This window comes from Pongo abelii, chromosome 1 (genome assembly GCF_028885655.2).
Source record: "Pongo abelii isolate AG06213 chromosome 1, NHGRI_mPonAbe1-v2.0_pri, whole genome shotgun sequence".
NCBI lineage: Eukaryota > Metazoa > Chordata > Mammalia > Primates > Hominidae > Pongo > Pongo abelii.
This window is the reverse complement of record NC_071985.2, coordinates 127,144,038-127,216,126: the sequence shown is the minus strand read 5'-3', so window position 1 is coordinate 127,216,126 and position 72,089 is coordinate 127,144,038. Positions and strand designations below refer to the sequence as shown.

Here is a 72,089-nt window from a genome sequence, read left to right as displayed (position 1 = left end):
AGCATATGTTTAACCCATATAATAGAATACAATTCTATTTCCGTCACATAGAAATATTGCTCATGGTTATACAATAGTTTGCCAGATAAACATAAATCAATTTATACTGATTGTTCTATTATTTTGTGTTAACATTCAGAAGACTAACACCTGAAAAAATTAGTCTCAAAGCATCCTGTTGTAAAAAAATTTTGAGTAAATATTGTATACTTCTCTCTTGTGTCATCATGCTTTACATTTTTAATAATATTTATTTTAAATAACAAGTATATATTCTGATATGTATATTCCAACACCTTTCATAGGTTTTGTCACAATTTTCCAGAGAATAATTTTTCATTTTCTTTGGAACCAACATATTATACTACAATTATTTTAATATACATGCTTTTATCCCTCCATCTTAGTAAGTTATCTTAGAAACTCTAGTAATTTTACAAGGTCTTCCTGTTTTTGTCACACACAATTATATCATTCATAAATCCTGATGATTTGGGTGTTAACACAAGTATGCTAATTATAATCTCATTACAGTAACTTTAGCTTTCTTCAATCATAGCTAACAATATTTGTTATAGTAGAAATGTTTATTTTACTGGAATTTTGATGAAAATTGTTTCAGCATTTTGTTATTTAGTAAAAAGTTTCCTGTTGATTTTTGGTAAATTTCCTTTAATATATTTATTTATTTTCATTCTGTTTTACTACCTTACCTACCTCATTGTTATATTCAACAACGAAAACAAAATCCATAAGGCTCTACCTGCCACATTTCTATAATTATTAAATAACTTTATGCATCCATTTGGTGATTAGAATTTCTAATTTTACAACAAGAAAGCAATATAAAGTAGATAAAATATGCAACATTGCATTTAGGCCTAGAATGTTAGTAATAGAAATAAATTAGAAAATATGTAGGTATGTGAACACAAAACATTGCGGTTTTTTTTGTGTGCATTGGAATAGAAAGTTCTCCACAAACTAATCAGGGGTAAATTTATTTCCACCTCATCAAATGACCTGAAAGGAGAGTCATTATTCCTTCTTTACCCTGCAGAGCAATATACACTGGACGTCAGAAAGATGAGAGATATTTCTATACGTGTTCTTACTTTTAAATAACTTGCTGAATAAAACTTCACCAAAGACCAATTTTACACACTTTTGAAGCAATTGTGAATGGGAGTTCACTCATGATTTGGCTCTGTTTGTACACACTTTTAATAAAAATAATTTATTTAGTTATTACATCAGTTATTGCATTTTGTTTGTAATACTAAATATGTGTATTTTATACATATAGAACTACTTTATTCAATAAATATTTCATAAGTGTATACATTATCTTTTCATCTGATTGTAAACCAGTACAGTATATCAGTATTCACAGTCTATTTAATGTGCTGAGTGTTTTTGTTTTTTGTTTTGAGATGGAGTTTTGCTCTTGTTGCCCAGGCTGAAGTGAAGTGGTACGATCTCAGCTCACTGCAACCTCCGCCTCTCAGATTCAAGCTATTCTCCCGCCACAGCCTCCCAAGTAGCTGGGATTACAGGCATGCACCATCATGCTCGGCTAATTTTTGTGTTTTTAGTAGAGACGAGGTTTCATCATATTGGTCAAGCTGGTCTCGAACTCCTGACCTCCGGTGATCTGCCCACCTCGGCCTCCCGAAGTGCTGGGATTACAGGAATGAGCCGCCGCGCCCGGCCCAGTGTATCTGTTAAACAATGTTAACTTCTTTTATTTTTAACCTAGCAATGTGAATGGCAGTGCCTAAAGCAAGAAGAAAAGACATTTTCACTGTCACTGGATAGTTTAGTGATTTTTAATAGTGCAAACCAGTATAGCTAAATGATAGGGTTCTTTACATAATGAGTCTCCAGTTAACAATATGAGTTGGCCTTGGTTTGCTTTAAAATGAAACTTACCCATGCAAAAAGCATTCATTTGCAAGTAGGCTTGCACACACACTTTTAAGTAACACTTACACTGTATAAAGTGATGTAGATATGGGCCTATTTTCAGATTCAGTAATTTCTGTAAAGAGATGACTACTATATCTAGATAATGGCAAAGTTTCTTCAATTAGAGGCAAGGAAAGAATGGAACATAGAGTTCAATCATAATTATTGTAGACATTTCAATGGACTGTCACTATATACAGATTTAAAGTTCATTAGGTTCAAGTGGCAGTAACAATCTAAAATTGTATATAATTCGAAACAATAATCTAACAATGCTGAATAATGTCACTTGACATCAAACATTGACTAAAATTTCTCCTAAAATTATAAGCTTAGTATAGAATATTTCCACTTAAATACTGCCTTGCAGCAACAATAAATTTATCTAGTGCTACCACATGTCATCTTGTACTTAAATTAGGTGCATCATGCCCCTAAACAGCCTGTTCTTTTTTTTTATTATATTATTATTATTATTATTATTATACTTTAGGCTCTATGGTACATGTGTGCAACGTGCAGGTAAGTTACATATGTATACATGTGCCATGCTGGTGCGCTGCACCCACCAACTCGTCATCTAGCATTAGGTATATCTCCCAATGCTATCCCCCCCTCCCCCCACCCCACAACAGTCCCCGAAGTGTGATGTTCCCCTTCCAGTTCATGTCCTTTGTAGGGACATGGATGAAATTGGAAATCATCATTCTCAGTAAACTATCGCAAGAACAAAAAACCAAACACCGCATATTCTCACTCATAGGTGGGAATTGAACAATGAGAACAGCCTGTTCTTACAACAATCTTCAAAAGTTATTTTAAGCTCAAACTCCTGTGTACAGTATCAACAAATTTATCACCTACTCTGCTGGTGAATCGTGTTGGAAATTGTTTATTTTATTTCATTGAGCTTTGAAAGTGATCATAAATTCTGTTCAATAAAAGGAGAATGCTAAGAATGTAGATTCACATGCCAGGTGGATATAGTAATAAATTTGACAGCTAGGATGACTATAATAAAATAAATAGATTTTATTGGCAGGGCAAGACTCTTGTACTAATATGTAAAAGACAAATGCCATAAAATATCTTATGTTCAATGATATGGTATGTAAATTTTTTGAAACATGTCATATTCTTTCAGAATCTTGCAATAATTGCTAATAATGAATGTTAACATAAAGTAATTGTATCTTAAGACAAAATTATATGAAAATTACAAAGTTATGTAGCCTCATTGAAGAATATAGAGAATCTGAGTAAACAATTCACTGCTCTGAAATTCCTGATATTAAAATAGTCTAAATAAAGGAAAAGCTTATTTTTTGTCAACAATTATAAGTTACTGAGAGCCTGAGTATTCCCTCTTGGCCTTTGTTTAACATGTTTTCCCTAGGAAATGAGTTAAATCTGGACAATAAGACCTTAGATAATATCTTCCTTTGTTGGGTGCAAGGCTTATCTTGGGCTTTCAGTTCATTTTTGGCATGTACAAAACTTCCAAATAAGCACACAATATCATACCACCAGAAAAGTTTGGACAACTTTAAAATTAATTAATTTTATTGCACCCATCAGAGAACTGCGGTTTCAGAGTAAACTGCAATTCAGAAATTTGGAGAGACAAGTGCATATGAGTTTTAGCTGAACTTTGCTTACTTGAAGCCCAGGCCACCAAGTCATAAACTGATATGAACACTTAAATACTAATTTTGACGAGTAGCTGAAGGCTAAGGAAACAGCTGGCGTTCATAGTATTATAGGAGACCTTCACTTCCGTGACTTACCTTCAAGAATCCTATCAGGTTCTCATGGTGAAGATTCAAGAATAACCTTGTCTTACTCTGTTTTCTGTTGCATATAATAGAGTACCTAAAACTGGATAATTTATACAGAAAATGAATTTATTTCTTACAATTATGTAGACTGGGAAGTCTAAGTTCAAGGCGATGCATCTTATGAGGGCCTTCTTGGTAGCAGGGAATCTTCACAGAGTCCTGAGTTGACACAGGGCATCACACGGTAACAAGGCTGTCTGTTAGGGCCGGTCTCTCTTACTCTTCTTGTAAAGCCACCTGTTTCATTCCCTTGATAAACTATTGATCCAATAACCCATTAATCCATGAGTGGGAGTATGAAATTTTAATTTCTACAGTTTTCTTTGAATTAAAACTTTATGAATAGGTTGTGACCATTTTTATCTCTAATAATATATATGCCATACATTTTAATCTATTAACGTGGTTTAATTAGCATTCTAATGGAAACCATGTGTCTGGCACATTGCTAGTATTTAGCAAATTTTTTATATTATGTTATTGTGATTAGTTATAATTGGAATTATTTTAATTTACTTTTTAAACATTTTCTTTTGTTATATATTCTTTTCAACAATTTCTCTTTCTCTTGGCTTACTTAATGTAATGATTTTTTAAACCTTAATCTATGATTATTCTTATCAGATTTGGGAGTTATACACCCTGTTACAAATAATTTTAATGGCGAGCATGGAATATAATTCATATAACCTAAGCTTCACGTCTTACACAAAAATTAACTCAAAATGGTTCATGGGCTTAAATGAAAAACACAAAACTATAAAACCTTAAGTAAATAGAAAATTTGGGGGATCTATGGTTAGGCAAAGTTTGGACTCTACAGTTTGGCAAAGAGTTCTTACACTAAACAACAAAGCACAACAAAGAAATGTTTAAAGTGAAATTCATCAAAATTTTAAAAATTTGTTCCACCAAGGGCATTTTTAAGAGAGAATGAAAAGATAAGCTAAAGAGAGAAAGTATGTTAAAAATATTCAGTAAAGAACCAATGTCTAGAATATATAAAAATACTGATAACAGTAAGAAAACAGTCTCATTAGAAAATGGGCAAAAATAAAAGAATAGCTATTTCACCAGAGAATCTATAGTTAGCAAATAAGCTCATAAAAATATGTTCTTTATTATTAGTCCTTAGGGAAATGCAAATTAAAATCTCAATGACATGTCATTACCTACCTATCACATTGGCTAAAATGAGAACAAGTGTCAATATCAAATGCTAGGAAAGATGTGGAGAAACCGGATCACTCATATATTGCTAATAGGAGTGTAAAATGCTACAACTTTTATTGAAAACAGTTTGGATGGCAGAGCCTTAAAAGTAAACATGCAACCACTATACAATCCAGCAACTGTACTCCTGAACATTAATATCAGAAGTAACAAGTAATGTTCATGAAAAACTTGTGTATGAATAATTATAACAGCAGTACTCATTATTGCCAAAATCTGGATAAGTCCAGATGTTCATTAATGGGTCTGTGGTCAAACATTCATAAAGCAAAATACTATTCGGGCCGGGCGCGATGGCTCACGCCTGTAAATTCCAGCACTTTGGGAAGCCGAGGTGGGCGGGTCACGAGGTCAGGAGATCGAGACCATTCTGGCTAACATGGCGAAATCCCGTCTCTACTAAAAATACAAAAAATTAGCCGGGCGTGGTGGCAGGCGCCTGTAGTCCCAGCTACTCAGGAGGCTGAGGCAGGAGAATGGCGTGAACCTGGGAGGCGGAGCTTGCAGTGAGCCGAGATCGCGCCACTGCACTCCAGCCTGGGAGACAGAGCAATACTCTGTCTGAAACAAACAAAAAACTATTCAGCAATTTAAAAAGAAAAGAAAATAGTAATCTGTTGACACACACAACAATCTGGATGAATCTTGGGGAATTATACAGAATCACAGAAGTTAATTCTGAAAAGTTACATACTACATAAATCCATTCACAAGTTGAAATGGCAAAATTACAGAAATAAAGAACAAATCAGTGGTTTCCAGTATTTTAGAGTGGAGGAATAGGTGTTACTATAAAAAGACATCATGAGGGATCCTGTGGTGCTGGCTCAGCTCTTGACAGTATCACTGTCATTATCTTGTTTATGATGTTGTATTATACATTTCAAGATGTAACCATAGGGGAAAAATAAGTAATGGGTATATGACAATTCTTTATTTATTTATTTTTTATTTTTAAAACTGCATGTGAATCTCTGTTTCTATGTTAAAAAGTTTAACTTTTGGAGGAATCTGTTTATTTCTTTTATTTATTTATTCTGTATTTTCTTCAACTTTTATTTTGGATTCAGGCACTACATGTGCAGTTTTCTTACCTGTGTATATTACATTACAGGTTTGGGATATGAATGATCCTGTCACCCAGGAACTGAGCACTGTACCCAAATAGATAGTTTTTCTACCCTTGCCCCCCTCCCTCCCTTCTCGTTCTAGTAGTGTCCAGTTTCTATTGTTGCTATCTTTATGTTCAGGAGTACCCAATATTTAACTCCCACTTATAAGCGAGAACGTGTAATATATGGTTCTCTATGTTAATTTATATTTAGTTTTCTGTGTTAAATTGTTTAGTATTATGTCATCCAGATGCAACCATGTTGCTGCAAATGAACATGAGTTTGTTCTTTTTCATGTCTGCATATTAGTCCATGGTGTATACATACCAAATTTTTTTATCCAATCCATCACTGATGGACATCTAGGTTGATTCCCTGTATTATTTATTTATTTATTTATTTATTTATTTTTATTATATTTTTTATTTTTTATTTTTTTTTGAGAGGGCGTCTCACTCTGTCATCCAGGCTGGAATACAGTGGTGAGAATTCTGTTCAATGCAACCTCTAAACCAGGCTCTAAACCCTGGGTTTAAGCAATTTTCCTTCCTCAGCCTCCTGAGTAGCTGGGAATACAGGTGTGTGCCACCATACCCAGCTACTTTTTTGTATTTTCAGTAGCGACACGGTTTTGCCATGTTGGCCAGGCTGGTCTTGAACTCCTGACCTCAGGTGATCTGCTTACATTGGCCTCCCAAAGGGCTGGGATTACAGGTGTGAGCCACCGCGCCTGGCCAATTCTTTGTCTTTACTATTGAGAATAGTGCTGTGACAAACATGCCAGTGCACATTGTGGACATTAATCCCAGAGAAGTAAGTAATATTCATGCAAAAACTTGTGTATGAATAATTATATCAGCATTGCTCATTATTGCCAAAATCTGGATAAATCCATAAAAATAAATTGTAAATTATAAATCCATGATAATAAATCCATAATCCATAAATTCAACTATTGACCCATTAATGAGTCTATTGTTGAACACCCATAAAACAAAATATTCAACAATTTAAAAAGAAAAGAACAATCTTTCACTATGATATATATATATATGTGTATATATATATATATATACACATATATATATATATTGGGGGGAGTATATACCTGGTAATGGATTGCTGAGTCAAATAGTAATACTTAGTTCTTTGAACAATCTCCAAATTTCTTTCCTCAGTGTCTGAACTCATTTTCATTCCCACCAATAACATGTAAGTGTCCCCTTTTCTCCACAGCCTCACCAGCATCTGTTATTTTTTGACATTTAATAATAGCCATTTAGTATCTCATTGTGGTTTCTATTTGCATTTCTCTGATGAATAGAGATGTGGAGCACTTATTGATATATTTGTTGGCAGCAAGTATGCATTCTTTTAAGAAGTGTTTGTTCATGTCTCTTTCCTATTATTTATTGGAATTATTTGGTTTTTTATCTGTTCAATTGTTTAATTTCCTCATAGATTCTGGATATTAAATCTTTTCTGGAGGCCTAGTTTGCAAATATTTTCTCCTATACTGTAGGTTGTATGTTTTCTCTTTTGATAGTTTATGTTGCTGTGCAGAAGATCTTTGGTTTAACTAGGTCCTACTTGTCAATTTTTGTTTTCCTTGGAATTGCTTTTATTTTTCCTTTTTTAAATTTTATTATTATTATACTTTAAGTTTTAGGGTACATGTGCACAATGTGCAGGTTAGTTACATATGTATACATGTGCCATGCTGGTGTGCTGCACCCATATATCTCCTAATGCTATCCCTCTCCCCTCCCCCCACCCCACAACAGTCCCCAGAGTGTGATGTTCCCCTTCTTGTGTCCATGTGTTCTCATTGTTCAATTCCCACCTATGAGTGAGAACATGTGGTGTTTGGTTTTTTGTCCTTGAGATAGTTTACTGAGAATGATGATTTCCAATTTCATCCATGTCCCTACAAAGGACATGAACTCATCATTTTTTATGGCTGCATAGTATTCCACGGTGTACATGTGCCACATTTTCTTAATCCAGTCTATCACTGATGGACATTGGGTTGGTTCCAAGTCTTTGCTATTGTGAATAGTGCCACAATAAACATACGGGTGCATGTGCCTTCATAGCAGCATGATTTATAATCCTTTGGGTAATATGATTTACAATCCTTTGGGATGAAGCCCACTTGATCATGGTGGATAAGCTTTTTGATGTGCTGCTGGATTCGGTTTGCCAGTATTTTATTGAGGATTTTTGCATCAATGTTCATCAAGGATATTGGTCTAAAATTCTCTTTTTTGGTTGTGTCTCTGCCCAGCTTTGGTATCAGGATGATGCTGGCCTCATAAAATGACTTAGGGAGGATTCCCTCTTTTTCTATTGATGGGAATAGTTTCAGAAGGAATGGTACCAGCTCCTCCTTGTACCTCTGGTGGAATTTGGCTGTGAATCCATCTGGTCCTGAACTCTTTTTGGTTGGTAAGCTATTGATTATTGCCACAATTTCAGAGGCTGTTATTGGTCTATTCAGAGATTCAACTTCTTCCTGGTTTAGTCTTGGGAGAGTGTATGTGTCGAGGAATTTATCCATTTCTTCTAGATTTTCTAGTTTATTTGTTTAGAGGTGTTTGTAGTATTCTCTGATTGTAGTTTGTATTTCTGTGGGATCGGTGGTGATATCCCCTTTATCATTTTTTATTGCATGTATTTGATTCTTCTCTCTTTTCTTCTTCATTAATCTTGCTAGCGGTCTATCAATTTTGTTGATCCTTTCAAAAAACCAGCTCCTGTATTCATTAATTTTTTGAAGCATTTTTTGTGTCTCTATTTCCTTCAGTTCTGCTCTGATTTTAGTTATTTCTTGCCTTCTGCTAGCTTTTGAATGTGTTTGCTCTTGCTTTTCTAGTTCTTTCAATTGTGATGTTAGGGTGTCAATTTTGGATCTTTCCTGCTTTCTCTTGTGGGCATTTAGTGCTATAAATTTCCCTCTACAGACTGCTTTGAATGTGTCCCAGAGGTTCTGGAATTGCTTTTGAGGCCTTAGTCATATATGCTTTCCCATGGCCAATGTATATAATGATATTTCCTAGGTTTTCTTCTAGGATTTTTGTAGTTTGGAGTCTTACATTTTAATCCATCTTGAGTTGATTTTTGTATGTAATGAAAAGTGGGGGTCTATTTTTATTCTCCATGTGGCTAGCTGCTATCTCAGCCTCATTTATTGAATAGGTAGTCATTTCTCCATTCCCTACTTTTGTTGACTTTGTCAAAGATCAGATGGCTATAGGCGTGTAGCTTCATTTATGGGTTCTCTATTCTGTTCCATTGGTGTATGTATGTTTTTGTACCACAAGTACCACGGTGTTTTTTGCTACTGTAGCCCTATAGTAGAGTTTGAAGTTGTGTAATGTGATGCTTCAATTTTTTTTTTTTTTAGCTATTCTGGCTATTTTGGCCTTTGATATGAATTTTACTATAGTTTTTTCTAATTCTGTGAAAAATGATATGGGTAGTTTGATAAAAATAGTGTTGATTCTACAGATTGCTTTGGGAGATATGGCCATTTTAACAATATTGATTCTTCCAATCCATGAGCATGAAGTGTTTTTCCATTTGTTTCTATCATCTATGATTTCCTTTAGTAGTGTTTTGTTGTACCTGTAGAGATCTTTCACCACCTTGGTTAGATGTATTCCTAGGTATTTTAGTGTTTTGTTAATATCATAAATGGGATTATGTTTTTAATTTTGTTCTCAGCATGAATATTTATGTATATCTACTTTGTATTCGGAAACATTACTGAAATCATTTATCAATTGCAAGAGCCTTTTGGCTTATTAAATTTATACCTAAGGATTTCATCTTTGGGGTGCTAATATAAAGGGTATTGTGCTTCTACTTGTAAATTCCAATTGGTCATCACTAGTACATAAGAGAGAGTGATGTTGTGTAAGACAGCAAAATTTGCATCCTGCAATCTCACTATAACCATTTTATAATTTATTGAGTTTTTGTTGATTCTTTTATATTCTACATAGATGATCATGTCATCTATGAATGAAGGCAGCTTTATTTCTTCATTCCCAGTGTATGGCTTTTGTTTATTTTTCTTGCATTGCATTAGCTATTTCTTTAAGAACAATGTTGAAAAGGAGTGGTGAGAAAGGGCATTCTTGCCTTTTTTCTGGTCTTAGTGCAAAAACTTCTAGTTTCTCACAATTAAGTATGAGGTTAATATTATTTTAATGTTTGAATTTTTCTATTTTATTGACAGATATTCTTTATCAAGTTAAGGAACTTCCTTTTAGTTCCTAGTTCATTAAGAGTTTTTTGTTTCTTTTTTAAACCATGAGTAGAAGTGGTCTTTCACATTTAAAAGAGACTTATTCTTAAGTATTTTATATTTTTGATGGTAATTTAATTAGTATTACTTTTAAGTTTCAATTTCTAGTCTTTTTGGTAGTATATACAATATGTAAAAATACAATTGATTATTGTCTATTGTTTTTGAATATTGTAACCTTGATAAACACAGTTGTTAGTTCTCCTTGGTTTTTGATGCTATATTTTTTCAATCCACAAATAAAAACAATGTTATTTCTACCTTTCACACTTGATGCCTGCTACTTATTTTCTTGATTATTACACTAGCTAGTTCCTCTACTACAAAGTTGAGTAGAAATGCTGAGAAGCTAGAATCCTTGTCTTAATTCTGATGTTAGGAAGAAAATATTTTATTTTTTATTCTTAAGCATATTTTTATTTGTAGGCCTTTCTTAGATGTTCATCATCAGATCAAGACATGCTCTTCTACTATTAATTTGCTAAGATTTTTATTAGAAATGTATTCTGGAAACTATGTAATAATTATATACATTAAGATAAATAGGTTTTTTTTAGATTTTTATATAATGAAGCGCATTGTAATTTTGTAATGATAAACCAATCTCACACTATTCAGACAAACCCATGTATCTCCTGAAGTATCATTCTTTTAAAACATTCTGGCATTTTCCAACTAGCAAATACTAGCAGTCTTGGTCTACCGGAATGCTCAGCTCTCTCTCTTTAACTCAGGCAGTTTGGCAGACTTGCTTGAATCTACCATCATGGCTTGGAAACTGGGTCAATGCAGTGAGTTGATAAGGCTCAAGTCCTTTGCTCCCATACTTTAAAGATTTCTCTCCTTTGTTGTCTCAAATTCTATTTCTTGAGAACTGACATTTATTTTCTTTTTTCCATATTTGGTTGTTTCAAATGGGGGCCAAATATTGTCCCCGTTATCTCATTCTAACCAGAAAGATATTTTTCACAATCTATTCTTTAATCTCAGAACTATACCTTTTAAAAATTCCCTAGTGACTCTCAGTTGGAATTTAATATAATTTTTTGTCTCCCCCTTGAATTGATAGTTTTAGTGGATATAGAATTCAATATTAACATCTATTTCTCAAAGCATGTTGAGAATATTCCTTCCCTTTTTTAAACTTTCGTTGCTGCTTTTGTGAATTATTCTGTAAGTCTATTTATTACTCTTTAAGTGATCTATCTTATCTTTTTGATGCTTTTAAGTTGTTCTCATTTTTAGATAACCCGATTTTAATTTTATTGGTCTAATTTGTAGTCCTTTATGTTTATACTGTTCAGAATATAATCATTTTCTTAACTATATGTATGTTTTAAATTCTCTAAGTTTTTTTAATGTTTCATTTTTTCTCTTCTTCACTTTTAAAAAAGGACATATTTCTAATTAACTGCTCATAAAAAAAGCAAATATTTGTTTCAGTCTTGTATCATTGCCCTTCATCTTCCCTTATGTTGATATTACCTAGAATATTAGTTCCAAGTTATTTTATCTATTGTTTCTATCTTACAAATTTACCTTATGTTGAATGAGTGTTTTTCTTTCCACATGTAAAATACTTTATCAAGATGTGTGATCACATTGATTTCACATGCCCCCTACAGAATTTATAAATTTGTTTCTCTTATTTATGGTTTTGAATTTTCAATCAAATCTACCCTATAGCCTCATTTTTATATTTCGTACCCTAATTTTTTCCTATCATATTTTTCAATTCCTACTTTATTTCTTTATTTCTATTAAATATTGTGTGATATTTAATTTTATGTGTAAATTTGACTGGCACATGGGGTGCCCAGAGATGTGATGAGACATTATTCTAGCTGTATCTGTGAAAGTGTTTCTTAATGAGAATAATATTTGAATCAAAAGACAGTGAAGCAGATTGCCTTCCCCAACATGGGTAGGCCTCATTGAATCTATCGATGGCCTCAACAATAGGTTGAGTAAGGAAGAATTTGCTCCTTTGCCTGACTGTCCTTGAGATAAGAGTTTTCTCTTGCCTTTGGACTAAGACTCAGACTGGAACTTACGCCTTCAGTGCTCCTTAATCTCAGGGCATCAGACCCAAATAAAACTATGCTGTTTGTTTTTTTTTGGCTCTGCAGCTTTCTGACTGCACATCTGGAGACTTCTCAGCCTCTATAACTACATGAGCTCATTTCTTACAATACATTTCTTTCTGTATATATGTGTATATAAATATAGATCCATTTCTCCTGGGAACCTGAAGACATGTTGCTTTTATTTTATTTTTGTATCTGCTGTTCATGTGGGTCTGATTCTGCTATATTCATTTTTACTATCATTTGTGGTACTTTGTTTCTTTATGCTTCAGAGACTGATGTTGAGGAAATTTAATTCTAAAAAAAACTATTAAACTTTTAAAAAATAATTTTCTCTAAAAATATTTTTAAATTTTTTGTTTGCTAGTTGTCTGAATGATGACAAAGCAGTAATTTTAAAATTTAAATTATATAGCCATTGTGGAGCTGTTTAGAACATGGTGATAGTGTAAACTAGGTCCTGAAATTCACATGAAGGTAAGATTGCTATTCGAATTTTGTGTGTGTGAGTGTGTGTGTGTACAACACACACACTTAGAATTTAAAGAAAAAATAAGTAAAAATTTTATTTTCTTCTGTAGAAGAATTATATTTTCTTTACATTTGTTAATCCTGGTTTTATGCATACTCTTTGATAAGATCTACTATTCTGCATGGTCTCAAATTTTGTCTTCTATTTGTAAGCTGTAGGTAACTTAGAGACTGACAGATGACCCGGAGGCAGCATCAACTCTAATGTTTGAAAATTATTTTTAATTTATGATTTCCCATAGTTTCTGGACTCTGACTTTTCTTCGTACTTTTCTGCTTATGAATTCATATAAAAAGTTGTTATTGTTATTTTAATTGTCAAGCATTTTCAGATATGTTGTACCAGGAGGTTGCTAATGAATATACTAGAAAACAAGTTACCAGAAAAGTAAGGCCAATGACATAAAATTCTTAAGAAGTATAAAAAAGCACTGTGCTATCCTATTCATTTGCTAAATGTTGCAAAAAAAAATGAATAGCCTAAGAAAACATAATATGTCTACACATATTGAGTTCATTTTAATGTTTACATAAAGTTTAGAATTAACTGAAGTCTGAATAGTTATTAAGAAGCTCCTTTTATGTGTTAAATACGTATTTTTTGTATTACATTTTGTGTAAGAAATTGTTACGGAAATACTAACATAATCTATGTCTCAGAATAGCTAGAAACAAACATGAATAAATGTGATGGGTTTAAATAAAATATTTTGGAGGTTGCAGATAATTGATTTATCTCTGAAAAAGGTTGAAAAATGTCTTAGTGAGATTTGAGAAGACAAATAAAAGTTACTGCAACAATAACAACATTATCTGACTGTGGAAGAAAAAAATAATGCCTCTAATCTCTCTCCTACCAGTAGGGGAAGGGTGGTAAATGAAGAAAGGCCTGGAGAAGAAAGAATGAACTATTGAAGAGTATAATGCATCTGGATGGTCCCTAAGGAGGTTTAAGAATCTTCCTTTTTTCAATGACGTGTCTGTATTGCCTTTGATAGTAAATCACAGTTGCTTTTTAATAAAAGTTTATATTAAATTCTCTACTGAGCACTTCTTAAATGACAAAAGCAAATGGCAGTATATACTCTCTAGACAAGTGATGTCTTTATTTGTGGAAAAATGCAATTTTTGTAATAATGGCTGTGTAACCACTCTTCACCAAGCTAAAAGCAGAAGTTTTACACATGTGCCTCATCTTATTGCCTAGTAGCTGCCTAGTTTATTTTATGGTAGCAGCTCTTGGGTGTTAATCAAATCTGAAGTTCTCAATGCCCCTAGTGCCAACAGTAGCCCATATTAGGTGCTTAAATGACTTTGTTGCAAGATTGGATAACTGAAGTGTCCTTTGGCTTAGACCTGAGAAATGAAAGACAAATATGTAAAATAAAAACATTACTATTTTCAATTCTTCAAAGATAAATCAGTAAATAAATTAAAATACCACTAAAATGTATTCCTATTATATGAAACCTACCAGCTATTTAAAATTGCTCCTCCATTCTACATTTACTATTTCTTAAGCATAAGAAAAGTCAATGATATCCTTTGAGAATTAGTCACAAATGCTTAATATTAAATGTATAGAAAACTTTCTTTCTGTGTAAATAAAATCTTATAATATTTAAAAAATAAAATCAAATAGTATGTTATATATGAAAAACACTATATGCTTTTGCTTTTTTGGGTCCACACTTTAAAAGATACTGGAAAAACACTTAGAAGGTCACTGCATGAAATGTTTTTTTTTGTTTGTTTGTTTGTTTGTTTTTAAGACGGAGTCTCGCTCTGTCACCCAGGCTGGAGTGCAGTGGCGCAATCTCGGCTCACTGCAAGCTCTGCCTTCTGGGTTCACACCATTCTCCTGCCTCAGCCTCCCAAGTAGCTGGGACCACAGGCGCCCGCCACCACGCCCGGCTAATTTTTTGTATTTTTAGTAGAGACGGGGTTTCACCCTGTTAGCCAAGATGGTCTCTATCTCCTGACCTCGTGATCCGCCCACCTTGGCCTCCCAAAGTGCTGGGATTACAGGTGTGAGTCACTGCGCCCAGCCTAATGTTTTCTTACTTATTAGAAATGTGGATTTGGAAATAATCCAAAATGTTAATTAAATTTATTTTAATTTCTAGGCAAAAAATGTTTAAATTGTTTGTGTATCTCCTCATTTTTAATTATCACTGGAGACTGACTTAAAACAAGCTTAGTAACAGCTTTGTCTGTAATAAATAATCTCAAATTTAGAAAATATCTACCCATGTGTGTCTAATGTAATGGCCCCTTTATGCTATAATTTAAACAATTTTTTTTTTTTTAGTTTATCTTTTATTTTAAAATCATTATTTTATTATAAATACATTTTTTTATCTCTAAGAACTGTTACACTCATAACTGTAGCACAAAAAGAAAAGGCCAATCTGTGTAAATTGATAAAAGCAAAACAAATATTTAAATTATGGATATAACAGTTTTCACATAAGAATTTTAACATACCATAGTTCAATTGTTACTACTTCTCACTCAACATTCTACATGCTTGAAATTTGTTTAATCTTCATAAATGGCACTATAAAATGTGCATAGCTGCACATGTACCTTATCCTACTGCCTAGTAGCTGCTTTAGTAGTAATTATTAGTATTTGCCTTATTTTACTGCCTAGTAGTTGCCTTAAAAGTTATTACTATTTTTCACATGAAGAATCTCAGTGCCCATAAGCACTGTGTAGGCATAATCAGAATAATGTGAATTTGAGGTGCCTTTCACATGTTTAACAACACAAAGGGACAATATTGCTTAATATGTAGATATTGAACAACACCTTTTTTCAGGATAAGTTGATGTAATATGTTCGCTATATGTTCCATGAGAAGCAATTTATAGTCCCAACTATTCTCTTAAAACCAAACTAGAGATACCATAATTAGTAGCTGCATTCAATGTCATCTACGAAGGTGGAGTTCCTTCTCCAGTTCTAGAATATGTGTTTGAATATCCAATGACCTGTTACATAAACTTTATAACTAAATATAAGTCAAATTTGTGGGCTGTTGCTCAACCCTTTGGATTCAAGTCAATTGTCTCTTATGACACATGGAGGTAAAAAGCAATGTAATTGTTTTCCATCTTTAAAAATGTGCTATAAACGTAGTGAACAAACACTTCAGTTTGCCCAGAAAAGTCTCAATTTATGCCTGCTGCAATTAAGTACCATAAGTGTCCCAGTTTGGATGATAAACTAGGTGGTTAACACTGCCCATAAACTCACTTCTGATAGTGTAGTTGTTATCATACTGACTTTTATTTGGAGGAGAAAAATATTTCAAGATCAATACATATTTCTTCAGATGTAGGAGGTGTCCTGAAATGGCAATCTGCAGAAAATGGAAGGGTAAAAACATAGAAGTTTGAAAATGGTGACCAAAATTAATAAAGGGATGTATGATCTCCTAAATACCCCATAAAATGTTCTTGAAGTAAAATTTCACAGAACCAACTAACTATATAGGCAGGCACTATTGTTTACAAATTGATTCACAAATTGTAAATGGCAATGGGTGAATGAACTCTCAGAGCATTTCACAGTGCTAAGATTAAAACACATGCTACTTCTCTGATTGCTGTAAACAGTAGTCTTTTTTATTTTATTGCAGATCTTTAACTCTACTATTCCAGAAATGACAGTTTTAAAAGTGTGATAAAAATGAAATTTCAATACACTGTCAATCATCCTGATTCCATATTGACTGAAGAAGAATAAAATCCACTTCTCAAGAATTTGCTTATTGTATGCTCATGTCTTCTAATTATTGTCTCATTGATTCTGCCAAAAGAGAGTTAATTGAATTTTAAGCATATTGAAATGATGTTTTTATTATGACAATATCTTTATTCCTTACAAATAAATTTAGAGCATAAACAAGAATATATAAAATATTAATTATTCATACTTCCCATGAAATATGAATATTTGATTACCTCTGTGACTTAGATGATTTATACAATATATGTATTGATTGAGATTAAAAATTGGACTGCTTAAATCTATTACCTGTTTTCTTATTCCTTATCAACATTACTGATCATAATTTCTGGTGCTGAAATACTATTTAGAAAACTTTTTAAATGCAGTCATTTTAAAATCCTGTGCTTGAGGATAGGAATATGTTCTAAGAAATTCATTGTTAAGAGATTTTTGTCACTGTGTGAATATCATAGGATATACTTACACAAACCTAGATGATGTAGCCTACTGCACTCCTAAGGTATATGAATAGCCTACTTCTCCTAGTTTGTAACCCTGTACATTATGTTACTGTACTGACTGCTGTGGGCAGTTGTAGTAAGACAATGGTACTTACCATTGTGTATATAAGCATAGAAAAGGTCCAATAAAAACATAGTATTATAACTTTATGAAACCACAGTCATATATGCAGTCCATCATTGACTGAAACATATAGTGCATGGTTGTACCATATTTATAATAAAAATATTGTGATTAATATTAACTTAATTTTTTAAATGTTTTTGGCTTTAATTACTACAATATCACTTGACTTATTTTTCTGTATACTCTTGTGTCAAGGCTAGCCTGTTAATTAAACTGTTTTAAGTTCCAGAAAAACTGCAAATGCAAATTCTATCATTTTATTCACGAAATTATCAAATAATTTATTCTAATAACACATTTACTTGATCTTCTCTTTAGATGACATTATAGTTATTAAGGTTAAGGTGTGCATTATGTTTCTAATTACAAATATAGTTAATCTACTGATGTATTTTAAACAATACAAATTATACTAATATTAATTGCTTCTGAAAGACTCTAATAACATATTCTCATCACTAAATTTACAAGATACTTTGCTAAATTTATTTTTTTATAATACATATACATACACACTGTGAAATTTTGGAAATGTAAAAGTATAAAGAGAGAAATTAAACTGTCCTATAATGCCATTTATTCATAAATAACTAAAATAAACATTTGCATGTTTTCTGTCATTGTTTTTTCGTAACTGTTGATGTATTTTATACTGTAGACCTTTTATGTGATAGCTTTTCTGTGATCATATCTTCCTTTATTTAAGTAAATGTCAACATCTCTAGTGTCTTATAATTAGGAGCCTATGTCATAGACAATAAGGGTGGTATTTCTACGCAGTTTTTCCTCTGCTGTCAGTAAGCCTGACACTTACTGAACTTGAACCTGAGCTCATTTTCCATTTTGACATGCCAATTACAAGCCTAAAACAAGTAACTGTAAATAATACCATTTAACATTTAGAACAGTACAGAGTACAGCTCTCCAAATGAGTTTAGGAATACTTAGAGCCAGACTTGTTTGTGACAATGTAAGCTGGTACTGTTGACATTTAGGATGTGAACTCAAAGGAGCTAAACATCCTGCAATGTTCTGGTTATTTCCTACCAAAAAGACATAACACTAACATTGAGACACAGATGGGCATTTAAGAACAAATGTTTTTACTTAAAAACAAAATAAAAAAAAAAACTTGCCTTGCTCAAGATATAAGAATGTATTCCCAGGAAAATATATGTTGGCTCTAAGTATCTTTCCTCTTTGCATGGTGTTTCAAATTATTTCTCAGCTATGCTTCATGGAACATGATTGGAATTATGACATTTTTCCTAACTGCAAAGAAGTAGAAACATTTCTCCTCCATTTTCTTATTGGCTTTGATTTTGTCAGTGGATTCAAGGAACAGACGTAAAACAACTGATTTTTTTTAACCAGAAGCTTTAATCTCTACCAGAAAAATCTTTTTAATACATGAGAAAAAGTAAGTGGAAAAAATGGCACAATAATTTCTCTGAAGAGTGGGGATAGAATGCCAGGTATATTGGAAAGAATAGGCTATATTCAGGGAAGGGTCATGCCATTCATTACAAAAGAAAAGAAAAGGATGGATGTGACTGTCAGTAAATGATGATAACAGGGAATTATATTACTCCTGCTTATTCATGCTGTTTTCTCAAACTCAAATCTCTCTACCAAAATCTAGACTGTTATATTCAACTACATTATTAACTTTGCTATTTGAATGGCTATTTTATTACCTAAATATTAATAAATCAAAAGCTGACTTTTTGACCATCACACCCCAAACCTGCTCCATCCACAGCCCCCACCTCAGTTTACTAAAACTGCCTTTACAGTTGTGTAGATTAAGAACAATGGAGTCATTCTTGACTCCCTTTGCAATCCATGTTCAGTCCATCAGGATATTGTATTAAGTCTGTTTTTAAGAACATAAAAAAAATATGAGCCTTCTTCATCTCTTCCACTGCTATAATCCTGGAACAAACCACCATAAGTTATTACTCAGATTACTGTAATAAGCTGCCAAATAATTAATGCTCTTTGTTTTAATTCTTACCCCAGAAAACTTGATTCTATTGCAGATAGTCTTTGAAAAATAAATGTGATATCGTCATTCCACTCAAAATGTTGCAATGTTTTTTCGTGTCATGCAGAGTAAATACCAGATCTTGTAATTGTCTTCTCTGAGACCTATCTTGGTAATTTCCCCTTTCACTCTGTTCTGAGCACATTGGTATCCTTACTCCTCCCCCAATACTCCAGGCACACTTTCACCTTGTGATGTATGCACTAGAAATATTCCTGGAACACACTTAGACTTTATATTTTCATGAATAACTTTTTCATCTCTTTCAAGTCTTTACTCACATGTTACTCTCTCATTGAAGGTTATAACTAATCACATTAGGGATATTACTCTTATACTTCTGATTTATATTACTTTTTCTTTCTTTTATTCATGTAGTTGTACTTCTTTCTTTTACTTATATAGTTATCTTTTATAACAAGATACTTTATTCAGTGATATAGCCTAAGTGCCTAGAACAGGGTTCTACACAGGAACTGGAGCTCAGGAAATAATCGTTGAATGGGTGAATGAATATGAACCTGAGAGGGAAGGTTATCCGCAGAGAGTGATTTAATGGCTGCTTTTCAATCTTCGACATGTTTTTCACCACGGAGCTTTTGACATTGTTGGTCTTGCCTTCTACTTGGAAATATTTCTCCATATAATCAAGGTTTCTGTCCTACCACTTTGGAAACTCCACTTAAATATGTTTCTTGCCTTTAAAATGTTGAAGAACTTCGCTTCTTATTACTGAACATGCTCCGCAATTATTCTGGATGCTTTTTAAAAATAATCTTTGCATTTAATATAATTATATGGTAAGTATTCCCACCTATACATCTCTATTGACATATGTGAAATTACAGAGTCTTGCAAGTTGTAGCTGTAACTGTAGCTGGATATCTTCCCTACTTAAATTTTGTTGTCTTTTTAATCTCCATACTGCTAACCAGTTCTCTCTTTTTATTTTATCCTATACAGAGAAGCCAGAATCATATATTTAACATGTAAATTAACTTTTGTTACTTTCATCATACATATAAAACAAAGAATGGCTTTTATACTCAGCTAAGTCCTCCACGATTGGCCTATACCTACCTCTCTAAACATATTTTCTACAAATCTGATTCTTACTAAATCTGCTTAAGCCACAATGGCTTTCTCAATATCCTCATCTCAGAGTTGTTTCAGTTATTGTTCTTATGTCTTACTGTTCCCATAATTTATCCTAGTACCTGTTCACATGATACTTTCCTAAATGTTTCCTCCCTACCTAAAATTGCATCAACCTCTGTTTTTCTCAGCCAGCACTAACCCAGTTGAATATAATACCACATTTTTGTTAATGTGATTGTTTACCTCAATTTTCTGTTTTCTCATCAGGCTTCATGTAGGTAAGGATCATGGCTGCTGCATTTTTCTATAAAAAAAAAAAATGGTTGAGGTCGGGCATAGTGGCTCATGCCTGTAATCCCAGCACTTTGGGAGGCCAAGGCAGGTGGATCACCTGAGGTCAGGAGTTCGAGACCACACTGACCAATATGGAGAAACTCCGGCTCTACTAAAAATACAAAAATTAGCTGGGCATGGTTGCTCATGCCTGCAATCCCAGCTACTCAGTAGGCTGAGGCAGGAGAATCGCTCGAACCCGGGAGGCAGAGGTTGTGGTGAGCCGAAATTGCACCATTGCACTCCAGCCTGGGCAACAAGAACAAAACTCCATCTCAAAAAAAAAAAAAAAAAGAAAAAAAAATTGGTGGCCATTATCCTAATTCACTTATAAGAGAGAACATGCAGTATTTGGTTTTCTTTTCTTATAAGTGACAGCTAAACTTGCATATGTTTGGACACAAAGAGAAAGAGAAGAACAATAGATGCCAGAACCTACTTGAGTTTGCAGGGTGGGAAGAGAGTGAGAGTTAAAAACCCTCCTATCAGGTACAATGCTCACTACCTGGGTAATGAAGTCATTTGTGCACCAAACCCCAGAGAAATGCAATTTACCCATGTAACAAACGTGCATACCTGTGTATATACCCTCAGAACCTACAATAAAAGTTGAAAAAGAAAAAATATATATGTTTTATGTATGTGTATATATACATAAAATATATATTTACAGTCTTCTTAAGTCTTATGTATATATATATTTACATATATACATAAATATATGTGACTATATATAGTCTTAAGTCTTATGCATATATATTTTATATATAAACATAAAATATACATGATTATATATAGTCGTAAGCCTTATGTATATATATTTCATATATACTATATATTTCATATATATACTATATATATTTCATATATATACTATATATATTTCATATATATACTATATATATTTCATATATATACTATATATTTCATATATATACTATATATATTTCATATATATACTATATATATTTCATATATATACCATATATATTTCATATATATACTATATATATTTCATATATATAGTATATATATTTCATATATATACTATATATTTCATATATATACTATATATATTTCATATATATACTATATATATTTCATATATATACTATATATATTTCATATATATACTATATATATTTCATATATATACATAAAGTATAGATATTTATATATATATATACATAAAGTATAGATATTTTTATATATACATAAAGTATATATATATTTATTCTCATATAAAACAAAGAATGCTTAAGAAGAGGATGGAATGCCATAAGCAGAAGATAAACAGGTATGTCAAGGGTCTCCAAGATCACCTTCAGGCTCAATGATTCACTAGAGGCACTCAGGAAAGTTGTTATACTCATGTTTACATTTTTAAGAGTGAAAGAATACAGATTACAATCAGCAAAGAGGTCTGTGGGACAAGGTCCAAGTAAAACCAGACTCAAGCTTCTAGGTGTCTTCTGTTGGTAGAGTTTCAAGGACCTGTTTAGATCTCCCAGCAACACCTTGTGACAACACATGGAAAGCTAAAGTGTTATCAATCAAAGAAACTCATGCAGCTTTGGGTGTCCAGTGTTTAAATTGCAGGCTGACATGTTTTGACTCTGTTCCCACCCAAATCTCATCCTGAATTGTAAATCCCATAATCCCCACATATCGTGGGAGGGATCCAGTCTGAGGTAATTGAATCATGGGGGCAGTTACCCCCATGCTCTTCTTGTGATAGAGAGTGAGGTGCTTTTATAAGGTTACCCCAAAATTTGGAAGCAACTTTGGACTTGGGTAACAGGCAGAGGTTGGAACAGTTTAGAGGGCTCAGAAGAAGACAGAAAAATGTGGAAAAGTTTGGAACTTCCTAGAAGCTTAGTGAATAGCTTGGACCACAATGCTGATACTGATACGGACAATGAAGTCCAAACTGAGGTGGTCTCAGACAGATATGAGGAATTTGTTGGGAATTGAAGTAAAGGTCATTCTTACTATGTGAAGAGACTGGTGGCATTGTATTCCTGCCCTAACTATCAGTGGCACTTTGAACTTGAGATAATTTAGGGGATTTGGCAGAAGAAATTTCTAAGTGGCAAAGCATTCAAGAGAAAACAGAGCATAAAAGTTTGAAAAATTTGCAGCCTGACAATGGGATAGAAAAGAAAACCCACTTTCTGGGGAGAAATTCAAGGCTGCTGCAGAAATTTGCGTAAGTAACAAGGAGCTGAATGTTAATCACCAAGACAATGGGGAAAATGTCCCCAGGGCATATCAGATACCTTCACAGTAGCCCCTTCCATCACAGGCTCAGAGGCCTATGAGGAAAAAATGGTTTCCTGGGCTGGGCCCAGGGCCCCCCTGCTGTGTGCAACCTAGAGACTTGGTGCCCCATGTCCCAGCCACTCCAGCCACTCCAGCCATGGCTAAAAGGGTTAGAGGTACAACTCAGGCTGTGGTTTTAGAAGGTTCAAGTCCCAAGCCTTGGCAACTTCCACATGGTGTTGAGCGTGCAGATACACAGAAGTCAAGAATTGATGTTTGGAAACCTCTACCTAGATTTCAGAGGATGTATGGAAATGCCTGGATGTCAATGCAGATGTTTGCTACAGGGATGAAGCCCTCATGGAGAACCTCTGTGACAGCAGTGGAGAAAGAAAATGTGGGGTCATAACCCCAGACAGAGTTAGGTCATAATCCCTGACAGAGTCCCCACTCGCATGGCCTTGTGGAGCTGTGAGAAGAGAGACATTATTCTCCAGAACCCAGAATGGTAGATCCACCAACAGCTGGAAGTGTGCACCTGGAAAAGCCTCAGGTACTCAACGCCAGCTTGTGAAAGTAACTGGGAGTGGGGTTGTATCCTGCAAAGCCACAAGGGAGCCAAAGCTCAAGGCCATGGGAGCCTACCTCTAGCATTCACCAGACCTGGGTATCAGATGTGGAGTCAAAGAAGATTATTTTGGAACTTTAAGGTTTAATGACTGCCCTATTGGATTTCAAACTTGCTTGGGCCCTGTAGCCTCTTTGTTTTGGCCAATTTCTTCCATATGAAATGGGTATGTTTACCCAATGCCTGTAACTCACTGTATCTAGGAAGTGATGAACATGCTTTTGATTTTACAGTCTCATAGTTGGAAGAGACTTGCCATGTCTTAGATGACATTTTGGACTTGGACATTTGAATTAATGCTGGAATGAGTTACTACTTTGGGGGACTGTTGGGAAGGCACAATTGTGTTTTAAATTATGAGGATATGAGATTTGTGGGGAGCCAGGGATAAAATAGTATGGTTTGGTTGTATCCTCACCCAAATCTCATCTTAAATTGTAGTCCCATAATCCCATGTGTGGAGGGAGGGACACAGTAAGAGGTAATTGAGTCATAGGGATGGTTACCCTCATGCTTCTGTTCTTCTGATAGTGAGTGAGTTCTCATGAGATCTAATGGTTTTATAAGGGGCTTTTTTCTCTTTGCTCTTCACTTCTCCTTGCTGCTGCTATGTGAAGATGGATGTGTTTGCTTCTCCTTTTGCCATGATTGTAAGTTTCCTGAGGCTTCTCCAGCCATGCTAAACTGTGAGTCAATTAAAGCTCTTTTCATTACAGATTACCCAGTTTTGGGTATGTCTTTATTAGCAGCATAAGAATGAACTAATATAGGGGCCTACCACATAGGCATCTAGTCCCTGAATGACTGACTTCAGCTACTCAGGTTCCAGTCCCTCAGGATGAATACATTCAGACATCATAAATCACAGTTTAAGCATAAACTACCTGATCACACTGGTCCTTCAGGACCAAAGCTTTAGGGATACATAAACACACTTATCAAACAAACCAAATATTCTAAGGTCTCAGAGATTATCTTTCTTCCTAAACTGTCAAACTACTCTGTTTTTCTGAATATGTAGAGTTTGAGCAACCTGCACATGCTGATTTAACCAATTCCTCCAGAAAATTAAGTTTAAATAGTAGGAGCTACTATTTTTTTAGGCTTTGATGTTCTCAAAGTACAGGTTTTAAATAAATAAAACCTCACTCTTCATGGAACTGATATGTGCAAATTTCAGTTTCCATGATTTAGGGAAAATAACACCAGTCCCCAAACAACAAAGTGCAATTTTTAATTACCACAAAATGTAAACTGTAATTGCATAAAGTATAAACTTTGCTGCTGTTTCTGCAGCCCACAAATTACCATGTATACAACAGACTCATGTCCTGATCAATGACTAATCATGGCTTTTCTTGTGATTCAGTTTACACACAGATAACAAATGTGTAGTGTTGTTTCCTTTTCTCCTAGTGATAAACTTACATGACATCTTATAAAAATGAAATCATATATTGTATCCATAATACCATTATGTATTAATATAATATAGTATTTTAATAGAGTATAGTATATATTAGTTGTATAATACCATCATTGTATTATATATACTATTGCCTATGTAAACGAAAAAGTATCTGAGAAAAGTCTCAATCAATTTAGGACGTTTATTTAATATTTTGCCAAAGTTAAGGACATGCCTATGACACAGCTGCAGGAGGTCCTGATGACATGTGCCCAAGGTGGGGGGATACAACTTGCTTTTATACATTTATAGAGACAAGAGACATTAATCAATATGTGTAAGATATACGTTCATTTGGTCCAGTAAGGTGGGACAATTCTAAGTGGGGGCTTCCAAGTTAGAAGTAGATGAGAGTCAAAAGGTCGCATTATTTTCATTCCTTGATTAGCCTTCCACTGAACACATAATTTGAGCTCTTGATCAGCTTTCCACTGAACACACAATTTAATCTGGCTCAGTGAATCTGCATTTTTACATAAACTACATACACAATGGGGCAGAGGAAGTAATCAGATATATATTTGTCTCATGTGAGCCTCAGAGGGATGACTTTGAGTTCTGTCTGTCCTTTGCCCAAAAGGAATTTCCATGTGGGCAAATTATGAGAGAGATATGTAGATTTTTATATTTGTAGCAATCATATTTAGAAACACAATGGAAAGTATGTTTGTCTGACATAGTTCCCAGCTTGACTTTTCCTTTGGCTTAGTGATTTCGGGGTCCTGAGGTTTATCTTCCTTTCACATCTATAATATATTCTAATATTATATATAATCTCTATATAATATATAATATTTGTATAACACTATATAGATTTTTCAGGTGAAATGGCAGATTGTGGCAATGTTGACACTGCCACTGCTTGAAAGGCTCTAAATAAGCAGCCAGAGTAATTTAGTGAAGGTGAACTTATCAATGTAAATAAAGAAGCTGATTATGGTAAAAGGCTAGAGATGACATACAGGAAGTAAAAACAACACAAAACTTCACATTCCTATAACTCTCAGAGATATTTCTTAATGTTGAAAGTGTAAAGAATAAAATATTGGGGGCTGATCCAAATTTAGAAAGGAATATAACAATTCTCCAAGGCATACAAAAAGATGCTTGCTTAGTGGTATAAGTTATACAACAAGAAGGCAATCAATATTCAAAATATTCTTGGTAAGATTTTTTTACAAAAAAAACTTATTTTTTTAATTTTAAAAACTACAGTGTACTAAATAAATATTAGTTTTACTATTTTTTATTTCCCTATATATTTTTATCACCCACAGGAAGAGCATTTTAAAATTTTTAACAAATATTTTATAGGTCATGGAAAAATCATAATTTTCTCCATTGATTGTTAAGGTTTATTTGCACAGTTTCAGCTTTCATAGTAATTTTTATGATCTCACACTATCATCCAAAGCGAAGTCTGTTTGTATCTTAAATTATCATAAAATTCTACTCATTTTTGTCTTTCTTCTTCTTTACCTTATTGATTGCTGAAGGACAGGACTTCGATTTGCATATTCTATATAATAAGTACCAGATAACAAAATTTGAATAAAAGTAAAATAATCCAATGAGCATAATTAATTTGACATAGATGAGTAGTTAACACTGAAATAAAATATGAGATATTGAATAAAAAATATAAATGTCTGTGCCATCCTGGACTTTTAAAATGTATTTATCTCATTAAAGCAAATATGTACCTAAAAGGCTCAAACAGTTTAACTGTATTCACAGGCCCCAATTCCCTAATTACTTTCCACCTGTGCATGCCATTCTGCAGATTCTCACTGTATCTCTATAAAATTGCATTTTTTCCCTTAAGCTCCATGTATACTAAAAATGGGTAAAGATTATATCAGTTGTCTGTTGCTACATAACAATTTACTCCAAATTGATCACCTTAAAACAAAAGTTTCTAATGACAGAATGCTTAATGTGGCTCAGATGAATACCTCTGGCTAAAGTTTATTGTTTTTTCAATCATGCTGTTGTCCAGGGCTGGAGTTTTATCTGAAGGGCAACCTGGGGAGGGTGGAATGTCAAGTTCATTTATTTGGTTCGTGGCAATATTTAGGTCCTCAAAGATGTCGGATGAAAAGCCTCAGTTTCTACCTGGCTATTGTCTGGAGCCTCTCACTTCTTGCAATTTGAGACTTTTCATAGGGTATCTCACAGTATGACAAATGTCTTCCCAGAAAGTGAGAAAGCCAGAGAGTGAGGAAGAGCACCTTAGATGAAAGTCAACAGTCAATTTTGTAAAGTAGTCTTCCAAGTAATATCTCATTATATATGCAGTATTTTATTATTTAGTAGCATTTCAAAGAGTCCAGGTCACACTCAGAAAGAGAACATTTCACAAGGTACAAATACCAGAAATAGAGATATGTAGGAGCCAATTTAGAGACATCTTATCACAAAGGCTTTTCAGATCTCAATTTCAACCTATTGATATTTGGGATAGCATCTGTTTATTTATAGGATTTGGGATCTGAGGAATAAGATCTGTTTTTTTTTTTTTTTGGGCAAGCCTCTTGCCTATTCATTACTGACAGTCAAAGGGGAAAATATTGGCCTCTGTATCATCTTCCATTGCACACAGGCCCATGAAGAGTTTATGGGGAGACTTTGAGCTTGCCAATGGTGGTATAGCCAATTGAAAAATACAATTTATTTGAAAATATAAATTCTATAAATTGTCCAAAGAAAAATTAGTTTGTAATATATAGAGGTTATCAGAGAATATTGTTTTTCAACTTATTTTGATTTACTACACACACAAACACATACATATATGAAGAGATAATCTACAATATATTTTATGATTAAAGTAAAAGTATTAAGGACTTCCCCAAATCAGAGGTTATTCAGTCTAGGCAAGGAAAAAAACATGATAAACTTTCAGGATATCAAAATTATCAAAGATATTTTTCTTTATTCTCTGATCAAAACAATATTAAAGAATCATGAAATGTAATGCATAGTAGATTCAGTATTATGCTATCTTATTCTTTTATATTAAAATACTAAGTATAATTTCAAAATGAATATGGATGAGGAGGTTGTTTAAGTCATTTATTAAACTAGCAAAAATTACTGAAAAAAATCACACCTCCATTATCTTATGTGATGCTAGGTAGAAAAGGATTAACATAAAAGAGTGAATTAATTATCTCAATTAGGCATTCCTGTAAAATTATAATGACCTCCTAATAATACCAGATATAAATACCATTGATAAAAATGTTAATGGTATAAACTAGGGAAAGGCTGTTGTTTGGAGCAGGTGATAATATCATGGTTTGGATTTGTTATAATTTAAAATAAAATATATGAATTTAGGATGGCTGACTGGCTTGAAAATAGGGAGAAGCCTATAAATAATTTCTTTTCTCAATGCAATCAACAGTATATAAAAGAAAAAACATCCAAAACCATAATAGTTTCCTTTTGTGAACTGTGTTTCTGCATACATTGTCAAAACTTCTTAATCCAAAATTGAAATACATGTTAATATAGGAGCAAAATGGTAGTTTTGGTTGCTCCATCTGTTGGTTTTGGGATCCTCCAGGAAAAGAATGCTTTATCTGTGCCCAATGCTTGCTTACGCCCTTTGAATATGTAAATTTTGATGCTGGGTAAAAATTATTATTTGCTTGAAACTGCTTTTATAATTCAAAACTTTGCGTTTGATATTTTTCAACTGAAAGCTATCTTTTTGTTTTATAGTAACAAAATTAATCAATATACAGCAAAGTTTTTGACAGAGGCTCTTCTCACTGGAAACTTGTAAGCTTTTGTATTTGTAGCAATTCGAGTACTTTATCTATTAAGAAATGTATAATGCATTAATACAGCTTGTTTGGATAGGGTGGAACCATTTCAGAATTCACCAAAATTCTATTGTTTTTCATTCTAACTGTACATTCATCAACTATAGGTGAATATTGGTGCTTTAAAATGTAAACCCTTAATTTTGTTGTTTTGCTTTATAGATTATTTTTTATAAAATCATATACATCTTCAAGCTGTTTTAGCATATGATGAAAGATAATAGACGTTGGATGAAATTTTAGGTGCACTCAAAGCTTTGAGCAGAACTATAACTGATTGACTCACTTAAGAATTAAACTTGAGGCCAGGCGTGGTGGCTCATGCCTGCAATCCTGGCACTTTGGGAGGCCGAGGTGGACGGATGGACTGAGGTCAGGAGTTTGAGACCAGCCTGGCCAACATGGTGAAACCCCATCTCTACTAAAAATACAAAAATAGCTGGGACTGGTGGCAGGCGCCTGTCATCCCAGCTACTAAGGAGGCTGAAGTGGGAGAATTGCTTGAACCTGGGAGGTAGAAGTTGACGTGAGCTGAGATTGCGCCATTGTACTCCAGCCTGGGAGGGAAACAGTCTCAAAAAAAAAAATAAATAAATAAAAAATAAACTTGAGGCTTTAATGGTGCCCCACCCTGCTGCAATAGACTATTTAATATATTTTTCACCAAATAAATTTATTCTTTAATATTTTGTTCTCATTTACACTTTAAAAAAATTACAAAAACCGCTTCCTGTGGCTATCATTTTTGTCATATTTAATATAATTTCAATGTTTTAGAATAAATATATAAATACGCATTTATTTTTGATAGCAGAAAACAATGAACTGTTTTCTGCATTTATTTAAGTATATTCTTTAGTATGCTTCTATTATAATTTAAAAAAATTATTTTTTAAATATTTAGTTTCAAGCAATAATTATTAGAAAATGTTTTGTACAATCTATTTGGAGATATATTTTCTAAAAATTCTTCATGTTCTAAAAATTCTTCATGAATTTAATATGCTGATTATTCTTACAGTATTTTTTATACTTATGGCTGCTTTTGCAAAATATAAGATAATTTATCTTAGATTACCTTAACATATGATTAAGGACAGAGAAAATTTAACTTGATTGAAAATGTAGGAACTGATTTATACATTTTTAAAAATTGACTTTATTGGACCTTTGGAATCTTACTTTTTTCCTCTGAGTGGTTTAGTTATGCAGACTTCTGCATTGCATAGGTATTTTGTTCCCATATATTTTCTCATTGTAACTCTTTTCTCCAGCATGTTCTGTCCTTATTTAAAAAGGGGATTTTAGAATGTTAGCAGTTTGAATTTCAATAATGTGGTTGCTAGGAGAGGGGAAGGTATTCTAAGATACAGGGTCTCTCTTTTTTTGAATTTAAACTTTGAGTACAAAGGCTGAATAGGAAACCTACATGTCTTCATTATTACCTCTTGTGTAGGGTAAAAAATCCATATCTTGAATATGGGTTCACTATGTCACTAAGCAAAATTTGAGTTTTATTTCTGTATTTTATTGGCAGGAAAATAAAATTTTTATAAATAAATAACGTTTTAAATGGAGAGAGATTTCTGAAATTATTACCTTTAAGTTTTTCATTGTCCTCTTACTGAGGTGCTTTGTGGTGCTAACATTTTAAAGTCAAAAGATTTTGCTGAACCCAAATAAAAACATATAAAGATTTCAAGAACCTATTTTGGATTTTTAAATAGTTGCATTTAGTTGAAGAGATTTAAATTACCTATTTCTACCTAATCTTTTCATGTAGCACCATGTACTATGTTTCTGTATGTGTGCAAATGTGTACATATATATAAAATTTATGAAAAGTATTTCATATTAATTTAGTATTTCTCTTCTTTCTATTACTTGCTTTTATTTAATTCAGGTGAATATTGTGTGTGTATGAAATGGTTTGTCTGTGTCCCCACCCAAATCTCATCTTGAATTGTAGCTCCCATAATTCCCACGTGTTGTGGGAGGGACCTGGTGGGAAGTAATTGAATCCTGGGGTCAGGTCTTTCCCATTCAGTTCTTGTGATAGTGAATAAGTCTCACAAGATCTGATGGTTTTACAAAGGGGGTTCCCCTACACAAGCTTTCTTGCCTGCTGCTATATAAGATGTGTCTTTCTTCGCGTTTACCTTCTGCCATGATTGTGAAGCTTCCCTAGCCATGTGGAACTGTGAGTCAATTAAACCTCTTTCCTTTATAAATTACTCAGTCTTGGGTATGTCTTTATTAGCAGTGTGAGAACAGACTAATACAGTATATTTGCATGTCCATACACATACATATATATATATATATATTACTATTTAAACTTATGTCTATAACTTTATATAAAATTACATTTTACAGCCAGGTGCGGTGGTTCACGTCTGTAATTCCAGCACTTTGGGAGGCTAAGATGGGCAGGGTACGAGGTCAGGAGCTTGAGACCAGCCTGGCCAACATGGTGAAACCTCATCTTTACTAAAAATACAAAAATTAGCCAGTTGTGGTGGCAGGCACCTGTAATCCAAGCTACTAGGGAGGTTGAGGCAGGAGAATTGCTTGAACTCTGGAGGTAGAGGTTGCAGTGAACCAAGATCGTGTCACTGCACTCCAGTCTGGGCAACAGAGCAAGACTCCCTCTCAAAATAAAAAGAAAAATTACATTTTATTATGCATTTGGAAAGATAGACTAATTCATAAATAAAAAGACCAAAATTATTAGTACATGCCAAATTACAACCTGTCTTTCTTTTGTCACACACAATATGTACTGAACAATTGAGACGATGATTTTATTCAGGCTATTGCAATACAGCGAACATTCATTAATGACAAATATCTTAAAAAAAGAAAGGAGGCTTAGAGTAGTATAACTTCAGGTATAAGGGAGTCATCCCCAAGACGTGGGGGAGTCATGGGGCAGAGTGACAGTAAGTCTTACCTGAAGAGTGGAGGTGGGTAGTTCTTGTCATATGTAAAAAGTAGGTGGTCCTTGGACACACAAAATGGTGAACAGATATCTCAACTTTTGTTATTTTCCAGAAGCACGATGATCAACTAAAGTCTAGCATTGCCATATATTTGATAATTATTAACCTAAAAAGGAAAAGAAGGTGAAATTACATTAAAAGTTTCATTAATTAAATGAATCTTGGTTATGGCACTTGGAAAAAATAGCAAAATTTTTACCAAAAGTGTTTTATTGGACAAATGTTTTGCTGAAGGTATTACAGTTTAGCTTGAGTATACTTTATTTACTTGATTTTAACATATATAAATAAAAGAGTATTTGGTTATTGTTGTGTCTATATAATGTCTTCTTTGAAAAAATATTAATTTAAGAGCTAATCAAGCTTACCATTTCAATGAAATGAGCCAAAAGACACAACTTAGGACCAAACTATCTCTTAAAAATAATTTTTCTGTACAAACAAAAACTGAGTTACTTCTCATGTATTAATCTATGTAAATTTCCAGGCTTTGTATTAATATCTTTTCAAAATACATTAATGCCATTTTTATTGAATGTTTTATGAAACATTGAATACATCTAAAATCAACTAGTTTGCACTTAAGGACTTCATTATATTCTTTCAACTATATTGCTTCTAGAAATGTTAGTAACTTGTTCTAAAGAAGTATATAAAATATTTATTCTGTATGTAAAATGTTAGTATAAAATACAATGTATTTTGTGGCCTACTCAGTATCAATCAGAGGAGTAAAATGTAACAATATTAGAACACTAAGATTCATACTAATACAATAAGCATGTTTTAAATTCTTACAAAAAAGTTGAAGATGAAAAGTATATTTCAGGCAGTAAGATCAACACACTAAGTTAATATAATAAGATATTCAGCATTATGAGAATCATTCACCATTTCATCAATGAATATATCAGGCAAAATGGAGTACAGAAGTTATTGGCTAAGATGTTTAAAAGGATGAAAGCCCAGAAAGTATAGATTTATGATAAATTCTGAAAACAGCAATTTACTGGAAGATGGGAAATGTATTTACTTTTATATTTTTATTTATTTATTTTGAGACAGAGTCTCTCTGTCACACAGGCTGGAGTGCCGTGGCCTGATCTTATCTCACTGTAAACTTCGCCTCCTGTGTTCAAACGATTCTCCTGTCTCAGCCTCCTGAGTAGGTGGGATTACAGGTGTGTGCCACCATGCCGACTAATTTTGTATTTTTATTAAAGACAGAGTTTCACCATGTTGGCCAGGCTGGTCTCAAACACCTGACCTCAAATGATCCACCTGCCTTGGCCTCCCAAAGTTCTGGGATAACAGGCATGACCCACTGAGCCAGGCCAGAAGATGGGAAAAGAACATTTAGTGAATAAGAATTCAACAAATTGCTTAAATATATTAAAGTATAATCGGTGTAAGGCAGTATACAGCGTTTCCAGTATAGGATTCCTAGTTCCGGAGCTGTCTGTCTGTGACACCTATGATGTTGTGCAAAAGGAATATTAATAACTACTAAACATAAGATTAGAATTAATACACTTACTGATAAACACACAAAATATCTAAATGTGTATATGTAAGTATTTTTATCAGAAGAGAAATTTTAGAGATATTTGCCTATATGTATAGACTTAAAAATATATAAATACAGTTTATTTGGTACAATAAAATCTGAATAATAATTTTAAAAGTACAAAAATAAAATTTCAAAAATGTATACACCAGAAAAACACTAGTCTTCTAAACTCTAGGGAACATTATTGCTTCATTTTGAATTTCTTCACGATTTTTTAAATTCTTACCTCACTGGCTGTGGGCCCTGGCTCATCTGCACTAGATTTAATTTCAGAATAATAAAATATAATGCATTTTTGCTTTTAAGGTTTAGAAATTTTTAAATTAAATGTGGCCTCTGTGTTTTTTCTTCATTGAAATACTTTTAATTATTCTCTTTATATAGAGGTTTTTTATTTATTCATTTTTATTCAAATATCTTTTTATTTAATGTCTACAATTTATCAAGCGCTATACTTAGACTATAATGATGAACAAGACTAACACAAGTGCTGTGCTAATGGAAAGCTTCAATATCATATAAAATATATATTTATCATGTAATAAATTTCAATTATAATAATCATAAAGAATTGAATTTCAGCATTCTATGTGAATAATTAATAGAAGAATTTATATAGGTTTGTGTTCTCATGCAAATACCCATATAAAGGAATAGTAAGAGTTAAATGTCTATTCAGGTACAAAAAACTGACCTAGAGCTTGAAGTAACCATGACAAATAAAAGAACCAAATGAAAGTCAATGTAGCTAAGGTATGGAGAGTTAAAGGAATAGATATGTGAAAGGATCCTAGAAAGTTAGAAAGAAATCCCTGGATGGTATTATTTGCTAGATGTTGGGTCTGTTTAAATATCACTAGGAAGGCCTTGAATTGTTCTACACATCAGATGACCATCAGTTTTACATTTACAAAAGGAGATCTTAAAGAATGAAGAACAAATAACAAAGTAGGAAGAGTTAATTTTGAAACATCACTTAAGAGAATATTATAATCCAGAGAAGAAATGATGGTCGCTTAACAATGAGGAACAAAGTGGTGGGTGGGTTTCAGACATATGTATGATATAGAATAAATTGGATTTGTAATATAATTGATGACAAATAAGAGAATCAAGAATAATTCCAGATTTGGGGCTGAGGAAAAACCATTATGTAAACCATGGTTTAATTTTCTGATTTAGGCAACACAGTATATATATATATATATATATATATATATATATATACTGTGCAGCCATTGCACATCTTCTTCCTATTTCCCACTTCTCAATTGTCTGGAACGCTCTTCCAGTAATAAACTAGTAATTACATCCAACATGATCTTCTTCTTATTCCTATCTCTCCTCCCTACTCCTAGGGGCAGAAAAAGTGTAAGACTGAATATCAAGTAAACTGTCACAAAAGTGAATATGCCTCATCTAAATTGCTCTATTATAATCTTGACGTATAAAGCAGATCAAGAATAAAAGTCAGGCTGGGCCCGGTGGCTCACGCCTGTAATCCCAGCACTTTGGGAGGCCGAGGCAGGTGGATCACGAGGTCAGGAGATCGAGACCATCCTGGCTAACAGGGTGAAACCCCGTCTCTACGAAAAATACAAAAAATTAGCCGGGCATAGTGGCGGGCACCTGTAGTTCCAGCTGCTCGAGAGGCTGAGGCAGGAGAATGGCGTGAACTCGGAAGGTGGAGGTTGCAGTGGACGGAGATCTGGCCACTGCACTCCAGCCTGGGCAACAGAGTGAGACTCTGTGTCAAAAAAAAAAAAAAGAAAAAACAATAAAAGTCCAAGAAGCAGAATAAACAAATAACTTAAGCCTCCCTTAATCCAGTGGGAATTGATTGATCACCAATATTAAATTTATAATTCATACTAATATATAAATTAGCTATTTATTTCATTGGTAAACTAACTTATTAATTTATCTAAATTCACAAGCACAAATGTTTTATCTGAAGATTTAACCTCTGTACAATGGACTGTAATTAGAAATATATAATCTTTTATTTCAAATATCTCATAGTTATAATTACTTTTTTATTTTTCCTCACCACAAACAACTGCTACGTATGTCTGTAAATTTTGCTTTCTTTCTACCTTTCCCTTTGAGATCCTAAGTGTTCTGTTACTAAAATTTACATTTCCCATATTGATAGATATTTGATAGGTTTCTAAGTTTTTGCTGTTATAAACATTGTTAATATGAACAATTTTAAACATTTTTGGCGTGCATATATGAATATCTCTAATGAATATACATAAAACTGGAATAAGGAGTTATCCAGTAAACATATCCAACTTTCCAAGGTAAAGCATAATTATTTTCCAATGTGGCTAAGAAATTTATACTCTTAAATATTAATATTTCACAACTTCCCACTATATTTTACTTGCTGATTTTTGGTACTTTCAAACTATAAGTTTTAACATAGTGGCTATAAAATTGTATGTATGTAGTAATTTTTTGCATTTTCTTTGTCACAATTAAGGTTCAACATTTTCATATTGTTATTTAATAGTAATCTACTCCCTGAATTTAATTTATTTTTTAAACATGGGTCTTGCTAGATTTCAAAAATAACGTTGTTTAATTAATTGACATAATTCTATCTTATACCACTTGTTTAGGTTGCAAGTCAGTTCAATGAAATGAATCCATGTTTACTCTGTGTAATTAATTTCTAAGTCTTCATGAATAAGAGACACAAGTTATGTGCTATTTTTATGCTAGCATTATCCACTTTTTCTCTATATGTGTTTGTATACATATGAAATGATACATTTGGCTACAAAAATTAGGATTATAAAGGGCTTCCAAGGATGCAATTAAGCATTTTGTGTGCTGAGCATCTCTGTTGATGCTAGTGGTTTCAGTAGCAGTGTTCTTCCAAGTTAAGGAAACATTTTTTTAAAAGGCAATGATTTGTTTACAAGATACACAGAGCTGGGGGCTTTGTGGAAAGAAATGAGGTCAGGAATTTGAGACTGGCCTGACCAACGTGGTGAAACCCCACCTCTACTAAAAACACAAAAATTAGCAGGGCGTGGTGGCGGGCGCCTGTAATCTCAGCTACTCGGGAGGCTGAGACAGGAGAATCGCTTGAACTCGGGAGGCGGAGGTTGCAGTGAGCTGAGATTGTGCCATTGCCCTTCAGCCTGGGTGACAGAATGAGACTACATCTTAAAAAAAATCAAATTAATGTAGTTCTGTATGACAAAGTGCAGTCTATACACAGATAAAGATAGGTGCTGTGCTCTCTAGAGAAAATGGAAAATAAAAAAAAAGGACAGTATGTAATCCATCAATGAAGAAGCTGGAAAAATAACCACAAATGTCTAAAACACGTGGAAAAGAAGAACTAAAAGGCTTATTCCAGTACTGCAACGTGGTGTAAGGAAAATAGGAATCAAAAGGCCCAGAAATGTAGAAATAAAATCTGTTCATTTTCTGTGGTTGAAGGTTGTTCTCTCAACTAAGGCAGCATTTTATATGCTGGTTTCATATACTGTGGATTATCCCTATGATGTGTTCGAAGCACTTTAAACCTTGATAGATTCATGGATGCTTACTACTTGAATGTGTGTAACTCTATTTTGTCTTATCACTTATCTTAGTCTTCTGCATTCATATAAGCAGATAAAATTACACTTATATGAAATTGTAATGTTACCTAATTAAATGCTTCCTTTATGAGATCAGGGCCAATGTCTGCTTGCTTACTAGTCTATGTTCAATGTCTTTCTGGATAATTACCACGTTAGAAAACTTAATAAATGTTCATTAAGAAAATAAAAACTAAAATAATTATTACCCGTTATTTATTATCAAATTATATTTATATATAAATACGAATAAAAATTAAATTGTACTAAAAATTAAATAATCTATAGCCTCTATAGGGTAAATCCCATGTGATTTTCTGGCTGTAAAGTAAACAAAATAAGTATAATCCCTAAGGAATAAATAATTGTGAAGGCAAATGTGAATGAATATATTTTTCCAGTGGAAACAATGTCTTTGAAATATCAATCGTATCTGGAAATAATTGGTTTAATTTAGTTTTAAATTATCAATTATGTAACACAGGGTGCAAGCATGTCTCTGTGTCTCTGTTGATATTTCTCAGAGAGAAAATAAAGAGAAACATCTATTCTAACTTAAATCTGATCTTTACTTCTGTTCTTCAAATTAAGTCCTTCCAAGAAAAAATAAATATAAAAGTCCCTTAGAGTTAATAGAATAACTCAAAACATAATCCCAAAGATACAGCACCTTCAAAGCTATTATTTACTGAAAACTTGTACTAGTTGCTATGGAAATAATCCTTATTAAGTTCATGTGTAGAGACAACATTTAGTGTAATTTAACCAGAAATGGTGTAGAATAACATAGAAGAAAACTAAAAATTGAATTATGGTGTGAAAATTTAACTAAGTAAGGTGTATTAATTCTAATAACATGTATTATCCATTGTCAGTATATGGTAATCAGATTATTTCTTCATTAGAAAGAGCTCATAAAATTGAAGGAAGCTTAGAGTAATTTTGTAAGTTCACTATGTTCTTGAAAACAACAGACTTACAAGGGAAAATATTCAACAACTTACTTAAGACTGTCAGTTATCCTTCCATAATATCTGTGTCACCAACTCATGCAGAATGTCATAGAATTTTATTTAGAATGTTTCATTTTACAATTTGTTTTATCCCATATATTGCAAGAGATTAAAATATTAACAAATGTAGATGGTTTAGATGAATACCAACATACATTTTCATTTGCAAATTATAGTTCATTTAGAGGTTGTAAGGGATTATTTTCTATGGACAAATAATATCATCTATAATAAAGTTTCAAATTGTTTTCCTCAGAAAGGTTGAAGTAACTTTTTGTTAATTAACTGTTATCATATCAGAAATGATTTAGCTAAAAAACACGAATAACTTATTATTGTCACAAATAATTATAATTTATATGATTTACAACTATGAATTTCTTATAATTTATTCTACCTGTTCAATTTATGTCATTCTTAGGTACTTTCTTAAATAATTATGAATCAAAACATATTGAGAAAGCATTAAAAATATTTTATTACATTCCTAGGCATTAACTATCTTCCTTATATATTCCTTGACATACCTTATTACTTAAATAGAACATATAACTCTATTTAAATAAAAAATGTAAAACTATATTTTAAAACATGGATATTGTTTTTAAATTATGTATAATATCATTTTAGACATAATATTTAATTGTATTCATTTCAATGAATTATTTGATTTTGATTTTCTCTAGAGTCTTTTGTGGTCACACATTTAATCACAAAAAGCCTGTGAATTATATAATCTTATTCATAAAAATTGTAGAAAAGAACCTAAGCAGAAGATGTTATTGCCAATTGAACTATGGATGCTTTGTTGTATGACTGTATTTACGAATTATTTGACCTCCTTTAGATTTGGCCTTATGTTGAATACAGGCAGCCTATCTTAAAATAGCCTTCTTTACATTTGTTTTCTAATCAGCACAAAACCATCAACTTCCACCTGGAGAATTGCTGTGAATTTAGAATTTGCAGTAAGTGTTGAGTTCTTCATAGTGAGAGAAACAATTTGTATTCATTTAGCCTATTTATACAGAAAAATGGTCTTGATCATACTCTAGATGATTCAGTAATATTATTCAGAATGATTTATAAAATATTTTCAATTTTTAGCCCTTTAGTTTGACTTGGATGAAATTTGAAAACATACTTTAACTTTGTTCAAAATTATTTTATTCCACTGTCGAGGAAGGTAAAATAATTACAATTTTTGTGTGAATCTTGATGATTACACATGGCTTAAAAATTATTAGCACAATTATTCTTTGAAGGAATGTTACTAACCTTAAATTATTAGACAACATTATACTATGATAATCAGTTTAAAGCTTTTTTCTGGAAAAAAAAAGGGGGCATGCTATCAACTGTAATTTTGGAAATTGTGACAACGTTTAAATGTATATTATTTAAACACAAAGTTTTGTAGCTTTCTCAGCCTTCTATGAATGATGCACACATTTTTAACCTCTCATTCTATAACTCTATATACATTTTTGAAAGAGTAAGTATAATTTATTTTTTCTTAATCCTTACATTTTTAATAAATCTTTTTTTTGTTTTGTTTTGTTTTGTTTTTTTTGAGACAGAGTCTCGCTGTGTTGCCCAGGCTGGAGTGCAGTGGCGCAATCTCGGCTCACTGCAAGCTCCGCCTCCCGGGTTCATGCCATTCTTCTGCCTCAGCCTCCCGAGCAGCTGGGACCACAGGCGCCCCCACCATACCCGGCTAATTTTTGTACTTTTTGTAGAGACGGGGTTTCACCCTGTTAGCCAGGATAGTCTCGATCTCCTGACCTCGTAATCTGCCTGCCTTGGCCTCCCAAAGTGCTGGGATTAATAAATCTTTATATCACTAATTTAACATTGTTATTAGTTGTCCTAGCTTATCTAAAACAGTTTTTGTATAAACATTATCCAGCTCTCATGGATATTTGATTTTTAAACATTTTATTTTATAAAAGCAGTCTTATGGTACAAATGTTCATTTTACAGTAGTGTTTCATTGATGATGATTCTATTTGATAAGTAAAGTTCATCTCCCATGTAAAGCAGAATATTCGTATACCATTTTAGTTACTGACTTTTTTTTATTTTTATTTTTTGCTTCTGATTTTATGAAAAAGAAGTACAAATTTGAATGATACAAGTAAAATAACCCAAGCTAACATCAATACAGGAATACCTACTAAACGCACTTTTAAATATATGCATAAATTGCTAACTAGTTTTTAACTTAAGACTATAAACTTGAATGATGGCAGAGTGTGAATATATAACCTCACAATTGTCAACTTACAAGACACAATATATTTATTTAAGTGAACAAAATTTTCCATATTCTTATTTTCTATTATTTGTAATCATCTGAATAAGTACTTAATGCTGAAACTATGTTTTCCCAATGTAATTAAGACAGGGAAATCCTAGAACGAACTCTAGGAAGGAACTTATGACTAAGTCTTCAAAAACAATTGTAACAAAAACAAAACTTGAAAAGTTTTAATCTAGTTAAACTGAAGAGCTCCTGCAAGGCAGGAGAAACTCTGAACAGAGTAAACACACCACTTACAAAATGGGAGAAAATATTCACAAACCATACATCTGACAAAGGCCTAATAGTCAGAATCTACAAAGAATTTAAACAAATCAATCAAGAAACAAATAATCCCATTAAAAAGTAGGCAAAGGCCATGAACAGACACTTCTCAAAAGAAGATATATAAGCGACCAAGAAACATATGGAAAAATGTTCATTATTACTAATCATCAGAGAAATGAAAATCAAAACACGAGATACGATTTCACATCAGTCAGAATGGCTTTTGTTAAAAATTCAAAAAATAACAGATGTTGGCTGGATTGCAGAAAAAAGGGGAGGCTTATACACTGTTGGTAGGAATGTAAATTAGTTCAGCCACTATGAAGGGCAGTTTGGAGACTTCTCAAAGAACTGAGGGTTGAACTAGCATTCAACCCAGCAATCACACTACTGAATATATATACGAGAAGAAAAATGAATATTCTACCAAAAGACACATGCACCTGTATGTGTATCACATCAGTATTCACGCAGCAAAGACATGGAATCAACTTATATGCCCATCAGCTGTGGAATGGATAAAGCAAATGTGGTCCATATGCACTATGGAATACTATGCAGCCATAGTAAGAGAAAAAATCACGTCCTTTGCAGCAGTGTGGATGCAGCTGGAGGCCATTAGCCTAAGCAAATTAATGCCGAAACAGAAAACCAAACATTGCATGTTCTCACTTATAAGTGGGAGCTAATCCCTGGATACACATGGACACAAAGAGGGAACAATGGATGCTGGGGAGTACTTGACGGTGGATGGTGAGAGGAGGAAGAGGATAGAAAAACTACCTATAGGGTACTATGGTTATTATCTGGGTGACAGAATAATCTGTACACCAAACCCCTGCGACACACAATTTATCTATATAACAAACTTGTACATATACCCCTGAAACTAAAATAAAAGTTAAAAAATGAAGAAAAATACAGTGTTTCAGATCCCATCCTGGAACTACTGAAACAGAGACTCTGGAGGCGTGGTCCAGTAATTTACATTTGAAGTAATAATTGATGGTATATTTTTTTCCATCCTTTAAATCTATGCATGTTGTAGAATTTGAAGTAAATTTTCCAGTAAACAGCATATGGGTAGGCTGTGCATTTTATCCTCTCTGTCAATTGCTTCTTTAAATTGACATGTTGAACCATGTACAATTAAAAAAAAAATTCTATATCAGAGAAACATTTCCCATTTTATTATTTATCTTCTGCTTGCTTCCTCTGCTTCTTATTCCATTGTTTCTCTTTTTTTTTGCCTTCTTCTAGGATACTTGAACATGTTTTTAGAATTCTATCTTAATTTTTTTCATAATGCTTTGAGTGTATGTCTTTGTATATTTTTCTTAGTGGTTGCTCTGTGTATTACATTATTCATATGTGTCTTAGCACAGTCTAATAGTATCAACATTTTAACGTTTCAGGTGCAGTGTAGAAGACTGACTTTCATTCGAATATTTTACTTTCTGACTTTTAATTACGATTTTCTTTTTTATCTGATGGTGTCATTATTTTCAATCATCAATATGAATTATACAACTCATGAAGATAGTCTATTGCATGAATTATACAATGAATGAATTATCCAACTTGTGAAGGTAGTCTATTGTATGTGTCTACATATCTATTCTTTCAGTTGTATTTCCTTCCCGGTGATCCATGAGTTGTTCTTTTATAATTTCTGTGCTTTATGAAGAACTTCCTTCTGCGATTTTTCAATGATGTCCTCAAGATCTGCTACCCAAATTCTTTTACTATTTCTTTGATATAGAATGTCTTTGCATCCCCTTCATTCATGATAAAAATTTCACTGGATATAGATTTCATAGTTAATAGTTATCTTATTTATGCACTTAAAAATATTGTGCAATGTTTTTCTAGACACCGTCATGTCAGTTGAGAAGTACGCCGTCATTTGTATTGGTAGGCAATGCATCATTTCTCTCTGGCTATTTTCAACGTTTTGTTTTGTCTTCAATGTTCAGAAATTTCACTGTGACATGTCTTGTTGGGTTTTGAGGGGTCTTTGTTATATGTAGGGTTTCTTTTTTTTTTTTTTTTTTTTTTTTATCAACAAACTTTTATGTAGCAACATAGTCTTTTTTTTTTTTTTTTTAAATTGCCACAGCTTTATTTTATTTTATTTTATTTTTTTTTTATTATTATTATTATTATTATTATACTTTAGGTTTTATGGTACATGTGCGCAATGTGCAGGTAAGTTACATATGTATACATGTGCCATGCTGGTGCGCTGCACCCACCAACTCGTCATGTAGCATTAGGTATATCTTCCAATGCTATCCCTCCCCCCTCCCCCCACCCCACAACAGTCCCCAGAGTGTGATGTTCCCCTTCCTGTGTCCGTGTGTTCTCATTGTTCAATTCCCACCTATGAGTGAGAATATGCGGTGTTTGGTTTTTTGTTCTTGCGATAGTTTACTGAGAATGATGATTTCCAATTTCATCCATGTCCCTACAAAGGACGTGAACTCATCATTTTTTATGGCTGCATAGTATTCCATGGTGTATATGTGCCACATTTTCTTAATCCAGTCTATCATTGTTGGACATTTGGGTTGGTTCCAAGTCTTTGCTATTGTGAATAATGCCGCAATAAACATACGTGTGCATGTGTCTTTATAGCAGCATGATTTATAGTCCTTTGGGTATATACCCAGTAATGGGATGGCTGGGTCGAATGGAATTTCTAGTTCTAGATCCCTGAGGAATCGCCACACTGACTTCCACAAGGGCTGAACTAGTTTACAGTCCCACCAACAGTGTAAAAGTGTTCCTGTTTCTCCACATCCTCTCCAGCACCTGTTGTTTCCTGACTTTTTAATGATTGCCATTCTAACTGGTGTGAGATGGTATCTCATTGTGGTTTTGATTTGCATTTCTCTGATGGCCAGTGATGGTGAGCATTTTTTCATGTGTTTTTTGGCTGCATAAATGTCTTCTTTTGAGAAGTGTCTGTTCATGTCCTTCGCCCACTTTTTGATGGGGTTGTTTGTTTTTTTCTTGTAAATTTGTTGGAGTTCATTGTAGATTCTGGATATTAGCCCTTTGTCAGATGAGTAGGTTGCGAAAATTTTCTCCCATTTTGTAGGTTGCCTGTTCACTCTGATGGTAGTTTCTTTTGCTGTGCAGAAGCTCTTGAGTTTAATTAGATCCCATTTGTCAATTTTGGCTTTTGTTGCCATTGCTTTTGGTGTTTTAGACATGAAGTCCTTGCCCATGCCTATGTCCTGAATGGTAATGCCTAGGTTTTCTTCTAGGGTTTTTATGGTTTTAGGTCTAACATTTAAGTCTTTAATCCATCTTGAATTGATTTTTGTATAAGGTGTAAGGAAGGGATCCAGTTTCAGCTTTCTACATATGGCTAGCCAGTTTTCCCAGCACCATTTATTAAATAGGGAATCCTTTCCCCATTTCTTGTTTTTGTCAGGTTTGTCAAAGATCAGATACTTGTAGATATGTGGCATTATTTCTGACGGCTCTGTTCTGTTCCATTGATCTATATCTCTGTTTTGGTACCAGTACCATTCCTTCTGAAACTATTCCAATCAATAGAAAAAGAGGGAATCCTCCCTAACTCATTTTATGAGGCCAGCATCATCCTGATACCAAAGCCTGGCAGAGACACAACAAAAAAAGAGAATTTTAGACCAATATCCTTGATGAACATTGATGCAAAAATCCTCAATAAAATACTGGCAAACAGAATCCAGCAACACATCAAGCTTATCCACCATGATCAAGTGGGCTTCATCCCTGGGATGCAAGGCTGGTTCAATATACGCAAATCAATAAATGTAATCCAGCATATAAACAGAACGAAAGACAAAAACCACATGATTATCTCAATAGATGCAGAAAAGGCCTTTGACAAAATTCAACAACCCTTCATGCTAAAAACTCTCAATAAATTAGGAATTGATGGGACGTATCTCAAAATAATAAGAGCTATTTATGACAAACCCACAGCCAATATCATACTGAATGGGCAAAAACTGGAAGCATTCCCTTTGAAAACTGGCACAAGACAGGGATGCCCTCTCTCACCACTTCTATTCAACATAGTGTTGGAAGTTCTGGCCAGGGCAATTAGGCAGGAGAAGGAAATCAAGGGTATTCAATTAGGAAAAGAGGAAGTCAAATTGTCCCTGTTTGCAGATGACATGATAGTATATCTAGAAAACCCCATTGTCTCAGCCCAAAATCTCCTTAAGCTGATAAGCAACTTCAGCAAAGTCTCAGGATACAAAATCAATGTGCAAAAATCACAAGCATTCTTATACATCAATAACAGACAAACAGAGAGCCAAATCATGAGTGAACTCCCATTCACAATTGCTTCAAAGAGAATAAAATACCTAGGAATCCAACTTACAAGGGATGTGAAGGACCTCTTCAAGGAGAACTACAAACCACTGCTCAAGGAAATAAAAGAGGATACAAACAAATGGAAGAACATTCCATGCTCATGGGTAGGAAGAATCAATATCGTGAAAATGGCCATCCTTCCCAAGGTAATTTACAGATTCAATGCCATCCCCATCAAGCTACCAATGACTTTCTTCACAGAATTGGAAAAAACTACTTTAAAGTTCATATGGAACCAAAAAAAAGCCCGCATCGCCAAGTCAATCCTAAGCCAAAAGAACAAAGCTGGAGGCATCACACTACCTGACTTCAAACTATACTACAAGGCTACAGTAACCAAAACAGCATGGTATATGTAGGGTTTCTTTGAATTTATCCTATTTACAGTTCACTCAGTTTCCTAACTCTGTATATTTATGTATTTTACCACATTTAGAACATTTCTAGTCATTATTTCATTGAATGATTTTGAAGCTCTATTCTCACTTCCCTATTCTTTGATTTTAATGATACAAAAGTTGGATCTTTTTTTCTGCCCCATTTATGTAAATACTGCAATATATATAGATGGACCCTGATGTCAATGATGGTTTAATTTAACATATTTTTGACTTTATAACTGTGCAAAAAAGATATGCATTCATTTAAAATCATACTTTGAAAACCTATACAACTATTGTGATTTTCATTCTCACTACAGTATTTAATAAATTACATGAGATATTTAACACTTTAGTACAAAATAGGATATTTGTTAGTTGCTTTTGCCCAACTGTAGGCTAATGTAAGTGTTCTGAGCACATTTAAGCTAGGCTAGGCTAAGCTATGATGTTCTGTAGGTTAGGTGTATTATATGCCTTTTTTACTTATAATGTTTTCAATTTATAACAGATTTATTGAGTTGTAACTCCATTGTAAGTCAAGCTGCATCTGAATTTATAATTTTAATGGAGCTTAATAAATGTTGTAAAAATTAACAAAATTGATGAGGGAAAACATTTGAGTTGTGATTCAAAGTCTGTTTTTAAATAGAAGTTGTTAATTTAGTAAACTGTATATATATATCTTAAAATTAACCAAGAATACATTACTTGTGGTTTATTAGTAGGGTCATAAATGGCATAATAACATATAAATATAAAATATTTAATATAAAATAATGTTAAAACTAACATTAGCTTAAAATATATCTAACATTTTGAGAACATGTATAATTGGAAATATATTTATTATATTATATTTGAGGTATTTTGTTTAGAGACTATATATCAATAGAATACTTCCACTTATGATTCTTTATATCATTACTCCAATTTTGCCAAATAATTTATAATATTCATAATAAAATATTTTTAAGATAATGATTCTTGGGGAACTCTTAAGGAACTCTAATGATACTGCTGAAACTATTCATTACAATAAAAAACTCTCAAAATTATCATAAAATACTCAATGTTCCCTTTATACTTGTATAGTATAAACTAAAATAATGGAGTTATTATAAAATTTAGCAAATGCATTCTCCTTATTTCTCTGTTTGTACTATTTCATTCCGTACTATACAGAGAATGATACTTACAGTAGGAAATTTAGATCATATATCCCTTTTATTAAAAAGCTTCTAAAGCCATCCCATTTCCCTGAGAATTTAATACAAATCTACCTCATGTCTTGCTCCTGAATGTGTCTCAACCCAACCATCAACACTGCTGTATTAGGATTCTTGTTAGCTGCTCCTGGAAGACTTTTTCATCAGATTCTGAATGCCTATGATGTCACATTCAGTGTAATAATAAAATGGCCCCATATCAAAGATGCCTGCCCTGGATCTCTTGTCTGAAACAGCCCATCTTTTAATCTTATTCTGCTTTCTTTTTTGAAACATTATAAATGGGTAAAAAAAGATATAAATCCTATGACACAGCACTAAATGTGGGTAACCAGGAAGCATTATGACAATAAAATTTGTAATTAAGATATTTTATGGGCAAAGTCCTCAATTTTATGATTAACGTTAACTAGTATATATATGTATGTGTACCTAGGGCCTACCTTCATGCAGGCAGTTGACTACTAGAGTATAACTTGAAAAATGCTAAAACATTTTCCATTTTTACTACAATGTTTGCCAAGTACATTGTTTTGTTTTAAAGATAAGCTGTTTACTTTTTCTGACTTCATTCAGTTCACATAAAGAGTATAGTCTAGTCAATATTATCTCTGACTGCCCTTGAGAGATACTGAAAATAGGGAAAGGGGCATTTCTTCATTATTGTGTAGAATTGTGTCTAGAGTGGACTAAATTAGTTATGTATAGGCTGGAAAAGGATTATGAATATTTTAAAACCTTCTTTATTGTTGTGAGTGACATATTTAGAACATTGATCTGAATGAAAGTCATTGTTAAACACATTTGTTGAGCCAGTAACTGCCAGAAACAATACAATATGAATAAATATGTCCAAAATTTATAAGAGAAAAGTCAGTTTTGGAATTTTGGGAATGGATTAAGCAAATATATTTGTATAGAGTAGAGATTTTTGAGAGGAGACTGATAGATATATAGGCTGGAGTAACAGAGGAAGTCAAAAAGGATTGAACATAAAGAAAGAAATATACCAGTACCAGCTTTCAAATGTTCTACATAGAGGCCTAAGTCCCAAATAAAGTAATTTAAAATAAGTCTATGAGCATATAAAAATGCTTGGACTAACATCATTCATTTTTGTTTCCCAAAAGCTGATTCCTTTGTTCTCAGCTTTATTGGGCTTATATTGATAAATATAAATTTTACATAGTTAAAATGTATAATTTGATTTTTTGATACACTATATATTGTGAGTCACCACAATCATCCTAGTTAACATGTTCGTCACCTCACATGTTAAACTTTTGGTGAGAAGACTTAAGATCTACACTTAACCAATTTCAAATATACAACACAGAATGATTACCTATAGTCAGCATTCTGTATATTAGATCTCCAGAACTTATTCATAGTGCATAACTGGAGAAATTCTACAGCATCAATCAGAAAAAATATAGCCAAACATATTTAGTTTCTAGGTTTGTGTGATCAAAGATAAAAGAGTAGAATACTTAAAAAATCTCTACCATTAGTAATCTTAGGACATAATTACTCTAGTTAAGTATTCTTATTAATACCTAGTTGAATACTACCTCAATAAAGGAAACATTAAGTGAATATGACACATCACTGTAGAAAAGATCTCATAGAGACTAAATTATTTCTTTCTTACATAATTATTTTTTTCTCAGATTTATTGAAGTATGATTGACAAATATAAAGCTGAATATATTCAATTTGTGATATATTTGATATTGAGTATACATATTTTTATCATTGCTATATCTGCCTATTCAAGTGAAAATTTATCATCATATAATGACCTGCTTTGTTTCTTGAGACAAGTTATCACTTAAAGTCTATTTTGTATGATATAAGAATAACTATCCCTCTTCTCTTTTTGTGATTATTTTTTATGAAATATCTTAATCCTTTCTCTTTCAGCCTATGTGTGTCCCATAAATCTAGAAAATATCTTGTAGATAACATACATATATGTTTAATATTTATATATATAAATTTATTCAGCCACTGTTTCATTTGGTTGGTAAGTTTAATTTGTTTACATTTAAAATTTATTAAATTGATTTGATTTATAATAGATTAAATGGATCACATTAACTGTAACCCATTTAATCCATATACATTTAAAATAATTTTTGATAGGTAAGGAATTACTTTTGCCATTTCATTAATTGTTTTCTGTCTGTTTGTAATTTTTTAATCTTCTGTTTCTTTTTGTAGTTTGGTAATTTTTTTGTATGATGTGCTTTGATTCTTTCCCCTTTACCTTTTGTGTATCTACCGTACAATTTGTTGTCCAATAGACCCACATTGAACATTTTCTAGATAAAGAAGTCCGCTTTAAGCTGATAACATAACTTCAATTGCCTACAGATACTCTACACTTTATATTTTTTCTTGTATATGCAGTTTATGTAAATGATGTTACATTTTCTTTCTACAATGTATTGATATTTTAAAAATCCTGTGGTTATGGTTATTCTGACTACTTTCATCTTCTAGTTTATATACTGCTTTTAATGATGATTTATGTTCTACTATTACAGTATTAAAATATTGTTTCTTTCTTTATCCTTTAAATTATATTTTTATACACTTTTATGTTGTTGTTTAGCATCTGTACTTTAAAACTTGAAAATCTTCCTTTAGCACTTCTTGTAATACAGGTTTAGTGGTTAAAAAACTTCCCTATTTTTTGTTTGTCTTGGAAAGTCTTATCTTTTCTTTATTCTTAATGTACAGTCTCACCCTGAAAGTATTCTTTGTTGGCAAGTTTTTTTCCTTTTGTTCTTCTAGTACTTTTGACGTATCATTTCATTCCTGGCCTGCAAAATTTCTGCTGACAAATACACTGATAATCTTAAGAGGGCTCTATTGTATGTGGCATGTCTTTTTACTTTAATTTCTGTTCTGACATCTTGCTGACCTAAGCTAATATGATTTGTATCTTTCTGGATATCATTTTTTCAGGTATCAAATTCTATTTTTCATGTTTACATATCTTTATAATTAAGAATTAACAGCACTATTAATAATTGATAAAAATCAGACTTAACTTTAGTAATTTATGCTTCCAATGAATGTAAAACAGGTACTGTAAAAATTTTTATTAATATAGTTGGGGGTTGTAAAAAAATGAGTTAGACAATGAGAGAGTTTAAGACTTTTACTAAAGAGCCTTTATTAAATCAAATGCTTCTACGTTGATAGAATTGGCAGTTGTCATAATAAAGCCTCCCATACTTTTATGCTGTTTTGAAAATATATAATGTAAAACTAACTTTTATAAAAATGTTTTTTAACAAAAACTATGCATTTTTAATTCAGTTTGGTTGTTTTTTTTTTTAACTTTTTTCCAGTGAATGTTAATATATGTTCTTTGAATAAATACTCATTGTGTTCATAGTTCTATCTGAATGAGGGTTATATCTAGCCATGACGGAAGAATCTCTTGGTATCATTGTAGGTTTTGATATACATTGATATGCTGAAAGTTACTTTATGTAAAAAAAGAATCATGATGTTATGAAAGAAAAAAACAGAAGAATTTAGACTCCAAAATTGTTTTAGCTCAAATATAGGTTATCTCTGTTCAAAGAGATGAGAGTCTAACATTTACAAATTCCAAAATCACCTTTGTCATTAGCATCCAGTTAGTGAAAGAGGAGAAAATACAAATTATCACTTTGTTGGATATACTTAAGAATTGGGCCAGAGAGAGACAAATATTACCTCTGCCCACATCCCATCAACTATAACATTATTATTATGGTCACCTAACCCCAGGGGATACTTGGAATATAATCTATCTCCATCTGCACAATATATTGCAGATATATGTTCTGCAGATATATATATATCTGCAGAAGGGAAAATAAACTGTGATAATCAGGTATCAACATCTTACACATCTGTTTTTTTCTTACCTCACACTCATGCTTTACACTACATAAATACTGTAACTACTCTTGTTATCACTATTAGCACTAAATAATAGCAATAATGATGAGAACTACTGACATTAAGCATTATGTGCTAAACACTGTTTTGTATGACATTATCTATTCCTCCCAACAATCCTATTTTTAGATGATATTATCATCATTAACTTGCAAATGTAAAAACAGAGGCACAGAAAAGGAGATAATTTGCCCATTTTTACACAAATAATAACAGAGTCTATATCTACATGGAGGAAATATAAGGCAAGATCATCTATTCTTAGGTATATACAATCGGAGATTATTTAACACTGTGCTTTGGAGAAATACCTTAAACTCTGCAAATCTGGTTTTCTCATCTAAAAAATGTGGGTAATGTGTATATTCTAGGGTTAGTGGAAAATATAAATTATAATATGTCTAAAAATGGCCCCAGCTACTGGGGAGGCTGAGGCAGGAGAATCTCTTGAACCCAGGAGGCAGAGGTTGCAGTGAGCCAAGATCGTGCCACTGCACTCCAGCCTGGGTGACAGAGCGAGACTCCGTTGCAAAAAAACAAACAAACAAACAAAAAAAACAGGCAAAGTCAGTTCTTGATACAGATTTTCAAGCTAAAAACTAAAATTTTAACCACAATGTCATCATTTTTTAAATTCATCATGCAAGAGAAGATATACCCATACTTGATTAAGCTCCACTTTTACTTTTGTGAAAAAAAAAATTGACTGTGAAATTCTTTCCTACCATAATTACCACCATCAAAATTTTGATATTATAAACTCATGTATAAGCATGAAACGTTGATTTTAATATTTAATGTTTTAACATGTGGAATTTGAAATAACATGATAAATTTTAGGAGATTATCATTTAATCATGTTTTGTTGTAAATAAAATTAAAAGATTAGCTCTCCTCATAGTTAGCTGTGACTCTCATTCTGAAAATATAAAAACTTTAATTGATATTCAGAATAAGAAATTATCTTAGCAGATATGGGCCTTACTCAGGATGAGTAAATATATATAAACTAAAATGTCACACGAGAAATGAGAAAAAGTGGCATATTAGGAAACTGATGAAGTGTCCAGAAAGATTGGTCTTTTTGAACTTTATTCAACCCTCTGTTAAAAAATTGAATTGGTTACCATTACTCTTCAGGTAAATATCTAAATCTTCAGTTGATTGTATGTCCTACCTCAGTTCTACTCTATCTCTAGAGTGATATGATGTTATTACAAATATAGCAAAGTTCCCTATGCTACATTCATGTGAACTTTCATTTCTTATTGTTCCAAGCTCATTTCAGTATAAAAAATTTATAGAATGTTTGTCAAAAGCGACCCCATATGCATTTTTCCATTAACTGATTTATTCAATTTTCAGCTCAATTGCAACTTTATAAAAAGAAGCTTTCGTTTATCATTTTTAAAATTTCCATTATACACACATTTTCTGTAATTCTTCTCTTTAGAAATTATTAGAGCAGAAAGTTATATATGTTTAAGATTATTTAATTAACTCTTTAATTCTATAAGTTAATTCCATAAAGGTCCATGAAAGTAAGAATTATGTATGATTTTCTCAAAATTACTTTCTAGCACATACCACAAATGGTATGTGGTAGAGTTTTGTAAATAATTGCTGAATAGATAAATGGTTCTTAAAAATATTTATGATATAAATTGAATTAGATTTCATTTTTACATAGTTTTTCCCATTGTATTATAATGCCCTTTTCCAACAATATTCACAAAAACAAAGACACTATTATTGTAGTTACACTGTATTTTTATTTATTTATTTATTTATTTAGAGACGGTCTCTCTCTGTCACCCAGACTGGAGTGCAGTGGAGCGATCTTGGCTCACTGGCAACCTCCACCTTCTGTGTTCAAGCGATTCTCCTGCCTCAGCCTCTGAAGTAGCTGGGATTACAGGCACATGACCACCATGCCTGGCTAATTTTTGTACTTTTAGTAGAGCCAGGGTTTCACCAGGTTGGCCAGGCTGGTCAGCAACTCCTGATGTCAGGTGATCCACCGCCTCAGCCTCCCAAATAGCTGGGATTACAGGTGTGAGGCACCACGCCAGGCTCCATTATTGTAGTTACACTTTAGGATGCTATTGACATTAGATCATAGACTAATGTTGCTCCTGAGAGTTGGGCAGCATGATGCAACTGAGTGAGCAGTATGTAAACTACCAAGAATATTAAATTATAATTTGTATTGACATAAAAAAATAGAAATGTGAGATGTCAGGAAAGCTGGAATAATTCTATATTTTTAAAACATAAAGATTCTAACAAACCAAAACAAATTACGTATAAAACAGACATACTTACTGGCTAACTCTAATTTCCAAAGCAATGGTGAAGAAAAAAACCAAAAATAAATCTCATAAACCAACTCTTCCTTAGGCTAATGATTTCTAAAATGTAATGCAAGTTACATAAAACTTCTGAAATATTTCCATAGACATAAAATGCTTCTGTGGGTTAATTTAAAATCAATTCTTTAGCTAATTGGTACAAAAGCCAATGAAAGCTGCTACTGATTTTTGAGAAGACTCAAATAGAAAACAGTCATTTGCCAAATCCTCTGATAGTGAGATTCACAAGCATAATTATGTGCCAGGTTTTCATCTCTAATCTAAACCCCAGTGAACATTTTCTTTGAGGAATCAATAATAAATTCAAAGAGAGGACAGAATCCATAGGGTGAGAATAAAAGATCAACATCTGGCTTCAAGTCTTCTAGTATGCATGTATCCAAGCAATTACACAGACTGAGCAACTGAGAATTGAGTTTACAATCTTATTGCAAATTTTTAAACAACTTCAAACTTTAGTCCTTTCCTTTTCATGTGACTTAATCTATGTTCACGTTCCAGCCTTTCCTCTGAATTCCTCAGAGCTGATTTATTTTTCTAATGTCGTATGTGCCTTAGGCAGCATCCAGCTATCAGGTCTCTGCACACCTAGGAGCTAATTGGTGGAACTGCTTTCCATAAAATATTCATACCAGTAACTATTTTTAAAGTTAATTTAAAAACTATTTGTCCTTCATTTTAATCTCAAATATTGCTAGTGAAATTTTATGTGATATCTTTACTTACAGACAATCCCAAAAGGTATTGAAAATTATGAACTTTCCTTAGAGGAAAAGATGGTATGACTTCATAGTCAGTGCCTCATTATCCTATACTGCAGTTTGGCTTTGAACCACCAATCCCAGAAGACACTACAATAAGTTATATATGCATTTTCTTGAAAGAAATATGATATATTCAAGTAAAATATATTTAATTTTCTGTAAGTTCCTTGGCTCTGAAAACGATAAAACAAAATGCCATACCGTTATACAAAAATTAGCACATCTCTATTCCTTAATTTTGTTTCATTTTGTATTTTAAAGTAATCATACCTGTTTATACTTCTAAGAATTATTACACAAAGATAACATGGCATTTCAGAGGTCCCTGAAATTTACTGTAAATAATTTCTTTTACTTGAGAATGAATGTAAGCACACACCCAAATTCTAGCTCGAACAGAATTTACTTAATATTTTAAGGTTCAATTTTCATCAACAGAATTAGAATAATAATACTAACATCATAATATTAATAGAATGATTAAATTTGGTAATATATTTAAAATTCCTCCAAAACTTAAAAATTAAATAAGTGCTACCAATCGCAACATTAGTTTCTTTTGATTATGAGCCTCAGTGATTACATGTGTGCCTATATTAGAATTATTTTTACTGCAATAAAGAAATATATTATAAAAGAACTGTTCAAGTCTTATGTGTTTATTGGCACCTATTAAAAAAGTAATTAATAAAATTTAATATAAATGTATTCCAAACATTTGATTTTCTAAATATTGTTTAAAGCCCTCTTTTACAGAAAAACTATAAAGCATGTTGTTTTTATGAAAATTAAAGAAAGTAGAAACTGAGAGGAAATATATGTACAATCAAATATAACTTGTAAAGCTAAATATTGGCTCTAACTGGCAGCAATTTAAGTCCTGAAAGTAGATATGTCATGCCATACGGATGAGCATAACATCAAAAAATAATGTTTCCTGGATAGATTTTTATTGTGTTTATGCCCTATGCCTTGTATGAAAAGAACATATGAACTATAAACAGAATTATGTTGTCTCCAAAGAGATCAGGGAACACACATTAGACACCACTCTCTGTAAACCTACTTAAACTGAACTAAAATATTTAGCCTGTGAGGCTATTGACTTTGACTAATAATTCTAATAACAATTAGAATCACTCTTTTTTTAGATACTTAAATTTCACAACTGACATGGATTTGCTAATGATAATATTGTCTTTATACTACAGTTATCATTTGCAGCAATAATAAATGTAGATGGTTTCTTACAATACATTAGATAGATAATATTAACACACACATATATACACACACACATATATATACACACACACACACACAGACATATATACACACACATATGAAATTATGAAATTCTGGAATTGAGCTCAGAAATTTGCATTTTAACAAGCCCTATTTTAACAAGATGTTTCTGATGCATGTCAAAATTTGAGATGTACTGGTTTAAACAGGTGTCTTTTATATTTACTCATTTATTTACCTTTTTGAAGATCTTAATTCTTCTTATACCTTCTTTAGACTACCTGAGATAACTTTTATTCAGCCTGAAGAATTTCCTATAGTATTTTGGTAGCGTTGCTCTACAGGGGACTAATACTATTAGCTGTTGTTTGTCTAAGAACATCTTTATTATGACTTTTATTTTGAAGGTTATTTTTAGTTGGGTATAAAATTCTAGATTTGCATATTTGGGTGGGAAGGCTTCAAGCCAGTTCCCAAACTGAATCAGCAAATTCTGTAGATAGGAAGGCAATCAGTGATCAAATTATAAATGAAACCACTCTCATATATATATATATATATATATATATATATACACATATGTATATAATTTTGTTCCCACAAATGTGATTCTTGAGATTTTTTATTTTTTAAAAAAATTATTGCAACAGTTTTAGAACAAGTATTCTGTTTCTTAACCATTCCAACCAACGAATTAAATTTCATTTATAGTGATAATAACTGAGGTAAATTTTCTTCTATTATAAGCCAGTATTTTGAGAATGAAAGTAACAGTTTAGAAACAAAATGTTTAAGCCTCCTATAGTTTCTACTATGGAAGGATGCAACTATCACGCCTCATTCATTGCACTAAAGAGGAGAATTTAAGAAGATGCAAAATCTATAAAATAAAGACAATTTAACTACTAAACCAAGTAAACAATGAAAAATAATAATTCAGAAATTGATTAAGAAAAACTTATTTGATAGAGGATAAACTGGAGTCTACACATCAAAATGCCTCTTCAAGAGCCAGAATAATTTACATATTTAAATATCTATAAAAACATTAGTTTGTGTTATCATTACGAAACAACAAAACAGAAACCATCAAAAGCGCGCATTAGCTAAGTTTGCCAAAATATGAAAATATCAAATTGCCATTATAACTATTTGTAATACAAAGAAGTAAAGAAAGGGCCAGAAGAAAAGAAAGGAATGGAAGGGAGAAAAGAAGTCAGGCTTTACAGAAAAGAAGAGGAAAATGAAGGACCGGAGGGGAGACATGGGAGCTTCCAGCCGTTGCACCTTGCAGGATTAATTCCCCCACCACCCTCATTTTTCTCCTGCCAGGGAGAGCCTCAGCATTCCGGACCTACACCTTGTGTGGGACAAATCCCTCCAACCTCTGCAAGTCGCCTGTCAAGGTGAACTGTTTTCAGGCAGAGGGAGCTTTTGGCTAAGTTGGAAAAGGGGGAAAGAGAGAGAGAGACCGACAGAGACAGAATGAATTAAGGCCCACATACAAAAGGCACATATCCACACTCACATGTACAAATAAATGACGTACTTCCAAAGAAACTCCCGTTTAAGAGGCTGGGTAGAGTCTCAAATCCCTCACCTCAGATTCAAACGCCTTCCCTCCCCACCTTCCCCACGGGCGACTAAGTCCAAACCGAGCAAAGCCCCACAGGTGCCACAAATACAAACGCATAAAATGCTCAAATGGTTTCACTAGCGGCCAAGTCTAAATAGAGTAGAGCCCCAGCAACAATTCAAAGGGGGCAGAGGATGTTCGGGTGCACTCCAACTGAGTCACTCAGTTCCGAAGTTCAAAGTTCCAAAATTCTAGTTTCAAAGTCAGTCCACTTCTCTAAAGGTCATTTTGTTTGAACCAACGAAGCACTGAAGGCAACAGACACTGCAACAGGAAAAGAAGGAGAGGATCCTCCTAAGACAGCCTCAAGGAAACTCCCCACTGTTCCAGCTAAGGGGTCAGCTAGCCACAAGCAGCTGTATTTCACAGGCAGCAGGCAGCCCCATGCTTTGTCTGATGGAAACCAGACCCTCCGGCTCAGACCCCGGAGCACACAGGGTATGTCACCAACTGAACAAATCAGTTCGGGATGCTCATTGCTTGCAGAGTCCAATTAACAAGAGTGAGGTCTGGTAGAAAGTAACTTATTATTAACCAAACCTAGCAAAGGGGAAGCAGTTGGATTGCCATCCAAAGTAACTACTTTGACTTTTTAGGGGCGTGGGGGGGAAGGCAGTGGTTTAAAAAGAAAAACTTGATAAGGAAGGCGTGTAAGAATGGGTATGAGTATAATGGCTGTGTGTCTTGTTCAGCTGCCTATCTTGAGTTGCAGTCTACCTGGACCTCAGGCTGACAGCATGTCAACAATGGCTGGGTTGTTAATTAGCCAGCTTGAAGCAATCTCTGGAACTTTGCAGCTGGGTCTGCAGAATTGGTCTACCTGTCTCAAGATTAGTCCCTGGAACATTTAAGAAGACATGTAATTAGATACTAGCACACAGTTAGATAAATGTAAAGGGAGTATATATGATGAAAAGGGGAGGGATATAGAGTCTATTTTAAGGTTCATAAAAAAAGGTTCTGCATTTTGCCTCAAGGTTATATCTTTAAATGCAAGAGAAGGAAAAAAATAAAATAAATGCATTTTGAAGTCAAGTGGCTGGGCTACAAGCAAAGAGCCCCCTGTTTTTAGTTCCATACTTCAGTTGCAAAGACCCACTTAAAATGGCATATGATAACCAGGGTAGCCCATATTCAATGACTAATTGAGGTGGAGGCACAAAGATCCTTATATTTTGGCCAATGTGGGATTATTCTAACTGGATTTTTGTGTTCCAGTTCTCACAATATAAGGTTGACCAAGGCTTTGTTGAGCTTGCATCATAGTTTAACTTCTTTCTCTGCCCAACCACATACCTTCATCCCCATCTTTTTCACAAATACTTATCACTTATAAACGTTATGCACGCTAAATTCCATCTCAGTGTCTACTTGTGAAAAACACAACCTGTGGCACATACAGCCCTCTGTGACACTAAAGAAATGAAAAGACAAAAAGGAAGAGTCCAGGTAGAGATGCATGCTAGATATTGAAATTTCCTGTGTATAATACTTACATAAAAAACAATGTGATATTTTTTCTACTTACATTATTACAAAACTTGATACAGAATTTCTCACACAACAAAAAATCCTGGAGAGTGTTTATAAATACCTGCAATTGTCTTATTTATATGCTTGTTAATTTACTTGTTACAAATTGTATGCTCTATGAGAGCAGGGAAACTTTAAATTATATGCATGACTATATCTTCAAATAGCAATGAATAAAAAAGTGTCAAGCACACAGTAGATTGCAGATCCTTCCGTATACTAAAGATAGAGAAAATCTTAAAAGACCAACAGAAGACTGAAGAAAAAGCACAAATGACTGTACACATATCAAAAGACACCCAATTTTATTAATAATCAAGAACGTTCAATTGTAAATGTTAAACCTTACTGTTAAGGAAAAGAATGCATCAGTGGGAATGCTCAGACTCTGATGATGTGAGTATGCATCATCAGATGTGTAATGACACACTTCATTAGAAGGCAGTTTGGCATTATCAGAACAATTGAATTTGTGCTTACTTCATGATCCTGGGATCTCCCTTTTAGGCCTAAACCCTAAATACATTCTTGCATATTTGCTCAAGGAGACATGTAAAATTATATCCATAAAAACAATGTATATAAGTTTAATAATGTAAGGAACTCAAATGACCATCAACAGGATAATGGACAATTTTTGTACATTCAGTCATGCAATAACTGACAGAAGTAAAAATCAATGACAAATAATTTTATGAATAAACAAGAATCATTCTGACAAATATAACACTGAGTGAAAAAATGTCAGAGAAGGATATATATATATACTGCATTATTAAAAACACATATTGTTGGCCGGGCGTGGTGGCTCACTCCTGTAATCCCAGCACTTTGGGAGGCCGAGGGGGATGGATCACGAGGTCAGGGGATCGAAACCATCCTAGCTAACACTGTGAAACCCTGTCTCTTCTAAAAATACAAAAAAATTAACAGGGCATGGTGGTGGGCACCTGTGTCCCAGTTACTTGGGAGGCTGAGGCAGGATAACGCTGTGAACCCAGGAGGCGGAGCTTGCAGTGAGCCGAGATTGCGCCACCACACTCCAGCCTGGGTGACAGAGCAAGACTCCATCTGAAAAAATATATATATATATGTATATATATATATGTGTGTGTGTGTGTGTATATATATAGTATGTGTGTGTATATATATATGTGCATGTGTGTATATATATAGTTTAAAATTGTGAAAAGTATCTTAAGCTTTCACTGATAAGCAGATCTCCAAAGAGAAGAAGTGTCTGGGCATGTAGGCACAGGAGCATGGCCAGGTAGGGGAACGCTAGTTTTTGACGGCAACTAGCTTGAGAGACTGAAATGCACTGGCCATGCACTAAGTCTGATATAGGGTAGACAACCTCTACCCTCCCACCTGCCAGGAAAGCCTTTAATTGCGTATGGTCAGACCTGAAAAACTAATTATAGAGTTTGGACTAAAATTGAAGTTCTCAAATTAATTTTAACAAATTCTCAGCCATTACTTTTCCCAAATATATATTTTCCCTCTTTCTCTCTTTCTGCTCCTCCAATTACAATTACATATGTTAGAACATTTACTATTGTTTCACAGCTGTTGGATATCCTCCTTTTGTTCCCTCACTAGATTTTTTTTTTCTTTATGTTTCAGCTTGGGTATTTCCCATTGAATAAGCATTAAGTTCACTGAGACTTTCTTTTGCTGTGTTGATTATATTGAGGAGCCTAGAGAAGGGGTTCTTTCCCATTATGTACTTTAATTTCTATAAATTTCATTTACTTCTTTCTTATGATTTCCAATGGTTTGCTAAAATAACCAATTGGATCATACACACTATCCTCCTATTTTTGAAGGTTTTAGAATTTTACATGTATTAATTATTATTTTAAATTTCCTGCTTGATAGTCACATAGTTTCAACATTTGTGTCACATCTGAATCTGGTTATAATAATTGTTCTTTCTCTTGAAGATGTTTTCTGTTTGTTTTTATTTTGCTGTGGCTTTTTTCTTTGCCATTTTAAGCTCCCTTATAAATTTTTGTTAAAAACTGACATGTTGTGTAGAGCAATAAATAATAGTAAAACTGAGGTAATAATTACATGCTGCGAAATCATCACAACTTTTCTTTTGCTTAAGCCTTTAGTTCAGGAGTTTTTAACCTTGTATCTAGGGTGGTTGGTACTTCATAGGAGCACAATTTATTAACATAAGATTCAGAATTTTAGGTTTTCCTTTCTGCTGTAACTCAGAGACAGTATTGTTCTATGTTCTTTCCCTTTCGGCCATCTCCTAACAGTGTGCTGCTGTCATTGTAACTCAAGTAATCTGGTTTGGTTGTAGTATGAGGGTAATTGAGTATCTGTTCTTCTGTTTAAGACTCAGCCTCAGGCATGCACAATGTCTCTGGCCTTGTGCATGTGTATAGCTTTCTCAGTTCTCCTTTCTTCTACTGCTTTAAGTTCTGGGCTCAGTGCTTAATCCTTACCCTCTTCCAGATGTAAGCTTTATCTCTCCCTCCTCCTTGCTGTCCCTCAGCTGAAATGAGGGTTCACCAATGCATTTGGTCTAGCTGCTAGCAGCATTACTCTTCCTTCTATGCATTGTTTTTTGTGTAGAGTTAGAAGGGTAGGTTCTTGGAGGAGTTGTTTGTCCCTTCTGTGTGGCCACTGTTCCTCTCCTCCAGGTCTGCACCACAATCAACACAGCTCAGGGCTTTTTGGTTCTGTTCTGTGAGGTGTGGTAGGGTTTGTGGAGAAATGACAGATAAGAGGGTACAAACTCTGCCACATTTCTGCAGCCCAAAAAAGTTCCACAATGTCTCTACAATTTCTTACTGGTGTGTGATTGCATCTAACACTGTTGACTGCGTGAGCACCTCCTCTTTCCTGCAGGCAGTGTCTTTCTTTAGAATTTGGATCAGTTCACTTGGTGACCACAGCTTTTTAATGAGCTCACAAAGTCATGAAGTTAGTTCAGCTTTTTTATTGCTGTTGTAAAAGCAGGAATTCTTTCTAGATTTCTACATTCTGGAGAGGAACCTAGATGTGCAATAGTTAATTTTAGGTCAATAAAAGTTATCGTGTTTCTGTGAATGTGTAGGATTGCATATTACATATAATGCAGATGGAAATTGGATTATTAGAGGCATTTTCTAAAATCTTTCATAAAATGGTTAACATTGTTTATTTTCCTTTGGGAAAAAGCAATTTTTAGTGCCATTTGTAGGACCAATTATTGATTTGACAAGTTAAATAATTAACTCAGAAAGTGTCTGAAATGCAAAGCTAATGCAAATCACTTACTGATAACAATTTAGAAAATATCAGTGGTTTTCCATCAACAATTAAGTAGATTATACCTCATTCTGAGGCCACTGTAAAATAATTTGAGAAATTTTAATTTGATCCAGGATGTAATCAATGTTAATTGTTTAGAAATAGCAATGTAAATTTAACCCATAATAATATTTCAATTTTGTGATTCCTTTCCTTTTAATGAGTACAACTCTGTCATTAGTAAGTGAAACCTTTGCTGTACAAATTACAGGATAATACAAATTGACTCAAAAGAGTTCAAATATATTGCAGGATAATGACATTTACTCAAAAAAGGTTCAAATTCATTAACCCTACAACTCAAATGATATTAACCTATGTCAGGTGAAAATAGCAGGCAGGTGTCACAGATAATTTCCTTAGGAAGCTATATAGAAATCAGAGAACAACCCACGCTGAGAGCTCTCTTTCCTATTCTCAGTTACTTTAAAATATTTTACCTATTTTCAAAGAACCCCGGTAAACACAGTAAGCACATACACATCAATTTAACCAATATTTAATATTCTATTTTTCATATATCTCAATTCGAAGTGCTGCTTTTGTGTTGACTATTAAGTAATTATATATAGAAACTGATTCATTCCTTTGCAGAAGCTATGCCATTGCTAACTTCACACTGTGATATTAGGCTATATGACAAAAAGGATGAATCATCATTCTGGAGATCAAAGAACTAATTAATAGGAGAAATATAGGGGATAAAATAGGATTCAGTGGATTAACGCCATAATAGAAGAATGGCCAATTTAATTTGGGTATGTCTCATAAGAATTATTGAACTCTGCCTAATAATGACTAAAGAAAGACGAAGGTGGAGAGGTAAAGGAGTCAGACTGTATAATCCTCATAGTTTAATAGCAAATGCAAGAGGTTAAGGAAGGTCCTTAACTCAGATTTGGGGAGCATAAATTAAATTCCCCCACATTTGGGGTAATATTTCTTTAAAACAAATAGCAATTCAGCCACATGAAATATTCGTGGAGGTATTCCATATGCAATAAAACATAACAACCCCAAGTGAGTTACGGTTTTGACATAAAAACAGGGTGTCAGTCTGAGATTTTTCTGCTGCTAGTCCAGACCGTGTACCCACCTTAGAAATTCTCTGCTACCCACTACATTTTTTCAATAATTTTTTCTTTGTATTTCTTCAACATGTATTGTTTAATTGCTTTGATACTCTTCACAAATATATTCATCTGGCTAAAAATACATATTGTTATGTAATTATTTAATAGTGGGTAAATGTTTGATTAACACTATTGTGGGAGGCAGAATAATAATCTCAAGAAAGATGGTCATGTCTTAATCCCTGGAAACTGTGACTACGCTAAGTTACATGACAAAGGAGAGTTAATGTAGCAAATGAAAATAAGGCAGCTACTAAAATAACCTTAAATCAAGGAGATTATCCTGAATTATTCAGGTAGGACCAGTGTAAACACTAAGGCCCTTAGTGAGAAAGTGTGAGACAGAAAAAGTCAGAGTAAGACAAGAAGATACGATGATGGGAAACAAGGTCAGAAGGAAAACAATTTCTGGGTTTGAAGATGTACATGAGGGCCATGAGCCTCAGCTTATAGACTTTGTAAAAGACAGTGGAATGGATTATCCCCCAAGAGCATCCAGAAAGAAACACAGCACTGCAGATACCTTGATTTTAGCCTAGTGAGACCCATCTTCGATGCTAAAATACAGAACTGTAAGATAATAGATTTGTGGTGTTTTAAGCTATTAGGTTTTTGGTAATTAGATTTCAAGCACAAAACTGATACAAACAATTTTAAAAATGAATACAGCTGCTCAACATATTTAAGAAATAAAATAACATAATCTCATTTTAAAACAGACTTTCCTGGTGGGGTACCATGACATGGAAATGTTCGTTGAGTATGGAAGTATCTCGTAAGAATAGAAGTCAACAAAAGCCACATAACTGAGAGACAAAATAGTTGACTACATGATAGACAAAACTGTCTGATTCCCAGGATCTTTGGCAGTATTTAATTAATCATGGGATCCTTGGGACAAAAATAAACAAAAACTCTATAATGTCATGCTTAATTTCCATAGTATGAACACCCCAATTCCGATATGTTGACTTGATCTCTAAAGAATAGAGCTTCATTTGATCCCTGTAGAAAAAATAATTTAATACCCGTACTTGGCTCATTTTATATCCCCAGAGTCCTTTGAATGAAGTGAAGCCTGGAGGATCTTAAATAAATGTAATTCAATACTTATTATGCATTTGTCAATTTAGCATTCCCCATACAGACTAGTTACTAATTACCAGAGTAATTGTGGACTAAAAAAAGAAAGCTATCCATACCTTGCAGGAATTGCTCAACAATAGCCCTGAGCTATGACTTTTTCATGAAGATAGTATTTCACATTGACTACCATACAGAGTATCAGTTTTAAGGATCAGGTGGTACAGTTTTTAATCCAGACATGCTTGTATATGGATTCTAACATCTGTCTACGATTTTTCCTGTTTTTCAGTGTATAGTGGAAATATATATCCTTTGCATTGAAAGAAATTCCACATTTTACCCTTGAAAATATTATAAGAACCATCAAACGGTAGTCACTAGAGCTTGGCTAACAAAATAATAAATGAAATGAATGCTATATTCCTCAGGATACTTCCAATAGTAACCTCATCCCAAAAGCCTTGAAAGATGCATGAGTGAAACCACTGTCATTCTCTTGTTGGACACTGCCATGGATAGGTGGGTCCAGTAGAACAGCAAAGGATTACTATGCACAACACCAAATGTAATTTTCTTGTTAGAATAAATAAATACAGACCCTAGCCCCTGTTGTGCACATATTATTCTACCAGATGCTGTTTATATGCATATATGTGAAAAGAAACACACATACACATCTCCATCACTTAGGCCTACAGTTTCTTTGTACTCAATATTCGTGGAATATCAATAGCATATTTGTATAATGTCTTAATCTTGTCCCATTTCTCAGTGCGAGTCATAGTAGTGGCTCCTAGGATATTGTGAACATTGCAATTCCTTCTTCAGGAAGTAAAATTTTCTTTTGAGAAGAAACTACAGTTATGCTCTTTGTATTGATAAAAACTAACTGCCTGACTGTTAGACACAATAAAACCTACGTTACCCTTTATTAACTTATCTCTATCCATATATTTAGGCATGCTCATCAAAATTTCACCATCTAAAATAAGTGATATTTCTCGGGCTAGATTTATGCATGTCCTGAAAACCTACATAAGTCGCATAAGCATGCCATCCTCCTTCCTAGTACATCTCCTGCTGCTCCATTACAAGCCCTCTCTTAAACTAGATGTATAGCCCCATGGATTTTTTTTATTAGTAGTAGCCTGAGAAAAATGTATGTGAATATTAGATGATGGTGAGCATTTTGCTATTGCCGACCAAAATCAAAATACTTGAGCCTAATAGTCCCAGTAAGGGGAGACATGGAAAGAAAATAATCATCTAAGATTTTTTCCCAAATGACCACATTGACATCTACTTTTAGTAATAGAGATGTAGGAAATTATGGGTTGTGAATATAGAGAGCAAGGAGAATTGGTTTTCTAAGTCAATTGAAAAGTAATTTTCTTAGATGAAGGAGTTATAGCATCCTGAGATAAGCCAGCATGCTGTTTCTAAGTTCAAGAAATGCTCAGTGAGACTTGCTGTTTTGCATGGAATTAGTTTTTTATATTTATTAATTTGTTACAGGTCTTTGAATCTCTGTTTCCTATACAATTCCCAAACTTTTACACATAAGGTCTGTAGAAAATATGAATTTATGATATTTTAATTCAGTGATCAGAATGAAAAACTTTGAGTTTTACTGTCAGCTACTTCATTCCTGTAGCTCTAGAGGTAAATAGTATTTTTCTATATGTTTAGAAATTTTTATACTTGAGTCCATGCTTTCAATCAGTAAATTGGCATTTGAGCTTGTGACACTTTTAAAAGCCAGTTCAGAAATCTTAGAAGGAGCCACCTTATCATGCATCAAAATATACAATTGGCCATAGATGAAAAATAAGCAAAAAATACATACTTTACGAAACATAAACAACATATGTAAATGCTGAGAGGTGGAGCAAGGTGGCAGAATAGAAACTCCACTGATTGTCCCCCATCCCCTACAAGGACAACAAGTTAACAAATATCTATACAGATAAAACACTTTCATAAGAACTAAAAATCAGGTACCTGCACAGCCATGGGAGATAGTTGGGAGTGGGGAAAAGAATCAAGTGGGCTCTTCTGGTTCTAGATTCTGGGACTTGACCCTTGGACAGCATTCCTAGACCTGCCCTGGGCCAGAGGGGAGCCCACTGCCCTGAAGGATGAGTCCCAGGCCAGGCAGCATTCATCACAGCTGACTTAAGAGCCCTTGGGCCTTAAGACAACATTGGTGCATAGTCTGGCAGTGCTCTTCATGGCCTGGGGTGGCAATGGCTAAAGGATGAGGCTCCTCTGCTTTTGAAAATGGGAAGGAAGAGTGAAAAGGACTACATCTTGTGGCTTGAATGTCAGCTCAGTCGCAATACAATAGAACACCAGATAGACTTCTAAGGTTTTTGACTCTAGACCTGACTCCCAGACAGCAACTCTGTAGTCACCTGGGGCCCGGGGGAACTCATTGCCCTGAAGGAATGTTCCCAGGCCTAGCTGACTTTGACACCTGCTGATAGTAGAGCACCAGGACCTTGAGAAAACATAGGCGTTAGCCGGGTAGTGGTTACAGCAAGCCTTGGGCAAGACCCAACACTGTGCTTGCTTCAGGTATGAACCCAGAGCAGTCACAGTGGAGGTGGCTACAGGGGTTTTTGTGTAATTCCACCCTCAGCTTTAGGTGGCTCAGAACAGAGCAAGAGAGACTCTGTATGTTTGGGAGAAAGAAAGGGAAGAGAACAAGAGTATCTGCCTGGTAATCCAGATAATTCTTCTGAATCTTATCCATGGCCATCAAACTGGTACGAACACAAGTCCACAAGAACCACAGTATTACTAGGCGTGGGGTGCCCCCTAAAGTGGATACAGCTTAGATCACAATACCTGAGTCTATTTATATATATGCAAAGTCTTCACAAGAAGGACAGCTACACATAAGACCAGACAGCAAAGTCTACAATAGATACCTAACTCTTCAATGTCTCAAACCTGAAAAACATATACTAGCATCAACATCCTCCTGGAAAATACAACCTCACCAAATGAACTAAATAAGCCACTAAGGATTAATCCTAGAGAAACAGAGGTATATGACCTTGCAGACAGACAATTCAAAATGGCTTTGTTGAAGAAACTCAAAGAAATTCAAAATAACACAAAGAAGACATTCAGAATTCTATCAGATAAATTTAACAAAGAGATTGAAATAATTAAAAAGTATGAAGCATAAATTTTGGAGCTGAAATATAAGAATGCATTGGAGTCCTTTAATAGCAGAATTTATCAAGCAGAAGAAAGATGTAGTGAGCTGGAAGGCAGGCTATTTTAAAATACACAGTCAGAGGAAACAAAAGAAAAAACAGTAAAGCAAACCTACAGAATCTAGAAAATAGCCTCAAAAGGGAAAATCTAAGAGTTATTGGCCTTAAAGAGGACACAAAGAGTTAGAAGTACAAAATTTATACAAAGAGATAATAGATGAGAACATCTCAAACCTGGAGAAAGATATCAATATCCATGTATGAAAAGGTTATAGAACACCAAGAAGATTTAACTGAAAGAAGACTACCTCATGACATTTAATAATCAAACTCCCAAAGGTCAAAGATAAAGAAAGTATCCTAAAAGCAGCAACAAAAAAGAAAAAAATAACATATAATGGAACTCCAGTACATTTGGCAAGACACTCTTCAGTGGAAACTGTGTAGGCCAGGGAGAGAGTGGAATTACATATTTAAAGTGCTGAAGGAAAAAAATACCCTCAGATATCCAGGGAAAGTATCCTTTAAAAATGAGAAAGAAGTAAAGTTTTTTCCAGACAAACAAAAACTGATAAATTTTATCAACACCAGACCTGTCCTACAAAAAATGCTAAAGGTTGCACTTCAAATAGAAAGAAAAGGACATTGATGTATAATAAATAATTATCTGAAGGTACAAAACTCACTGGTAATACTAACTACACAGAAAAACACAAAATATTATATAAAACTGTAACTCTTGTGTGTAAACTACTTTTATCCTAAGTAGAAAGACTAAACAATGAACCAATCAAAATAATAAAAACAACATTTCAAGACATAGTCAGTACAATAAGATATAAAAAGAAACAACAAAAATTAAAAAGCAGGGAGACAAATTTAAGGCATAGAGTTTTTATTAGTTTTCTTTTTGCCTGTTTGTCTATTTGTTTATGTAAATAAAGTTATATTGTTATCAGGTAAAAATAATGGTTTATAAGATAGTATTTACAATCCTCATGGTAACCTCAAACATAAAACATACAATGGACACACAGAAAATAAAAAGCAAGAAACTAAATCATATTACCAGAAAAAAAAGAAAAAAAAAATCTGCGCTAGAGGAAGATAGGAAGGGAAGAAAGAGGGAAGAGAAAATCACAAAACAATCTGAAAACAAATAACAGAATGACAGAAGTAAGTTATTGCTCATCAATAACAACAGTGAACATAAATGGACTAAACTCTCCAATCAAAAGACATACATTGGCTAAATTGATGAAAATACAGACCTATTGATTTGTTTTCTACAAGTAACACACTTCGTTTGTGAAGACACATGTAGGCTGAAAATAAAGGGATGAAAAAAGATATTTCATGTACATAGAAACCAAAAATGATCAGAAGTTTCTATGCTCATATCAGTCAAAACATTTTTCAAGACAAAAATCACAAAAAATGGCAAAGAAGGTCACTATATAATGATAAAGGGGTCAACTCAGCAGGAGGATATAACGTTTTGAATATATATGCATCTAACACTGGAGCACCCAGATTTATAAAGGAAATATTATTACAGCTAAAGAGAGAGAGAGGCTGTAATACAAAAATAGCTGGAGACTGCACCCCACTTTCAGCATTGGACAGATATTCCAGACAACAAAATCACCAAAGAAATAGTGGATTTAATCTGCACTCTAGACCAAATGAATCTAATAGATATTTATAGAACACTTCATCCAATTGCAGCAGAATGCAATCATTTTCCTCAGCACGTTGATTATTCTTAAAGATAGACCACATGCTAGGTCACAAAACAAGTCTCAAACCATTAAGAAAAATGGAAATAATATCAAACATCTTCTCTGACAACAACGGAATAAAACTAGAAATTAATAACAAGAGGAATTTTGAAAACTACACAGATACATGGAAATTAAACAGTATATTCCTGAATGACCAGTGGGTCAACGAAGAAATTAAGAAGAAAATTGAAAAATATCTTGAAACAAATGATAATGGAAGAATAACATACCAAAACTTATGGGATACAGAAAAAGCAGTACTAAGAGGCAATTGTATAGCTATACTTGCTGCATCAAAAAAGAGGAAAACCTTTAAATGAACAATCTGAAGATGTATTATAAAGAACTGGAAAACCAAGAGCAAACCAAACCCATCATTAATATTAAATAGAAGAAAAAACTAAGATCAGAAGACATAAAAAAGAAGATCAGAATAGAAATAAGTAAATTTGAGATAAAAAAATAAAGATCAATTAAACAAAAAGTTGGTTTCTGAAAAAGTTAAATAAAATTCACAAGTCTTTAATCAGACTAAGAAAAAACATAAGATCCAAATAAATGAAATCGAAAATGAAAAGGGGGACATTACAACTGATATTGCAGAAATTCAAAGGATCATTACTGGCTACTACATGCAACTATATGCTAATAAATTGGAAAATCTAGAAAACAAATGGACAAATTCCTAGACACATAAAACTTACACAGATTGAACCAGGAAGAAATCCAACAACTCAACAGACCAATAACAAGTGATGGGATTGAAGCCATAATAAAAAGTCTCCCAGTAAAGAAAAGCTCAGTACTTCATAGCTTCCCTGCTGAATTCTACCAAATGTTTAAAGAATTGATACTACTTCTATTTAAACTATTCCAAAAAAATAGAGGAAGAAGGAATACTTCCAAACTAATTCTACATGGCCAGCATTACCCTGATACCAAACTAGACAAACATGCATCAAAACAAGAAAACTATAGGCAAATATTTCTGATACACACTTATGCAAAAATTCTCAATAAAATACTAGCAAACCAAATTCTACAATACATTAGAAAGATTATTCATTATGACTAAGTAGGATTTATCCCTGAGGTGCAAGAATGGTTCAACATATGTTAAACAATTAATTTGATACATCATATTAACAACATGTAAAATAAGAACCACATAATCATTTCAATTGATGCTGAAGAAGCGTTTGATAAAAGTCAACATTCTTTCATGATTAAAAAAATTCCAAAATTCATGACAGAAAGAATATATCTCAATATATTAAAACCCATAGAAGACAGAGCTACAGTTACTATCATACTGTATGGGGAAAAACTGAAAGCCTTTCCTCTGAGATCTGGAACATGACAAGGATGCCCACTGTCACCAGTGTTATTCAACACAGTACTGGAAGTTGTAGCTAGAGCAATGAAAAGATAGAAAGATAATGGGCATCTGAATTGGAAAGGAAGAAGTCAAATTATTTTTGTTTGCAGATAATATGATTCTGTATTTGGAAAAATGTAAAAAGTCCATCACAAGAAAACTATTAGAACTGATAAATTCAGTAAAGTTGCAGGAGACAAAATCAGCATACAAAAATCAGCAGCATTTCTATATGCCGACAGTGAGCAATTTGAAAAACAAATTTCAAAAGTAGTCCCATTTACAATAGCCACACATAAAATCAACTTCCTGGGAAATAATCCAAATAAGTCAAAGATTTCTATAATAAAAACTGTAAGACATCAATGAAAGAAATCACCAAAAAATGAAAAATTATTTCACGTTCATGGATGGGAAGAATCAATATTCTTAAAATGTCCATACTACCCCAAACACTTAACACATTTAATGCCATCCCTATCAAAATGCTCATGATGTTCTTCACAAAAATATTTTTGAAATCCTAAAATTTATATGGAACCACAAAAGACTCAGAATACCCAAAACTATCCTAAACAAAATGAATAAAACTGGAGGAATCATTTTACCTGACTGCAAATTATACTACAGAGCTACAGTAACCCAAATATCATGGTACTGGCATGAAAACAGACCCATAGACTAATGGAACAGAATAGAGTACCCAGAAATAAATCTACACACCTACAGTAATATTGGTTTTGACAAAGCTAACAAGAACATACAGTGGGGAAAAAAGACAGTCTCTTTAATAAATAGTGCTGGGAAAACTGGATATCCATATGCAGAAGAACGAAACTAGACCCATGTCACTCGCTATATACAAAAATCAAATCAAAATGAATTAAATAATTGAAGACCTCAAGCTATGAAACTACTGCAAGAAACCATTTGGAAAAGTCTCCAGAATATTTGTTTGGGCAAAATTTTCTTTAGCAATTGTGCCACAAGCACAAGCAACCAAAGCAAAAATGGACATATGGGATCACATCAAGTAAACAACTTCTGCATATCACAGGACACAATCAACAACATGAAGAGACAACCAAGAGAATGGGTTCAAAATGTTTGCAAACTATCTATCTGACAAGTAATTAATAACCAGAATATTCAAGAGCTCAAACAACTTTATAGAAAAAAATCTAATAATCTGATAAAAACAGTGAAATATTTGAATAGACATTCCTCAAAAGAAGATCTACAAATGGCAAACATGCATATGAAAAGGTGCTCAACATCACTGAGATCAGAGAAATGCAAATCAAAACTGCAATGAGAGATCAACTCACCCAATTAAAATGGCTTATACCCAAAAGACAGGAAGTAACAAGTGCTGGCGAGGCTGTGAAGACAAGGGAATTGTTCTATACCGTTGGTGAGAATGTAAATTAGTACAACCACTATGGAGAACAGTTTAGGCATTCCAAAAAAAAAAAAAAAAGAAAAGAAAGAAAAAAGAAAACTAAAATTTGAGCTACCATAGGATCCAGCAATCTCACTGCTGGTTATAGACCCAAGGGAAAGGAAATCAGTGTATGGAAGAGATATCTGCACTCCTATGTTTGCTGCAGCTGTGTTTACAATAGCTAAGATTTGGAACATACCTAAGTGTCTATCAGGAGATGAATGAAGAAAGAAAATGTGGTACATATACACAATGGAGAACTATTCAGTGATAAAAAAGAATGAGATTCAGTCATTTGCAACAACATGGA

At 33.3% G+C, this 72,089-nt stretch overlaps 1 long non-coding RNA gene across 2 annotated transcripts; it reads right to left on the bottom strand.

Annotated features, from left to right (window-relative positions):
• Positions 1-14,164: 14,164 nt before the first annotated feature.
• Positions 14,165-47,058, bottom strand: LOC112133370 (uncharacterized). 2 transcript variants are annotated; one of them, XR_008513244.1, is made up of 5 exons: positions 46,957-47,058; positions 32,090-32,244; positions 20,856-20,916; positions 16,343-16,448; positions 14,165-14,437 (listed from the first exon to the last, which is right to left on the bottom strand). It is a non-coding gene; the product is annotated as an uncharacterized LOC112133370 (long non-coding RNA). The 2 variants fall into 2 exon arrangements; XR_008513245.1 differs by lacking the exon at positions 20,856-20,916.
• Positions 47,059-72,089: the final 25,031 nt, after the last annotated feature.